General features: G+C 42.8%; 2 protein-coding genes across 31 annotated transcripts in view; one reads left to right on the forward strand and one right to left on the reverse strand.

Annotated features, from left to right (window-relative positions):
* tmem107l (transmembrane protein 107 like) overlaps positions 1–747 on the reverse strand; it is a 6,928-nt gene extending 6,181 nt beyond the window's left edge. For 12 of the 18 annotated variants that reach the window (XR_008387985.1, XR_008387987.1, XR_008387986.1 and 9 more), the window contains exon 1: positions 183–747. The gene's annotated coding sequence lies outside the window, so the exon portion shown is untranslated. The remainder of the gene's footprint in view (positions 1–182) is intronic. The other 6 variants (XM_053644102.1, XM_053644099.1, XM_053644114.1 and 3 more) reach the window with 6 other exon arrangements.
* Positions 748–6,681: 5,934 nt separating this feature from the next.
* Positions 6,682–59,287, forward strand: huwe1 (HECT, UBA and WWE domain containing E3 ubiquitin protein ligase 1). 13 transcript variants are annotated; one of them, XM_053642784.1, is made up of 82 exons: positions 6,684–6,963; positions 13,245–13,294; positions 13,471–13,540; positions 13,786–13,884; positions 13,973–14,179; positions 14,271–14,423; positions 14,597–14,659; positions 15,164–15,241; positions 15,363–15,413; positions 15,517–15,685; positions 15,806–15,906; positions 19,116–19,266; positions 19,356–19,483; positions 19,582–19,722; positions 20,843–20,948; positions 21,162–21,269; positions 21,360–21,461; positions 22,773–22,853; positions 23,188–23,294; positions 23,702–23,894; positions 24,592–24,683; positions 24,772–24,974; positions 25,092–25,149; positions 25,333–25,509; positions 26,191–26,436; positions 26,544–26,677; positions 27,513–27,637; positions 27,820–28,008; positions 28,411–28,627; positions 28,748–28,870; positions 28,959–29,196; positions 29,489–29,827; positions 30,250–30,372; positions 30,493–30,588; positions 31,772–32,041; positions 32,803–32,955; positions 33,131–33,258; positions 33,678–33,759; positions 33,873–34,049; positions 35,657–35,807; positions 35,958–36,361; positions 36,737–36,932; positions 37,342–37,509; positions 37,635–37,783; positions 38,287–38,353; positions 38,551–38,774; positions 39,118–39,329; positions 40,608–40,790; positions 40,941–41,113; positions 41,480–41,619; positions 41,794–41,869; positions 41,991–42,089; positions 42,566–42,693; positions 42,788–42,947; positions 43,089–43,317; positions 43,767–43,945; positions 44,070–44,159; positions 44,698–44,858; positions 45,317–45,362; positions 46,083–46,436; positions 46,776–46,983; positions 47,116–47,240; positions 47,429–47,652; positions 47,890–48,299; positions 48,391–49,033; positions 49,270–49,948; positions 51,032–51,123; positions 51,248–51,404; positions 51,490–51,622; positions 52,159–52,361; positions 53,000–53,253; positions 54,430–54,532; positions 54,749–54,898; positions 54,982–55,227; positions 55,583–55,700; positions 55,802–55,942; positions 56,136–56,423; positions 56,731–56,836; positions 57,183–57,300; positions 57,437–57,618; positions 57,989–58,179; positions 58,401–59,287. In XM_053642784.1, exons 3-82 carry the CDS (start codon positions 13,496–13,498, stop codon positions 58,501–58,503), a joined length of 13,716 nt encoding a protein of 4,571 aa, XP_053498759.1. In that variant the 5' UTR covers positions 6,684–6,963; positions 13,245–13,294; positions 13,471–13,495; the 3' UTR covers positions 58,504–59,287. The 13 variants fall into 13 exon arrangements, 12 of the variants coding, with proteins under 12 accessions (XP_053498770.1, XP_053498759.1, XP_053498769.1 ...); XM_053642794.1 differs by having other exon boundaries at positions 53,000–53,082; XM_053642788.1 differs by having other exon boundaries at positions 47,890–48,284.
* Positions 59,288–60,948: the final 1,661 nt, after the last annotated feature.

The raw sequence follows: 60,948 nt of genomic DNA on the forward strand, positions 1-60,948 counted from the left end.
CTTAGTTTGTCATCCTTGAGGACACTATAATGTCACAGACTAAATACATAAAGAATCAGTTATAATGCAGTAATTATACACTGCCATGAGCACAATATAGTAAGCTATGATGCAGTCCATTAAATCTGATAACTAGAAGGTATTAGTAGCAAACGGCTACTAATATAATCAGACCAACGTACCTGCACGTATATCTGGACTAAAGTGTTCCTGGAATACAATATACAATACAGGAACAAATTAATATTATTTTTAAATCGACTAAATTGCCGGTATGTAGCTACACAAAACAAAGTTCGAACAGAAACCAAGCCGGAAGTGAAGCATGGACGCGCGGATGTTTTCGCCGTTGTTATGGACAACGCAAATCCCACGCGATCTCAGTGGCTGCGTGAGGCGATTCTGCAAGATGGCGGCCGTGTGTGGAAAGCCGAAAGGGTCACATTTCTGTACAAGACAAGAGCGTTTGACTTTTATTGCAGCGTTAAAAAAAAATAAACAAATAAATACATAAATAAACCAACGGCGTTTTGACAGTTTCACGCCGTTAATTACTTACATAGAAATTCACAATAGAAATCATAACAGAAATTATAATGTTTTCCAGTACAAATATCATTACAAACCATCAGATAACCATTAAAACCATCACCATTATTGGTCCTTAATGGTATCCACGAGACAAAACATGCCACCAATAGAGGCAACCAGTAGAGACTCACAGGGACCATTATAGTTTCCATTAAAATCAATACAATTCCCATTATAACAATTAAAAACCAAGTTCTATGAGGGTTTCTATTGTTTTGTTGTTGTTGTTGTTGTTGTTTCTTTCAGCAGGGTACTCAAGTATTAAAAGTTAAACATTTACCTGACAAAATTGAGTTATTAAGGTTTTCATGTTAAAAGTAACTTTCATTACATATCTAAAAGTGTTAGAAGATGATTTTTGTTCAACGTGGTTTTGTCTGAAAATATTATTCTATCTCTGCAATAGTGCATATTTTTATATGGAATTTTTATATGGTATTTAAAGCATTATCCATTGGTATTTTAAGTATAGTGTAAGAACAGTTGAATTCATTTTAAGTATAAGGACATTGTTGAATCGATTTAATCGAATTAACTGTCATGAAAAAGAAAAATCCAAAGGCAAAAAATTACAAATAAAGTGTATAACTACAGAAACAAACACCATCCCACTGAGCCATGGCATTGTGGTTGTTTTAAATAAAGACTGGCAATGGCAAACTTGGGAAAATGCCAAACTGTCCAGTGTGAATTGAATAGAAGAGTGGTTAAAAAATGTTCTAAGTAGTTCACCTGTAGAGATGATGTCATACCTGTCCCAAATCCCAGCACTGTCAAGCTGCCACCGCTGGGCCCTTGAGCCCGGTTCAGCAGCTAGTAGCCTAGGTTTTGTTACATGGAAGCTGAGGTAATTTAGCTGTCAATATATGGCATAATCAGAAAAGGATTTATCATCTAACTTGCCTTGGGTGTTGTCACTGTTTGTAGGACTACCAGACCAATAAAACATAAATCTTTTCTAACTTGGTAAGTTTGGTGTCGCTAGCCAAGAGGATGCACAACTGAGCTATGGGTTTAGCTGCTACAGTGACATGCAAAGTACATTATCTTTCCTTATGCTCTGCTCACATGATGCTCATGTAAACTGGAACTCATACAGACATTTACACACCTTGTTTTCCTGCTCAGCATCAGAGGATGTTAGTGTTTCAGTTTCAACCGCTTTATTGGTTTGAAAATATAAAAAAATCTGCATATATCAGTTTTTCCTCACACTGCCTGTGAGCTAGTGTTTGGCAGAAATGAGAGCTGTCAGACAATAAGACACGAGTATTGGCATGTATTTTCTTCTAAACCCTTCTGATTAGTCTCACCTCCGTTCATATAAGATATAAAATCACAACTACTGTCTTCTTTTACTGATGTTCAGTTACATAGTGACAAACCGCTCCAAGTGGAGAATTATTCGGGACTAAAGAAAAAATCTTTGGGGCTGCAGCCCTCAATGCCCAGGCCAGGCTACGCTCCTGCCTTGAGCAAGGCCCTTAACCCTTAAATGCTCAGTTGTATAAATTAGAGAAATGTAAGTCGCTCTGGATAAGGGCATCTGCCAAATGCCATAAATGTAAATGTTTCATACTGTAGTATGCCGTTTTGGAGCCTGTTCAGAGTTCTGAACAGATTTACTGATCTACAAGCGATTGTGGTATTTGAACTATATGGATACTAGGTGGTTTTCATATCTATGAGAAATCTGTGGGCATGACAAGCATCTATACTGTATAAGTAGGCCTGTTCGATGTGTATCTAATCTGTTCAACTCTCAAGATTAACTGTCTATTGCACTTGCCTGCAGCTCTCCCTGCTGGTCAGATTGGCATACCTCAGCCATATACAGTATACTGCTTGGCAGGGGTGGACATAGTACTGGAAAGTTATGCTTGAGTGAAAGTATAGATCAGTGGCTCTCAAAGGTTTTCAGCGTGAGGCCCCCCTTCTGAAACGTGCATCCCTTTTATGGCTCCCCAGGGTCGTCAATGCTTTCCACACTAGGTTCTACTGTATTAACTTTCTCAGCTAAGAGACTACATCCTCTATTTTAAATAGTCTTAAGTTTTATCAGCGTGTGGCTAACAGTAACATTGCTACAGGTAACATTCATTTAAAACCAAAAATAATGTTCTAGAATTTGTATGCGGCCCTCCTGGCACCATCTGGCGCCCCCCCCCCCCCCCAGTGGGCCACGGCCCCCAGTTTGAGAACCACTGGTATAACTAATTTATTAAAATTTTACTCGAATAAAAGTGGAAGTATCCAGTCAAAAATGTACTCATTCTAGCTCTGAAATATTGTTTCAATATTTACAGTTAGCTAGAATTTGACTTGCAGCCTAGCCAGTCATCAGTTATGGAATTGATACTAGTCTAATCTAGCATTAGTAAAACAAACAAACAAACAAACAAACAAGCCAGTTAATGTTAGCAAATTAGCAAAAAAAAATTTACCTCAGTGTGCTTTTTCAAATTAGATGGAGTTCATGCCTTCTAGGGAGGTGAAGGAGATGAATAATTTTATATGAGTCTTCACTTACACCAGCATATTTAAACATTTTACTGAGGTAGAACCAGGTAGGTTCATCCTCAAATTCCACACTGCAGTCCAGTGATTTATCCATCTTCAAACAAACACGGATTACTATAGTTTGAACTACACTGCTGCGGGCAAAGTCAACAACACTGGCAAATTTTCCCTTTAGGATTTCCAAAGTCTCTCTGATCTAGTGTGTGGGTTACAATTTGTAAGAGATAATGAAGGATTAATGAAATAACATGTTAAGCATGTGTGCCTGAAATATGTTGTGAATAATTCAGCTTTTGATTTGTATGGAAGGTAACAAATTAAAAAATATATATCCATCATTAAATGTGTATATATATATATATATATATATATATATATATATATATATATATATATATATATATATATATATATATAACCTTAAATATAGCTTCAATATATACTGTAGAAATTGGTCAAATAATCAGTTAATATAATTATTTACTTGTTTATACATGTAAAAATGTTTAAAATGCATGTTTAATATTTATGTATTTAATTAAAGAGTTATTATTTACAGGACTTTACAGGACTTACAGGATCACCGAGTGGATTAATCTGATGGCTGCAAATAAAACACATCCAGTGAGAATTTGGGCTGTGTTCCAAACCTCATTCTATGCAATGAAATAGGATGGCTAAACAGGAATGACACCAAAGTGGTACTTGCATTATTTAGCAGGGCTGAATGCAGTTTGGGAACCTGGAGAAACATGTTTTATAGTGTTTCTTTTTTATATATATATATAGTATGTCACTTATTCCATTAAAATATTCATGAACCACAGCGTTTAACGGTACAAATAAAGTATTTTCGAAGTTCACTTAAGTGTGCACCTTAAGTGTGTGTTACTTTCGGTTCCCATTTCTTAGTCAGTATCAGCTAATTTATTTACTGAGATGGGATAAGACCATTTTTAAACATCTAAAGCATCATTTATTCATTCATCATCCTGTAAACGCTTTATTCTACTCAGGGTTGCAGTGGATCGAGGTGTGAGGCAAGAACACACTCCGGATAGCACAATGCACACACTCATTCACATACTAATCCACACCTATGTGGCATTTTAGAGAACCCTGAAGAAACCCATGTGGACATGGAGGAGAACATGCATAGAAACTTTACACAGTTGGTAATGTGAGCTCAGAATTGCTGCATCACTGTGCTGCCCACATTTAAGTAATGTTTTTTTAATCCCATTATGAAAATTACTTTAAAAAAAAAGTTTATTTCTCAGAGTTAGGAGGGCTAAATGGACTGGAATAAAATGGGTGTGACGTTGGACGTTCGATATTCGCCTATATGCGGAAAATAAGGGACCGTCTCTAAAGTTACATCCATTGTTAAACACGTTTCTAAATTCAATAGCATTTGAAGGGAATGAGGTACAGTCATATAACCAACTGGAAAGTGTTCATCTAGGTGTCAGCTATCATGCACACCTTTTAGATTTTTGATATTTATTAAAATAAGCTATTAAATCATATGTAAATTAGATATGAATTTCACTACCATAGACAAAATATACCATAATTTAAAGCTCAATAGCATGTGAAGGGAATGATGTACAGGCACACAACCATCTGTACAGTGTTCATCTAGGTGTCAGGTATGACACACACCTTTTAGATTTCTGATATTTAATAAAATAAACTATTAAATCATGTGTAAATATTGCCATATATTTCACTACAGAATGGGCTCATACACAAAATATACCATAATTTAAAGCTCAATAGCATTTGAAAGGAATGACACACAGTCACACAACCAACTGGAAAGTGTTCATCTAGGTGTCCCCTATAATACACACCTTTTAGATTTCTGATATTTATTAAAATATGCTATTAAATCATATGTAAATTAGATATGAATTTCACTACAGAATGGGCACAAATATACCATTATTTAAAGCTCAATAGCATTTGAAGGGAATGACGTACAGTCACACATCCATCTGTACAGTGTTCATCTAGCCGTCATCTATCATGCACAACTTTTTAGATTTTTGATATTTATTAAAATAAGCTATTAAATCATATGTAAATTAGATATGAATTTCACTATAATAATAATGCCACATTTTGCGTATGGGCCCATTCGGTAGTGAAATTCATATCTAATTTACATATGATTTAATCATTTATTTGATTAAATATCAGAAATCTAAACGTTGTGCATCATGTGAATGTGTATGTGATTGTGCCCTGCGATGGATTGGCACCCTGTCCAGGGTGTACCCCGCCTCGCACCCGATGCTCCCTGGGATAGGCTCCAGGTTTCCCCGTGACCCTGAAAAGGATAAAGCGGTAGAAGGCGGATGGATGGAGGGATCATACCTGACATCTAGATGAACACTTTCCAGTTGGTTGTGTGACTGTACATCATTCCCTTCAAATCCTATTGAGCTTTAAATTATGGTATATTTTGTGTATGAGCCCATGCATTAATAAAATACATGGCAATTTTTATAAGATAAGATAAGATAAGATCAGATAACCTTTATTGATCCCACACTGGGGAAATTCCCTCGTTACAGCAGCTCAATTACAAAAAAAAACAGATAGGAAAGAATACACATTAAATAGGAATAGAATTGAAATAAAGTATCTAAATATATAAATATATATATATATATATATATATATATATATACAATAGGAATAGAAAAATAAGAATTAAATTAGTAAAAAAAAATAAAATAATAATGGTAATATGTACACTATGGACACCTCAATGTATGTGTATAATCTGAATATGTGCAGATGTGTAACACCTTGTTTATATACATGAGTGGATAAATGGATTATTAATAGACGGCTGAACAACAAATAATAATAATGTGTGGGTTGCTGATGCAAAAAAAAAAAACCAAAACTGTTAGCAGTGCTACATTATGTTGTTGTTGCATTAAAGAGTCTGACTGCTGTAGGGATGAACGACCTGCGGTAGCGCTCTTTCTTGCACTGAGGGTGCGGCAGTCTGTTGCTGAAGGAGCTGCTCAGGGACCCCAGAACCTCATACAGGGGGTGAGAGGAATTGCTCCTGATAGACGCCATCTTAGCTAACATCCTCCTCTCCCCCACCACCTCTAAGCTGTCCAGAGGGTAGACCAGGACAGAGCTAGCCCTCTTGACCAGTTTGTTGAGGCGTTTCCTGTCCCTCTCTGTGCACCCAACTTCCCAGCAAACTACTGCATAGAAGATAGCAGATGCTACCACAGTATCATAGAAAGTTTTAAGCAGGGTCCTGCACATACCAAAAGACCTCAGTCTCCTCAGCATATATGATTTAATAGTTTATTTTATTAAAGATAAAAAATCTAAAAGGTGTGCATTATAGCTGACACCTAGATGAACACTTTACAGTTGGTTATATGATTGTACGTCATTCCCTTCAAATGCTATTGAAGTTAGAAACGTGTTGAACAATGTCGTGTGTAACTTTAGAGACGGTCCCTTAATTTCCGCATATCCGCGAATATCGAACGTCCAAACATCAAACAAACTTTATTCCAGTCTAAACGGCACCACAATCGCAGAATCACCCAGTTAGTGATGTGAGATCAATAAGATCTCAAACAACACATCTAACATAAAGAGAGTTTAATTAATAAGAGCAGTTCGGTTAAATTTGTAATATCTGCCTCAGTGAATACAGCAGACTATTGATTACGGCGCCACACAGCGCGGGGACGCCCTCACCACCGCTTCAGTCACTCAGCCAGTGTGATATCGCGAGATATCGCGAGATTTATACCCTGTGCTTTGCTGCTGTAAAATGGTGAAGTTATGCTGAGAGGCGACGAGGTAAGTTGACGAAATTTGTGTGTGCGTGTGAGTCTGAGACCCGCGTTGTCTACTTTGAACGACCCCTAAGGACAGGGAAGTGGATTCGCCGCTATAAATTTCCACACACACCGCGTTCTTAACAAGAGTGTTTTGGGGCGGCGTAAAGGTCTGGACATTGTACTGTATAAACCGCCATTTTTAATATGCGGTCTGCCTGAGGGGGAAGAGAGTGAGCGAGAGAGAGAGAGCGCGAGCGCTGTGGTGTCGTGGGGAATGCACGCTCTTAGCTCGCTCGTGCGTGTGCGCGCGGGCGCTCAGCACAGTCTGATCACTGTGATCCAGGGTGGGTTTGTTTTTATTTTACATAACCAGAGACTGCACTGCGGGTGGTCAGGAGCGAGTATTGTTGGCATGTCACAGTTTGGGATTTTCTTTCTAAGATAACGGAGGAAATGTAGTTTGAGACAGCTCGCGAGGAGGTCTAAAGCATGTGCTCGTGCTAGCCATGAGCCCCGACTGAAGAGAAAATTATTCTCCTGGCATTACTATTACAATGTACTACTACTACTCGTGTATGTAGACTGTATTTATTCTTAAATTTGAACAGATCACAAACGGCTCGTCATTCACATAATAGCATGCACGCTTGCATCCATCTCATGAGTCACCCATACAATCAATCATATCTTTTAGAGCTATGATGCATCATAACATATCATAGTTGTATATTTTGCATATTTCATACGAACATTATGACTATATATCATAGCATTTATGTATGCTATGTGGCCAAAAGTCTGTGCACACCTAACCATTACACCCGTATGTGCATGTTGAACCCATTCCAGATTTAGTCCCACTTTGCTGTTATGATAACCTCCACTCTTCTGGGAAGGCTTTCTATTAGATTTTGTAATTTGGCTGTGTGGATTTGTGTTCGTTCAGACACCAGAGCATTAGTGAGATCAGGCAGTGACGTTGAGGAGGTCTGGGGTGCAGTCACGTTCCAGTTCATCCCAAAGGTGTTTGCAGGACACTCGAGATCTTCCATTCCAGCCTTGGGAAACCATATCTTTATGGACCCGGTTTTGTGCACAGGCGCATTGTCATGCTGGAGCAGGTTTGAGCCTCTTGGTTCCAGTGAAGCGAAATTGTAAAGTTACAGCATACAAAGATATCGTATTCAATTGTGCGCTTCCAAGTTTGTGCCAACAGTTTGGGGAAGAATCACATACCGTATGGGTGTGACGGTAAGGTGTCTACAAACTTTTGGCCGTACAGTCTATGTTTGAAATTATTTTAATAAAGAGAGACAAACATTCATTTAAATGTTCACATCACAGTAGTTTTGCTTGAGAAACACTGATAACCGAGTTGTTACAAGCTGTCTTGTGTAGGCGTTTGAACAAATCGAAAATGTACTACGATTTCAGGTGATTTACTGAATAAGCAACTTTATGGTTTAAAAAAAAACTCCTGGTGCAAATGCGCGGTAAGTTTTCAGAGGAAAGTTGTCATCTGAAATTCAAACATTACTCCTAAAAAAATTGTTTCATAAATTTCCAAATAAGTTTAATAACATGACTTGATACTTGACAGACCTTTGTAAGATGGACTCTGCTGTTTGTTGTGGCTTTAGACACTCGTGCACTATTGCAGTGTGTGTGTGTGTGTGTGTGTGTGTGTGTGGGGTTGGTATGTTTTTATATCTCAGTGGGGACCAAATGATAGGACTTGACAAATTTGACTTAGTGGAGACAGTTGGCTAGTCCCCATGAACAAAAGCGTTCAAACCATAACTCCTTAAATGCATCTATAATTGAATAAAAACAAAACATTTAAAAGGTTTGCTTTTGTTTACTGAGATTAAGGTTATGGTTAATGTCTAGTATAGTATTAATTATGTCAGTCAGTACGTTTACATGGACAACAATAATCCAATATTAACCCGATTAAGACAATACTCTGACTAAGAAACTACCATGTAAACAGTGATTATTGATGACCTTAATCCGATTAAAGTCATACTCGAAGTAAACACAAATCGAATTAAGACATGTGGAGTACTCCTGTTTTACTCGCATTATCAACGTGCGTTACAGACATGTGCACACCTTAATCACACTATTAACATCGTGGGAGAGTTTTCACCGCATTTTGCGACAGGACACGTACACACACGGCAGCGCTCAACCGTCTTACGGCAAACAAGAAAGCACGTCTGCGTCCCAAACCGCGTACTTACCTACTATATAGGCCTATAGTAGGAGAAATACATGCATCTCGGCTACAATATAGAAGGTAAGTACGTGGTTTGGGATGCAGCCCACGTCTTCAAGCAGTCGTCTATTAGCACGTACAGCATGACAAATAATTAACCGCACTTGAAGCGTTCGTGATTTTTTTAAAATAAAAACACCCAAAACTGTATACGGTCCCGTAACGAAGACGAACTGTATGTTGATGCGGGAAATTCTGGAGGGAACGTCGGACGGTGTGGTGCGGTGACGTAAATCGATCTATGTTCTAGAGCATGTAAAACGGGTACATGAAAGGAGTATTCTTAAAAGCGACTCATGTAAACACCTTAATCCCAATATTGTCTTATTCAGAGTAAGGTCAATAATTAGATTACTGCTGTCCATGTAAACGTGGTCAGTGTTAGGTCCTCAGGAGGACAGTAAGACACTCTGTGTGTGTGTGTGTGTGTGTGTGTGTGTGTGTGTGTGTGTGTGTGTGTGTGTGTGTGTGTGTGTGTGTTGTTGCTCAGGCCTGTGTGCGGAATGATTCAGCGAGATATTCTGCGTTTCTCACTTGAATCCGACCAGCAGAGCGGCGAGAGCGCGCATGTCGGAAACCGTGTGTACGAGCATCTTGCTGGCGAATTTTCCTGCAAACAAACCGCGAGATTCTCAACACTCAGATTTTATTCGCCGAGTATGTACAACTACTGCATCCTACACCAATCTATCACTCGCCGCTGAGGGATACGTGTGTGTATGTATGTGTGTGTGTATATATGTGTGTGCATGTGTATGTATGTATGTGTGTGCTTGTGTGTTCGGACAAACGATTTCTAATGAGCGCAGGCTTTAGTAGGCCTCAGTGTAAGCCGGCCGCTCGAGTTACACAGCAAGCGCGTGTTGGTGAGACGTTTCCGGCTTTTGTCGTGACCGAGGCATCGGCGTTTTATCCCGAGTCGCTTTTCTCTTCCTCGACCGTCGTCGGAGTGCGTTTGGTTTATTTGGTAATGAGAGGAAAAAAACCATATACACATACACATATACATATTTATACTCGGGAGCCTGAGGAATTTCTGTGCTTGTGTTGACATCCTAGAGATCAATTTTCGGTTGCACTTTTGGCTCGTTAGCTAGCTAGCATGCTAAGCTTGCGAACTGTTTAAACTGTTAGCTAGCTAGAAGGTGCTTGTTCGTTTATTGAGCTGGACATCGTTTCCGAGTCTTGGATGTTGTAATATTGTTGCGCTTTAATATTCTCAGGGGGGGTTTTTTGTGTGCGTTTATGTTTATAATTTATTTTTGTTTGAACTGCGTTAGCTATGCGTTGAAGCTAAAGCTAGCTACTGCTAAGTGACATAGTATTCTGTAGCATTGCTTGCTAGTTTGCGCTGTTGAAATTTCATTCCGAGTACACTGTGTGTGTGTATGTATGTGTGTGTGTGTAAATATATATATGCTGTTATATTGATTTTATTTTACTTTACACGACCGCCTTTAATAATATTGTTGGATAGTCTGTAAACTTAATGTCGTTTGTTGAAATGCTGTATTGACAACTCCAGGCTAGCTAAGCTAACGGCGCACGTCAGTGCATTTTTGCTGTTGCATTGCAGTTACGTTAGCTGCAGTGGAGTGAACAGCTAGCATAATAGCCATTGTGTTGCTTTCAAGACTCACAAAAAGAGTGGCTTCCAGTCCAGTCCAGTCATTTCTGCTCGTTTTACAGTGTATATTGTTAACTAAAACCTTTCTATTAGTCATGTAAACATTGCAGTAACATTTAGACTATTGGTTATTTACGTTCCCAGTATTTATTATATGAATAATGGTTCATATGAGTGTTTTTTTCGTTCTCTTCTTTTCTTCCCCTGGACGCAGTGAAGTTCATAATGAAGGTTTGACTTTTTTTCGGGTGTTTTCTTAATAATAACAGTTCAATGAATAGTTCTGAAGTATTTGAGTGCAATACTGAATCCTCTGAACTGTCACTGTCTCCCATTTTAGTTTCAGTACCAGCTGTGACATGTCTCTGTGATTAGGCTCGAGTCCACATTTACGTTTTGTGGTTTTTTTTTTTAATCGACACATTAATCAGTAAATTGTGCAGGAGTTGTGGTTTTGCGCTACGTTTTTAATAGACTTTGTGGTTCCTGTATTTGGGTCTGTGGTGGAGATCATAAACCATTGTTAACATAGTTTATATATTTATGTTTAGGTTAAGGCTTGACGTTATTAGTTTGTTTGGCTGTTCCATGAATTGATCCGGTTTTCAGAAATGAAAAGCTCCATACCTCGATTAAATAGGCAGGGTATTATTGGACATGTTTAAATAATGAGGCTAATATTTGGATTATGTTTATTAAACTGTACTGAGTCGGTCCTTGAAATTTAGGTTACAGGTAAAGTGGTCCGTGTCTGCAAAAAGTTTGAGAACCACCGAATGTAGACTTGTCTCATCATGTTGTATTTTCATGCTGTACAACCACCATGGCTAAATCAAGCCCATTTCATGTGGCCCTGAAGTGTTGTGAAATGAAACTGAAACCAGGTTGAGCTATTATATATACATATATTTACCAGGGTATGATTATTATTTATTAAAAAAGTAACTACACTCTTAACAAATCTATGATGTGTATTTTAGAAATACAATAAAATCTTGTATCCAGTATTTGTGATATGATTAAGGACACCTGATCCCCACACCCACATGTCTTTGTTGAACATCTCTTTCAAGACTTAGGCCCCGTTTTGCTGTTGTAATAACCGCCACTCTTCTAGGAAGGCTTTCCGCTAGATTTTGGAGCGTGGCCGTGGGGATTTGCGATCATTCAGACAGACGTAAGAGCGTTAGCGAGATCAGGTACTGATGTTGAGGAGGTCTGGGGTGCAGTCGGTGTTCCAGTTCATCCCAAAAGGGTTCATTGGGGTTGAGGTCAGGAATCTGTCCAGGACACTCGAGCTCTTCTTCTACACCAGCCTTGGCACACCATGCGTCCATGGAGCTCGCTTTGTCTTTGCACAGGGGCATCGTCATGCTGGAACAGGTCGATGGTTCCAGTGAAGGGAAATTGTAAAGCTACAGCACACACAAACATTTTATTAAACAATTGTGTGCTTCCAACTTTGTGGGAACGGTTTGGGGTGGAACTACATATGGGTGTGATGGTCAGGTGTCCACAAACTTTTGACCACGGTGTATTTTTGTAATCTTACCCACTCCTAATCTCTGTGCACGTCATTTTAACTCTTGGCCGTGCAGAGTTATTATTCATTTTAGTTTGCAGAATTGTCGGGAGGTTTCATGGACATCGACAATGTCTGAAATCCAAAAAGCCTCCCACCCCCTGTTCTGCTTTTTTTTTTTTTTTCTTGCTGTATTCGCATTTGTCACAAAAAGCCTGCAGTGCTACATTCTCTAACAGGTTGCCTTAATTCTCCAATTAGGAGAAATCAGACCAGGATGGTGCAAATCTGTTCTTCTTTCTAACGAACACTCCTTGCTCACCATCAGCGTTTTGAGCAAAAATGGCAACCCCCCCCCCCCCACCCTTCTGAACAACATGCCATGTTTCATGATCATGTATCAGTTCCTATTAAAGGGAATGCATGCAAGTTTAACACAGTCGAAATGGATAAGACGCAGTAAATTACTTAGGCATGACTTTCTGATCGCTTGGAGAGCAAAGCACACTGATTTTCTAAATAGCATTCATTTACATTTAGTCAGTGGGTAGGCTCTTATCCAGAGTGACTTGCGTGAGCTTACTCTGACATCACTCTCACATCATGAACAAGCAGATTTGCTCCAGCTCCTCGGAGAGCAAATTTACAGATTCACATCTGAATGGCTGTGGTGTAACGTTGACACTGACGTGTATTTTTGAGAGTATGTTATGTTATTAGGGTGGGGAAAGTGTTTTTAGTAGTTCTGTTCTAATCCAGAAAAGTGTGTGTGTGTGTCATATATATATATATATATATATATATATATATATGTATGTATGTATGTATGTATGTGTCAAAGCATTATTTTAAGTTTGTCTTTCGTTATAGGTATTACATTTGAAAGATGCTGTTAAGTTGGAATTGCCAAAATAATTACCGTAAGTAATAAGTTTTTCCTCTTCTGTTGTGTATATGAGCATATACATACAAGTGCAAGATGTATGGTTTGTAGTGGCTATTTGTCCTGTGTGCACTTTGCTGTAGAGTAATTCATTAAAAATATTGTTTTTATGCATATGAGTATCGACACAGATGTAAATTATTTTGACCGCAGGAACAGAGTGTAGAAACTAGTAACCATGAAGGTCGACAGAAGCAAGTTGAAGAAAACCCCCACTGAAGCGGTGAGTACGCCGAGATGTTGGTATGCGTTAATCCTGAATGTTGATGTACATCTTAGGGCTGCGTTTTATGCGCCAAACTGAAACGAACGCTTATATAAAAACGTTTGCGCATTCCAGGCTTCTCTGATATTCAGTATTCAATCCTGATTGCGATTATTGTGCGATTATGTCGTGCAGCCCCGTGATGTAGGGGCGTAAGTTTTCCTCATGCGTGTGTTTAAAGCCGTGTGTGCCTCTCCCCTCAGCCTGCTGACTGCAGAGCACTCATAGAGAAGCTGAAGGGATGCAGCGACGAGCAGCTGCTCTTGGAGTTGCAGCACATCAAAACATGGAACATTGGAAAGGTAAACGCAGAACACAGAGCTCGGGGGTATGAGTGATACTCGTCTCGCAGCCGTCCCGTTCTTACACGTCTTTCTGCTTTTTCCTTAGTGCGAGCTGTACCACTGGGTAGATCTCTTGGACCGTTTCGACGGGATCCTCTGCGATGCAGGCCAGACGGTGGAGAACATGTCGTGGATGCTGGTATGTGACCGACCAGACAACGGGCAACTCAAAGCCTTGCTGCTGGCAGTGCTGAACTTCACCGCTCTGCTAATAGAGTACAGCTTTTCCCGGCACCTCTACAGCTCCATAGAGGTACTCCAGAGTTCATGCGTCCCATACGAACGCCATCTGTCCTCAGTGTTATCACTTACGCTTCGTGTGCTTGTTTGTTTTTTGTTTGCAGCACTTGACCACGCTTCTAGCATCGTGCGACATGCAGGTGGTGCTGTCCGTGCTGAACCTCTTGTATGTGTTCAGCAAGCGCTCCAACTACATCACCAGGTTAGGCTCGGACAAGAGGAGCCCTCTGCTCGCTCGCCTGCAGCACCTGGCTGAGGTAAGAGCATCACGGGCTCAGGGTAACACTGTTCAAGACCTGGTTCAGACCTGACATGGGTTACGTATATTCTGCACACTCGGGTTTTAGTTCACCGATTTTATTTCGGGGTGAAAAGGTTGTTTTCCTTCATCTATTATGTCTCTTGAGCATGTTTCCCAATCTCTCCATAGAGCTGGGGCGGGAAGGAGAATGGCTTTGGCCTGGCTGAGTGCTGTAGAGATCTGCCCATGACGGTGAGCCGTGATAGGACTGGAAGGACTGATTGTCTTGTGCAAATGTGTAATCAGACATTTTCTAGTTGAAAATCTACAAAGCCAGGAGGCTCGGGACAATTGACGATAGTATCAGGAATCGCTGGTAGATCGTGTCTGCTGTCAAGTCGGACGAATGAAATGTCTGTGGGGGGAAAACTTGGTGTCTGCAGCTTTAAAATCTTTTCTAATCTTTTTTAAGATCTTATGTTGGCGAAAGAGGTTACGTTTCATATAGGATATCTTGTCTGGTTATAACTTGTCAATCGGATAAATCCGCGAATGCTCTCGAATTACGCACGGAGAATTAATGAAGAATATAATAGTTCATTAGGGTGATTTCACTACACAGCAATTCAATAAGAACAGAGATCGGATTGGTATCTGTTGATTGGCTCAGCTTTTGGTGTTACTTTAGGCCTGTTTATAATGTTTTAAGGACTTGTTAATTTGCCCTTTCTCATGAGTTCCTCAATGTCTGTGTAGAAATACCCACCTAGTGCCACCACTCTGCACTTTGAGTTCTATGCTGAGCCCAGCTCCGAGGTCAAAGTGGAGAAAAAGGTATGGAATCATCTTTTTATCTCTTAGTCCGACTCTATTAAACACAACGAAGAATAATTTACTATTCACTTTTACAATGTCAACCGCATAAAACGTAAATATTTCTTTATTACTCTGTTAGCAGTCTAGCAGCAACACTCTACACTACATCCACATCGAACAACTCGATAAGGTGAGCTCCTGTTCCTGCCTCTCGTTGTGCTGGAAGCCTTTATACCTTTTATCGATCCCACACGACTCGACTTTGATCTCGCCTTTCTCTGGTGTGCACTTAGATCTCGGAAAGTCCGTCCGAGATAATGGAGTCGCTGACGGTCATGTACAACATCCCTAAAGACAAGCAGACCCTGCTGTTCACACACATCCGCCTGGCACATGGCTTCTCCAACCACAAGAAGCGACTGCAGGCCGTGCAGGCCAGACTGCATGCCATCTCCATACTAGGTGAGTGCTCTGTTAGGGACCCAGCGACAGTGAATAAGGGCTCCGTTTATTTTCATCAAAGAGTGGGCTCCCACGCCACACATGTGCTGAGGTGGATGTTTTGTTTGGTATTTTTTGTAGTGTACTCCAACGCCCTCCAGGAGTCAGCCAACAGTATACTCTACAACGGGCTGATCGAAGAGCTGGTGGATGTTCTCCAGATCACAGACAAACAGCTGGTGGTGAGAAACAACTCTTCTCCTCACGCCCTGTCTCATAATGTACCAATTGTCACATGATCACTGTATTATCCCCAAAAGAGTCGTCGGTAAATGTGCTTAACTTGCGCGTACGCAGTCATCTTAACCGTATGACCTGGAGATAGGGGCGTGACAGAACAAAAATGGACGAGAGTTTGGATTCCCTCATGTTCACTTGTTGATTTCCCTCATGTTGATTTCTATACAAGCTGTTCAACTTGGCAGAATTAAGCAATTGGTAAATATCTTGGTTATGTTTAGGTGGACAAATCATAAATTCTATGAAAACTAGCCCACTGGACAATTAAAAGCTCAGTCTGCTGCCAAGTCGTTTATATTTTAGTTGCCTGGAAACCTAGATTAGGGTAAAAAGTGGTCGCTAACTTCATGTAGTAACATAACGAGCTAAGTTAGGTAGGTAATTGCTTTGTTACAGACTAAAGGGAACAACTTTATGAACAACGATATGATCATGAAGGTCAGCAAGCTGTTGGCCAAAGTTTGGTTTTGTTTTTGTTTCAGTTTTGTCCTGATACAAAAGACATCATTTGCGTCTTGCTAGAGTCTTTGTTTCTTCTCAGTTTGTTTAACCGCAAGGTGAATGAGTTTTGTGCTAACAGGTGAATTGGGCTGTATGACATCTAGTGATGCACCGAAAGGAAACTTCTGGGCCGAAGCAGAAAATCCAGGATGCACTTGGCCGGAAAATGAAAATTGGGGAAAAAACACCCCCATTTTATAATGTGTTTTTTTTTTTTTTTTTTTTTTGTATCACATTTTTATTGAAATGAACACACCAAAACAAAAACAATATTAAATATATTCTTCTTCATTCGGTTCTTTAACAATCAAATTTAACAGATTTTTTTTTTAATCCAAGTAGTGTACCGTTAACGAATGTGATCTGCAAAACAGCAGTCAAGTAATGAACTTAGCAGCTCTTGGCTAGCATCTTGCAGATATAAAAAGTTTAACTATGCTTATGCTGCACAATCATTTGAATGAAAATGGGCAGAACACAATGGCAGAGGGCCTCTATTCTGTTGTTGTTGTGGTGTTGTTGAGCAGGATGTTGCGTGTTCAGGTGGTGTATAAAACCTGACCTGGAAAAGCGCTTCGGCACCGTACCCCCTCTTGAAATTTCTGCGGAACAAACACTATCGATGGCAAATTTTATGTCCATATCTTTGAATTATTTCCAAACCGCTGACATGATCGCCCTTTGCCGGGTAGCGCCGTCATAACCGTCAGCTAGATCAAGAGCGAAAACAGAGCACTGAGGGGCGGGGCGGCTGATATTTTTGGCATTTTCTCTCTTTTGGCCAAAAAATTTCTCCGGCTGAAATTTCGTTGCATCCCTAATGACATCTGTGCGCTTTCGTTTATTTTGCTCAGATTTGTCCACTCTCTCATACAGCTCACAGTAACAAAAGCAAATATTTTTTTAAAAAATCTTATTTTATTTGTTTGACCTCAGCACGTGTAGTAAATGTGGGGTGACGGGGCACTGTTCTTGGCGTGTTGTACTAGCAGTAATGCGAAAGCTTTGCACTGTGGTACTGTGGCTCAGTTTTGTCAGAGTCTATCCGCTTCAGTGCATGCTGGTGAAACAGTTGTTGGAGAGCTAGTAGTACAGCATTTCTCTGTAATGAGGGACTCCAGTCTCTCACTGACATTTGTGTCTGTCATCTTTAGATCGATGCTCCTGCTTGTTATGCCAGTGTAATAATAAAAAAAAAAATTGCTGTGTAGTTCTGTACCATGAGCATGTGGTAGTACACACATTTTCAGCTTTGATATTTTCCATTCTGTGCTCAATATTGATTTGATTTGACATGTATGATGCAGTTCTGTATATACTACACAGCTTGTTTTGGCCCAAAGAAATGTATTTCGCAAAATAGCAATCATTCGTGCGGAATCACGATTAAAGTGAAATATATTTAACGGTCTTGTGTTTTACTTCAGTAATTAAGTGCATAAACCCTGTCTCTCGCACTACTGAAAATGGCTAGAATTCCATATTAATGAGGACAACGTGTTTCGTTTCTAATTGGGGAACTGGCTGGTAGGTAAGATCGTCGCTGGGATGAATTCCTTTTGTGGTGTCTGTGTTTGAGCTAGCGTGTTCGTTATGTTGGGAAGCCATGCTCATTATAAGACGCCAGTGTTTTTATAGTTGAGTGTTTCTGTCACTCGCTTACTCCTTGCTTGTGTTTTCTCTTCTACTCATTAGCGTGTTCCTTCTCCAGATGTTGTAAGAGAAACATCACAGCCTACAAAATTTGATTTGTACAGATGGGATTATAAAAGGGACGGGTCATCTCTGGAATGTCTGTTTCTCTCACTTTGAGAGAAGTGTCTGCTGTGGCTCTTATTTTCAGAGCACGTAGTGATGACTTTTCTGAGAGTGTGTTCTAGGAGAAGAGATCGTGGTTTTCACTGTGCTTCTGTCCCCTGTGTCGGTTGAACTATTTTGTTTGAGCTCAGAGGGTTTTTTTTTTTGTGTTTTAGTTGTTTGACTTCTTAAAAGCAGGCCGCACCAACCCTTTAAACAAAAGAAGTCCTCAGAAACCACAACCTTTTAGAATTTATAAGCAGTTTCAGAAGAAAACTACAAAAGTTTGGTGTGTGACATGGGTGTGTGAATTGCATAACCACCTTTCCCATGACTGGCATTACTCCGATATAGTGCGTTCAGGTGTTTAGTTTTCACCATCGATCGATTAGTAAAGAAAATATGCTTGAGTGTGAGAGAGGGTTCTTGACGCTGCTTGGCTTTCTGGCTAGCTGTCTGGGTGTTCTCCCTGAACTTGTGGGTTTCCTCTGGGTTTTCTGGTTTCATCCAACAATATGCCAGTAGGATAACCGGTGACTCGAAACTGCCCCTTGTTGTGAAAGAGTTTGTGTATAGCATGTGGACGGTGCTGTGTGATGGAATGGCTTCCCACTAGCTTGGGATAGGCTCTGGATTTGCTACTATCCAGCCCAAGATAAAGTACTGAAGGTGAACGCTGCATGGTTTAAAAAATAATTACGGTATCATGATTGGAGAAACATCACATTCCCTAATTGGGAAAAATCTTGTATTCTGTCCCAGCCGACGATTGACTTGAAAACATGCTAAATGAAACTAACGAGTAAACCCCTACCGTGTTTTGATGAATGTACGTGTGCACTCTTTATGACAGGACATAAAGGCTGCCTCCTTGCGTACTCTGACGTCTATCGTCCACTTGGAGCGAACTCCTAAACTGTCGAATATTATCGACTGCACCGGCACAGCTTCCTACCACGGCTTCTTACCCGTGCTGGTCCGCAACTGCATACAAGCCATGATCGGTAAGGAAGAATGTCTGTCGTCAAGAGATGCGATTTCACATAAATCACTCTAGCTCTCTGACTAAATTTGTCCTGTTCTGTTTTTCCAGACCCACTGATGGATCCGTACCCGCACCAGTTTGCCACAGCGCTCTTCTCGTTCCTGTACCACTTGGCCAGTTACGATGCTGGTGGAGAGGCCTTGGTCTCATGTGGGATGATGGAGGCCTTGTTGAAGGTTAGTGTTTCTTATCTACTTTCTGTCTGAAACTTATTTAACTCCTCGTATCCTTCGTACCACGTCTACAGAATTACAAGCAGTGTCCTCTCTTCTAGGTGATCAAGTTCCTGGGGGACGAGCAGGACCAGATCACGTTTGTGACGCGGGCGGTGCGTGTCGTGGACCTCATTACCAATCTGGACATGGCTGCCTTTCAATCCCACAGCGGCCTGTCTATCTTCATCTGCAGACTCGAGGTACAGGCACTCGGCATCCCTAAAGACCTCACGATTTAATGTGACCACTTGTCCCTTTAAAACATAATATAATTTTCATCCGTCATGGAAATGTTGGACTGGATACGCTAGCATTTCCGTTAGGGCTGTCAAAATTCACTGTTCAAAAAAAAAAAGAGGCTTTTTTTTTTTTTAATTAATGCTTAATGTTAAATCTGTTGGAGTTTCCACATTTTTGTTGGAATGCACATTTTGGCGCAAATGTTTCTGTTCATTAAAAAACGATTTTAAATAATAGTTCTTATTAGGGATGTCCTGATCCAATCTCAAAGCTCTGTATCCGGGCTGAGATCGGGCCCGATCTTTTGTTTGATGTTAGTCGTCACAGACTATGCGGATAAAACGTCTGCAGCATGGAAATATTTTAAATTTGAAAACGAAAGCAGTCCGACAGCCACGATGTGTGCTATGCGAGCGTTTCGCGAGACCGTACCAACAGAGCTGCATTCAATACTCCCAATTTGATAGGGCACCTACGTCTGATGGTACCGAAGTCTGCACCAAAGCAACACACACTGGAGCTGGAGGATACTTTTAAAAGGAGAGAGAAATTTCCTCATCTGGAATGAAGAAATCTTTTGTTAAAAAAACAAAACAAAACAATTATAAGGAACAGCTTGGATTCAAGCAATTTCTTTTCTTAATGCGTTGCAGAGCTATTCAGTTGTCAAGCGTATGCATTGGATTGATTTTTAATATCTTGAATGCACTTGAAATGTGCACGTTGCACTAAATATCGGATCGGACTCTGTATCTGCAGATACTCAATATTAAAAGACTGATCAGGATCGTGGGTAAAAATACTTGATCTGGGCATCCGCAGTTCTTTTAAATAATTAAAAATGCAGTTTTTAAAGTGTTAGGTTAAGCTTATTTTTAGCTTTTAATATTCAGAATACTACTGTGTACATTTACATAAATATTTCTGGGGAAAAGTGTTCTTGACACTGTTCATCAACGTAGAAAGTTTCTGCATAAAATTATGTTAAATATCAATCAGTTCTTTTCTGAATCGTGTGTACTGCTCAGGCACTTGGCTCTTTTTAAATACTTTTGGTCTCATATGACTGTGTCTCTACAGCATGAAGTGGACCTGTCCAGGAAAGAGTGCCCTTTTGTCATCAAGCCAAAGATCCAGAGGCCTAGTACAACTGCTGAAACTGAGGACATGGACACGGATATGGACAGTCAGTTGCTCTTTGCTTTATTTCCAGTTTGTTCTTTGTGGAACTTCAAGTGTACCACCTGTCTGATTTGCTTTCACTGTTGTAGTAATGCAGTCCGCTGACGTGTGTGTGTGTGTGTGTGTGTATAAAATATAGTTTTTGGGAGTTGACGGATTAACGTCCTTTAATATGATATTTGTAAGCTAACGCCTCAATAAATGGCTGTTACTGCAGTGTCTGAGGTTGCCATGGAGAGCAGCCCAGGACCCTCGACCTCCACAGGCTCCAAAACCGACCCTGACCCTCGTGCACAGAGCAGCACAGGGAGCGCACCCAGATCAGGTGAATGAACTCTTCGCAGTCACTCCCTCGTATATCCCACGTACAGTCGCGAACAGCTGGTTAAATAACAGGCTTTGCTTGATGTTACAGGTGTGCAGTGCATCCCTCAGAGGGCAGCGCTGCTCAAATCCATGTTGAACTTCCTGAAGAAAGCCATTCAGGACCCGGCCTTTTCAGACGGCATACGCCACGGTAAGAGGATTCTCGATATGCTGAGAAATACGATGCGTTTGGAAAGGCTGTTTTTGGTTATTTAAATTAAAATAACGCACGTTTACATTTAGATTTTTTATTTTTTATTTTACAGGATTCAAGAGCCACTATTGCTCTTGATGACAGTGCAGTAAAATATTTTGTTCCTAAATTGCTAAAGATTTGTGATTTCAGTGTTTTCAGAGTGAAATAACTGATTATCAGGGAGGGTGATTTCACACTTGCTATTTTTAGGAAACTTCTAGTTATTGTTCATCATCTTCTTCTCCTTATCTCCCTCAAGTGCCCAATAACTCTGAATGGTAAAATATGGCCACAAATGGCCCACATGAGCCCGTCGGTGGCGCTACAGGCCGCCATGTCTTTGTATTTATTTTCAGTTTCACAAGAAATTTAAGAGAAAATCGTGAAAAGAAGTTACACGATTGCACTTATGGAACAGAGTTCAAGCCTCTCGACAAGCTGAAATGTGTTCAGCTGTCTGTATAGGCTCACTCAAACACTTGAGCAGAGGACAGAAAACTACAAAATTAATTTAAAATCTGCCGTTGATCCAAATTTGTTGACGTTTTGTATCTGTGGGAAACATTTCTCTACCATATCAATCTTTAAATGGTCCGCAATCTTGAGCAATCCGCCATTGCTGCTTGCAGCTATATTTTTTTTTTGTTTGTGTGTTTTTATTTTTTAAAACAGTGTTTTAAGTGCTGGCCAGAGTGATTTTTGTGCTGACATGGGGGGTAAAAAAAAAAAACCCTCCTCATGAGACACTTACACTGAAACCATTAGAATCACCTTCACCAGTCCTAGCTAGTATTGGTGAACTAACTAGCCTAGCTTAATGGATTAAATTTATTATCGTTGATAATAACAATTGGTTTAACTTTGGCAGTGATTAAGGTTTTGAAAAGCAAGAGAAATTGAGCTACTCGTGTGACTCGACTGTATTCAGCCACAGTTAGCGAGACCTCATGTTGTGTACCATTTGAACATCCCAAAAATAGTTTTTAGTTACATTACAACTAAAAATTTCATGAATGAACATGTCATAAAATCTCCTTATGTTCGCTTGCAAATTATATCATGTTCACTAAGTACTTTGTCCTCCGTGTTGGTTGGTTTTTCTCCCATGACACTGAGCTTGGTTAGTTAGGAGGTTTAAAAAAAAAAAAAAAAAGTGCTTGATGGTGCACTTTTCTCACAGGCTATTATGCCGGTTTATCACGTGTATCTGTGTGGTCTTAACGTATGATCTGTGAATGACTAACATAAGGTCTCCTGTCTCTCCAGTTATGGATGGGTCCCTGCCTACCTCGCTGAAGCACATCATCAGTAATGCTGAGTATTATGGCCCTTCACTCTTCCTCTTGGGTGAGCATACAGAGCAAGGGCACCTGTGGTTTTCTCAAACTGTGTCATTGTCTGTCTGCAGCGCTGTAGCAGGGCTCAAGAGCTTTGAGCAGATTAGCGGAGGCGGTGACGGAGAAAGTGTAGTAAAATTGCGTTAAACTGCCCTCACATCGGATTGAAGTTAAAACTGATAAAAAAAAATATTTATTTTTGGAATGAGGACCAGTAGAATGAAACACTGCTAAGAAGTATCCAACACAGAGTGATTATATATTGTCTATATATCATGTGTGTGTATATATATATATATAAAATATAATATTGTCTTACACAATGTTCTCATTCTCTTTCTTAGCGACGGAGGTGGTGACTGTGTTCGTGTTCCAGGAGCCGTCTCTCCTCTCCTCCCTACAGGACAACGGCCTCACAGATGTCATGCTACACGCATTGCTCATCAAAGATGTGAGTCTGGCATATCAACCCCCCCCCTTTCCCCCCTCCCTCTCTCATACTCTGCTTCCTCCCCCCTTCCTTAGATTCTTTTCTTTTTCTCCATTGTGTTCTGTTTAACCCACACGTTTCCTCCGCTCTGCATGTTTGAATATAACAGCGTCTCTGTTAGCGAGTCTTTAGTGAACGGACATCTTGTCTCGCCACCCACTTGTCTGGTAGCCTTTCGTTTGTTGTTTTCACGGTCTCGTACACTCTCTCTTTCTTTGCCAGGTCTTTCTAATTAACTTCCCAAAACCTCACACTCCAGCAGCTCGCACCACACCTGTCGGATGGTCTTGTTCCTGGCATCTTCCCACGATCCTCTCTCTCATGTTCCTCCCCGCTCTGCTTTTTCTCTCCGATTCTCTCTCTCACAGTTTCTGTCTCTGCAGGTCCCTGCCACCCGAGAGGTGCTGGGTTCCTTGCCCAATGTCTTCAGTGCCCTGTGCCTAAACGCCCGTGGCCTGCACTCGTTCGTCCAGTGCCAGCCCTTCGAACGTCTGTTCAAGGTTTTACTGTCACCCGACTATCTCCCGGCCATGCGACGCCGCCGCAGCTCTGACCCACTGGGTGAGTGACGCAGCAGGAGAGCAGCGAGAAATGATTTTAGCTCGGCGTTAGTAGTCACGTGACAGCAAATAAGGCCAAGCTTTTAACCAACTTTTGACACTTCTTTTTTTTTTTTCTTTTTTTTTTTTTTTACCGTGATGTAAGTCAAAGAGGAATGCAGGTTTAAAAAATGTGGTGTTTTTTGTATTTGGAAGATAAGTTAATAAACAAAACGAGCTAACTCGGGATTTACGTTGGCAGCAGAACGACACGGTGTCTGGAACTCAGCCATTTTTAGTGGCAGTTGTGAATTCCAGTGGCTGAATGAGGCAAGCAAGTCGAGCTGAATTTAACGAGTACTGAAAATGTATTTTTCCGCACTGCAAAATTAAGCCGACGACGGTCACTCGTCTCAACAAGCCATCGATAACTAACAAATAAGCTGAACCAACTTTGTTTTGTTTTATATTACACAAAAGCCTCCACTTTTGTAGGTGTGCACGTTTTTGTGTATTGTAACATATCGGCTCGTTATATGGTCTTGTCCTGATCTGCCAAAGTAACTTCCTGTGTGTTTGTACGTTTGGCAAATAAAGTGATTGTTGATTCTGACCAAGCTATAGCGATCTGTTCAGTAAAAAAAAAGAAAGAAAGTAGTGAGTGTTAACACGGTCGTCTGAGACGAATGTCAGGTACGAAGGTTGTGTGTGTGTTTCAGGGGACACTGCGTCTAACTTGGGCAGTGCTGTGGATGAACTCATGAGACATCAGCCCACATTGAAAACCGATGCCACCACAGCGATCATCAAGGTAGAGAGTGGCTAATGATTCATGTGTTTGTGTTTTGCACTTTTGTCCGTGATTGTCTGTCTGTATATAATTATAATCTGCTCATCAGTTGCTAGAGGAGATCTGTAACTTGGGCAGAGCTCCTGAGTACATCTGTCAGAAGCCCTCCATTCAGAAAGCAGACGGGACCGTTACTGTACCTCCAGCTCGCTCGAGCCACGCGGCAGAGGAAGCCTCCAGTGAAGACGAGGAGGAAGAAGAGGCTCTGCACACGTTCACCCAACAGCAAGGAGAACCAGAAAGCAGCAGGCAGTTAGTGTTTTAACCTAATGACTGGTTTGATTGCAAGTGGAGAGAAACATTGATTTCATGGTGTGTGTGCAGGGTTTGTATGAACTGCCATGAATAAAATGGATTGTGTTTTTACAGAGTGGTTGGCACAGAAGAGCGGATTCCTATTCCTCTTATGGATTACATTCTCAACGTGGTAAGTGCCGAGTCAGCTAATAGGGAAACGGCTGCTCGACATCACCGAGCCTGTTTCTAAGTTTTTTTTATTTATTACGCATCGCCTATATTAAGTCAGTGCCTATTCATCAGAAGACGTTCACGAAAGAACGTATTCGCCAGCTCCAGAGACTCATTGCGTTTTCTGTTTTCTTACGTGAAGATGAAGTTTGTGGAGTCCATTTTGAGTAACAACACGACAGATGACCACTGTCAGGAGTTTGTGAACCAGAAAGGCCTTCTACCCCTGGTGTCAATCTTGGGGCTTCCCAACCTTCCCATAGACTTCCCAACGTCTGCGGCGTGCCAGGCTGTGGCTGGCGTATGCAAATCTATTTTGGTGAGATGATCAATACGTAATGTTCTCCAGTATACGTATTTGGAACGCCTATACACACATTGATTTGAGACTTATGAAAGTACCCTTGAAATAAATGGTTAACTCCTCTCGCTTGGCCGATTTTTCGATTCTATAGATTTCGCATTTGAGTTAAATGTCGATGTGAATAATGAGAACTGCGAAGCTTAACAAGTCATGCATATTTAATAGACCCTTTTAATAGTTTTAAGAATTGCAAATATTACAGGGTTCTTGTAAAAGTAGGACATTAAAAGGCTTTCATTTGTAGACCTCCAAGTGTATGGGAATCCTAAAGATGTTCTGAGTGTGAATTTGTTTTCACAGAAATATAAATCTGTTATTTTTTTAGAAATTCCTTCCCTCATGCATTAGGGAGGCTGTGTTAGTGATGAGAATTATATTTCATGTTTTCGCCCATTTCATAATACACTTACTGACCTTTTAAAAATAAACAACATGAAGAAAAAAAAAAAAAAATCAGTCTGGAAAAAGTATTGAAATGGGCTGGGGCCCCACCGTATTAAATATTTTATTCTACGTAGATTATCTTTAATGCTTTCAAATCACGTATTCTGGGGAAAAGTTTTTAACACAAATTTAATTTTAAAATGTCTCTTTTATGACGGTCAGTCTGTTAAACTCACTCTGTTCCTGGCTCAGACCTTATCCCACGAGCCAAAGGTTTTGCAGGAGGGGCTCTGCCAGCTGGACAGCATCCTGTCGGCTCTGGAGCCACTACATCGGCCCATCGAGGAGCCGGGCGGTTCGGTTCTACTGAGAGAACTGGCCAACGCCGGCCATGTCACTGATGCCACACTGTCTGCCCGTGCTACACCTCTGCTGCATGCACTCACTGCTGCACATGCATACATCCTCATGTTCGTCCACACCTGCAGAGTTGGACAGGTGAAGTTTGCAGCATGATTTAAAAAAAAAAACACCACTGCTTGGCAGAAAGGATTCATTATCTTTTTATTGCTTCTCTTGTAACTCTGTCTCTCTCCTCCCATCAGAGCGAGATCCGGGCGATCTCCGTGAACCAGTGGGGATCTCAGCTGGGGCTGAGTGTACTCAATAAGTTGAGTCAGCTCTACTGCTCGCTGGTGTGGGAGAGCACCGTGCTGTTGTCCCTCTGCACACCCAACAGGTCAGCGCCGCACTCCACTCGGCTTACACACGGCAAGCCTTCTGCCATCAGCCCTCTTGTGGCTGGATCTCTGAATGTAGTGGTATAATCCCATTGACTGAAACCCGAAACCAGTATACCTTTAAAACAGCTGAACCCGTCTCAGGATACTCAAATGACAAAATGGCTTCTGGAACACTGATTCAGTACAAATCCATTAGTCATGTTGTATTTTTGTGCTGTACACAACCGGTCAAAAGTTTGGAGACACTTGACTGAAATGTTTCTCATGATCTTAAAAAGCTTTTGATCTGAAGGTGTATGAATTTAAACGTTTGAAATCGGTGTTGAGGACAAAAATATAATTGTGCCAATATATTTTTCATTCGAAAATTGGAAGAAAAAAAGACTCATTTGCTCATGATCTTTCTTCCTCTTGAAACCATCCAATAATTTAACGTTTTGACTGAATTTTCTGATTCCAAGCCATAACTAATTTTCTTGAACCCCCCCCCCCCCCCGGGTAACTGCTTAACGACCACTTTCTAATGACTTTTGCAGATGCACCAGTGTGTCCCATTTCCATATTTTGGTTTTGAATTTCAATCTTTGTACAGCAAAATAAATGCTTGGGGCTTGGGGTCAGACAATGGGGTAAAAATTCCCACTGGTTTTAGTATCACTTACAAAACAGCCCCACTGTGGCAGCCCACGCTTACAGTCGTTGATGTACGAGCTTGTCCGTGAATCGTGGCTTTTATTCCAGAGCAGAGATGACTGGGTTTTAAGTATTGAGTCATTTTATTTATTTATTTATTTATTCATTTATTCATTTATTCTTAAAATTTATTTCCAGTCTCCCTCCTGGCTGTGAATTCGGCCAGGCCGACATGCAGAAACTGGTGCCTAAAGAGGAAAAACCCTCCAGCGGCGCTACGACTAGCGGAGGCCGGAGAACCGGTAAAAAAACACTGCCCCATGGTGATTCTGCATAAATCCTTCCCTATAAACCTCTGCTTATCTGTCTGTCCTCCTTTTCCTCTACCTTGAATCTTAGTACTTCCTTTTTTGCATGCTTTTCATTCCTATATATATATTTTTTTTTTTTACTCGCCCCTGTGAATGTCTTATTACTTCATGCTCTCTGCTGGTGTTTCCTCTAGCTGAGGCAGAGGCTCTGTCTGTGGGAGTGGACCCCTCTGCACAGGGGCTCCTGGAGGGCATGGGTCTGGACGGAGACTCCCTCGCTCCGATGGAGACGGATGAGCCCACAACCGCTGACCCGAAAGCCAAGTCCAAACTCACTCCTGCCATGGCAACACGCATCAAGCAGATCAAACCTCTGCTCTCAGGTTAGTCCCTGCGTCAAACTTTATATTCGGCTGTGTTATGTCATTAAGGAGAAATAAATGCACTAAGACTGGCGTTATTTCTACATGAATTGGCACAAAATGGCATTTCAAGCTCAGTAGTTCTGTGTATTTAAATACTATTTAATTCAAATAAATAAATAAAGTTGTTTCTGCAGGATTTTCTTTTCCGATAAACTGACAGTTTATATCTTATATGGGTCACAAAGTGCTGCTGTCAGTGCTCATGCCGTCTGCAGCAGTATAAGATTATCGGTTAACTCTTTTTCAGGCGCTAAGTCCTTTTAATAATAAAAATCGGAAAACGTTTGTTAAATTAATTTGACAACCGTAAGTACTAAGTCATGCTAAATCACACCGTTTCCCCATACTTCTGTTCCACAGCATCATCTCGTTTAGGAAGGGCTCTGGCCGAACTGTTTGGCTTGCTGGTGAAGCTTTGCGTGGGTTCGCCTGTCCGTCAGCGCCGCTCCCACCACACGACAAACACGGGCACCGCCCCAACTCCAGCTGCTCGTGCAACTGCTTCCTCGCTTACCAAACTCCTGACCAAGGGCCTGAGCTGGCAGCCCCCTCCGTATACGCCCACCCCTCGTTTCAGGTAGCGTGACTAGCCAGACCTCTACACTCCACTCATCAAGTCTCCTTTTGTCTCCTGCTGGACGTATGGTTTTGTATCCATATGCCTGTAAATATTCTGACGTGTCTGGTTTCGATTCAGGCTGACGTTCTTCATCTGTTCCGTTGGCTTCACTTCGCCCATGCTTTTCGACGAGAGGAAGTACCCCTACCACCTGATGCTGCAGAAGTTCTTCTGCTCTGGAGGCCATGACGCTCTGTTCGAGTGAGTGGAGGAGTTATTCCTAACCCTGATATAATAATGGCACTTATAATTCTCTAATTCGTGTAATCATGTGCCTGTGTGCTCTCAGGACATTTAACTGGGCGTTGTCCATGGGAGGTAAAGTGCCAGTGTCTGAGGGGTTGGAGCATTCTGAACTGCCGGATGGGACCGGGGAGTTTTTAGATGCCTGGCTAATGCTAGTGGAGAAGATGGTGAACCCCAGCACAGTGCTGGACTCGCCTCACTCTCTGCCTGCCAAGGTGCCTGGAACGACGCCAACCACGCCACAGTTCAGCGCCCTGCGTTTCCTCATCGTCACCCAGAAAGTGAGAATACCTTTTTGAACTAAGTTTTAATTCGATTTCTGCTCACGGTCGATTAAACTGAGTAGGAATCAGCACGAATACTTGTAAGTGACTGTCTGTGATACAGGGGGTGGACAAATTATTTTTCGAAAATGTGGAGGGAAAATAAATAAATAAAGAATGAGTGTGTCTAAATTTTTTCAGGTAGTGTACATGTACCTGTTGTGGAGCCAGCAAAAATGAATGTCAGAGTAGTGTGCTGCAATGCATGCTTTACGACACGCTGCTAATTCTTTGACTCTTTGACGTCCAGGCCGCCTTTAACTGCATCCGCAGTCTGTGGAACCGCAAGCCATTAAAGGTGTACGGTGGACGCATGGCCGAGTCCATGCTGGCCATCCTTTGCCACATACTACGTGGTGAGCCGGTCATTCAAGAGCGCCTGTCCAAGGAGAAAGAAGGCACTTCTCGCCCTGAAGAGGACGGAGGGTCTGCAGCTGCAGGAGCTAGTGGCGGGCAGGGAACCGGAGCAGTGGGAGAAGGTGCTTCTGGATCCGGAGGCAATACCGGCACGGCTGGAGGCACTGCAGATGACGGGAGCACCTCCACGACCCGTAGAGAACCACAAGTCAACCAGTCTCAACTCACACAGGTAAACGGGGTCTTTTTCACAGCTGGCACTTTCTGTCTCCGGTGCAGTCGTTTGCCAGGTTTTTACCACCTATCAGGTGCTGCAGTATTATCATTGTGAAAAATATTCAATTTAAATCTTTTACTGGAAATGGCAACAAACTAAATAGAAGCTATGTTGCTGATTCTAGCAGTAGCTATGTTGCCTCTTATTTAGCGGTGTACAGAAGCTAAATTTTATTTACTAAAATATATTCTTGAAGTCAGAAACCCAACTTGAAGGTCCTCCTGGTTATTATACATTTTTTTGAACTGACCCACATTCTTAAATTTGATGTACATACCTGTAATGCGTTGGAATCCTGGTGTGGTTCCTAAAACTGCATAATGAAATACTGGCTATATAAATGTGTATATCTAACGTATATGTGTCCTTTTGTACAGCTGATAGACATGGGCTTCTCCAGAGAGCATGCTATGGAGGCTTTGCTGAACACCACCACCATGGAGCAGGCCACCGAGTACCTCCTCACCCATCCACCACCGCTACTCAGCGCTGCCATTCGGGTAAGACGCCATCACGCGTTTAAATAAAAATGAATTTGCTTCACGCGTGCACACACAGGCAAGCATAGACACATACACACAAGGCTTACAATTAGTCACTTTGGGCTTGTGTCACTGAAGGAATTCACCATGTCTGAAGAGGACCAGATGATGAGGGCCATTGCCATGTCTCTGGGTCAGGAAGTCAGCATGGAGCAACGCTCAGACTCTCCTGAGGTGGGCAGACTGACACACAGGCATACAAATAAAGCTGTGTTCCAAAAGGCATACTGTGCATATGACTTGTACTGTGTACAACATCTGGCTTTGGGGAGTGTTTGTAGTATGTGAACTAGCATGGAATATTACTCCTTAGGTCGAATTTTACCATCCAGCCACAGGTGTATAACCAGTCTCTCTCTCTCTCTCTCTGTCGCTCTCTGTCCCCCTCCCCTCTACTGGTCAAAAGTTTAGACACACATTCTTTTTTTTATCCCCCCCTTTACCTTACTTAGTATTTTAACATCTTCAAAGTCGACGCCCTTTTTTGCCTAGAATTTCCAGAAATGTATTCTTGGCATTTTCTCGACCGATTTCTTGAGGAATTTTCCTGAGATGCTTTTTAAACAGTATTAAAGGAGTTCACACCTACGCTGGACTCTTATCGGCTGCTTTTCGGAATATTTCGCTCCGGAATATTTCGCACCTTCAGATCAAAAGGTTTTTAACGATCATGAGAAACATTTCAGTCGAGTGTCTCCGAACTTTTGACTGGTAGTGTGTATGTATATGGCAGACCATGGTTATATTGATTTCATGCTAAGTTTTCATGTAACTGAAAAGGTATTGCTAATTATTTTCTACTTTGGCTGTAATTATATTAACTTTTTTTTTTTTTTTTTGGATAAAGACAGAAAATGAGCTCGATGGACTACTCCTGTATTTCCATTGCTCTAAAATAAAGAATAATGTGGCTTCTGTCTGCGTTAATTCATTCTCTGGTGCCTCCTCACATCATTTTTGGCCTTAAACACCAAAAGGTCACACGATTTGTCATTTAAAACGTAGTCATTAGGGAACTACGTTCAGAAGTGAATTTAAATGGCTGGTATCGACATGACTGTGTGGAACCAAATGATAGTTCGGTACAGGAATATAATGTAGTATACAGTACTTACTGGTGCAGAATATAAGTATGCCTTTTCAAACACAGCCTAATGCGGATCTATTCAAGTCCATTACTTAGTCGAGAACCCAGGTAGATTTTTTTTATTTATTTGGTTTTTTTTTAAGTTCTTTATGATGGGCACAATGTTATAAAAACGCACACGAGCCGGCCTTTCATGTATTCCAGCTCTTATGAGAAATGGTGGTGGTGTAATTCTGTTCGGTGTGTCTGTGTGCATGCGTGTATTCCCAGGAGGCAGCACGCAGGCGTGAGGAGGAAGAGAGGAGAGCACGAGAACGAGCTGAGGAAGAGGAGGCTCGCTGTCTGGAGCGTTTTCTGGAGGCTGAGCCCCTGGACAGCGCTGAGCTCCACGCCTTCACCGACACAATGCTGCCAGGCTGCTTCCACCTGCTGGACGAGCTGCCAGACACCGTCTATCGCCTCTGTGACCTGCTTATGACCGCCATTAAAAGGAATGGCCCAGAGTACAGAGACCTCATCTTACGCCAAGTTGTCAACCAGGTCAGTCACATACAGCTGGAGACACAGTAACATGTGAGAATATTTCATGCGTCACACTTACAGGGAGCCAGAATATCTAATGCTGTATACATTTATAATTAAAACTGGATGCCGAGTATATAATTAATAACGTCCTGATTATGCATCCTGGAAAACACCCAGACGTCATGAATAAAGTGTTTTGAGGCAGTGGGAAGTGTAAAACTTGGCTTTTAATCCCCAGCTGACATCGTGTATGTATGTGAATCCTACTGAGATCGCTTTAGAAAAGCAGACCTGACCAAGAGGCTACATGAATTTGGGATTATTTATGCAGATTTGGGTGTCAAATTTATCTTAAACTGTTATGCAGTACTTGGAATCTAAAGATGTTCTCCTTTGTTCTTTTGTTACGGTTCAGCAACAGCAAGTGAGCCAGTATACTTTTTAATATTTAACTTGATTAACGTGAAGAACGTGTTGTGTAAGGGTGTGTGTGCTTGTTTGTCAGGCCGTGAAGAGGTTTGTAAGAGTCGTATCGTGAGCTCGAACGTTAAGGCTGTGGGCAGGCGAGTCATTCTGAAATGAGCTGTGAGCGATAACTCGCGTGTCAAATGTCCTGGAAAACGTTTATTTATTTAACTATTTAATGTTTGAGAGCAGTGGGAATGCTGCAAATCTCTGGCTCTATAGCACGATGATGTTGTTGCAACTTATCACCTGAATACAGCGTTATGCGAGTTAGCGCCTGCGTTCTTCATCACCTTGTGTCTGTGTGGTAGGTGTGGGAGGCTGCCGACGTGCTGATAAAAGCTGCCGTGCCGCTCACCACCAGCGACACCAAGACGGTGTCTGAGTGGACCAAGCAGATGGCAACGCTGCCCCAGGCCTCCAACCTGGCCACACGTATTCTCCTCCTCACTTTGCTCTTCGAGGTACATGCTAATGCGCTGTTTCATTTGCATTCTCTAGCTTAAACAAGTATTTATAGGACCTGAAACCGAGATGTTTCATAAATAGGCTTGCTCATACCTCGCGTAGGAAAATGAATTTCAGCTACGTATACTGATCATGTGGACGTCACGGTACTGAAATTATTGTGTGTTGCAGGAGTTGAAGCTGTCGTGTGCACGGATTGTGGAGAGTAGCGGGGTGCTGACGGTGCTGATTAAGCTCCTGGAGGTGGTTCAGCCCTGCTTGCAGGCAGCCAAGGAGCAGAAAGACATCCAGACACCTAAGTGAGTGCCAGCCATCATGTGGATGGAAAGGTTTTAATGTGCCAGCTCGGAGCCTTAAAGGAGATGCATTTTTCATCAGCGATTGTGAAGAATAAAAATAAAATAAAAAACCCCAATATAACAACCTCATTGGCCACCTCTATAGAGTGCAGGGCAAACATTGTGGCACTTGTGTAAAGTTTGACGACAATTTCTGGAAACAATCATAATGTGATCACCTGGGTGCCAAATCATTTGAAATGCCCAGTCTTATGAGTCTAAGTCATTATCTAATGTCTGCGCAGACTGGCACTGATGACTGCGCGTCATCTGCTCAATTTGGTTCTGTCCTGACATCCTAATCCTAATCTGTTCTTTATTTGTCTAGTTTGTGAATTTCTGAGTCTTACTCTTGCCTCCTACCATTTTATTTTTTGTAGATGGATCACTCCGGTGCTCCTGCTCATCGATTTCTATGAGAAAATGGCCGTTTCCTCCAAACGAAGAGCCCAAATGAACAAGGTGTGTGTGTGTGTGCGCGCAGTGGAAACATAGTCTCTTATTAAGGAGCTTTATTTCCTGTTGCGTTGGGATGGTGGAATGCGCTAAACAGTCAAACAATTTTCCCTCATCAGTACCTTCAGCCCAACGGGAATAACTGGCGGTGGTTTGATGACCGGTCCGGCCGCTGGTGCAGCTACAGCGCCAGTAACAACAGCACCATAGACTCGGCCTGGAGAGCGGGCGAGACCAGCGTGCGTTTCACCGCTGGCCGTAGGAGATACACTGTACAGTTCAACACCATGGTTCAGGTGACTGAAGCTATACACATATTGTATTATCTTTATAATACGATAATAATACTGACTGTATTTGGGACATAAAAAAAACCCTTTTCATTTGGTTTATATTTGTATTTATTTTTTTAACGTATTAAGCACTTTGTTCTTGGACGTATGGACTACGGGTATCCTATAATGCGATCTGTTTTACTTTAGGCTTTATTTAAAAGTAAAGATGGGAGCTTTGACATTTTTAACAAATCTTTTCATTTCAGAGGATCAAAAATAAAATCTTGATTACGTTCTGAATAAATCCGGAAAATAGGATCAAATTGAAATGCAATTTGGGAACATAAAACCAGACTCCTCCATAGGGTGCTACTGCTAGAGGCATTTGCTGAATAATTGCTTCATAGATTGTGCATTTATGTATGCAGCTGCTTGTGTGTGTTGTTTAAAGGATCGATTAAGTGTGCTGCGTGCCTCGTATAAATGACCGCTCAAAGACTGTTTAGTTTCACGTTTAAAGTGATTACAGCACGTAGCATGAACGAAAATGATGTCAATTCAGTGTTATCCCAGGGCTATGCGGTTAATCCAATTGTCGATTTTGACCTCCGACGATTATGAAAACAGAATAATCGAGATTAAAAACTATTATTGTGCCGCGTCCCATTTCGCAATATTTTCGTTTTGTCTTTTTAAAAACCGCGCGCCATTTTTCTTTACAGCGGTGCGCTTTCAAACCTCACTAAAAGTCCAAACTCACTCCTCACCAGGCGGTGGCATTTTTAGTTCAGCTTGAGCCAAGATGACAGAAAGAGAGAATTTGGTCGACAAGAAAGATAAAACCATTTCAGCCGTTTGGAAACAATTTGGTTTCAAGGAGTCCGATGTGGAGCAAAAAGATAATGTTTCATCGGAAAGCCCATTTCCTCTAGCGTCTAAACACGCTCATTTCCTTTCTAGAGCTCACGCAGAAACTACAGGCTGATCTAACCCAAGAGACAGAATTTCATTGGCCTTGGGAAGTTTGAAGTTCATTTCCGGAGATGCAATTCGCCGAAAAGTGTCACGTGACGTGCTCCGCTAGCTTTGTTTAATTTATTTAATTAGCTTACAAGAGAGACATCAATACAGTAAAAAGAGATGCGGAAAACGCAGAAAGTTCGTGCAAAAGCAGAACATACTAATGCAAGCAGCTATCCATAACACGAATATGTAAGGAAAGTTCTTGTGTCCAAAAAAAAAAAAAAGACTTTGCGAGAACAGGAAAACGTGGCAGTGTGATCTAATTTATTTTTATATTAAGTGTGTGTGTGTATGTATGTGTGTGTGTGTGTGTGTGTGTATATATATATATATATATATATGTATGTATGTATGTATGTGTGTGTGTGTGTGTGTGTAAATTTATTTATTTTTTTTACTTAATTTTGTTTTATACATTTCTTTATTTTTAAAGTTCAGTAAATGCATGATGGTCCCAAAGTCAATGAGTAATCGTGTTTTATAATCGTGATCTCAGTATTGACCAAAATAATCATGATTATGATTTTTACCATAATTGAGCAGCCCTATATTATCCTAAACATTTCTCCAATTTATAACCATCCTTCTCTGTCCGACCTGTGCAGGTTAATGAGGAGACTGGGAACAGGCGGCCTGTCATGCTAACGGTGCAGAGAGTACCCCGAATGCCCAAACCCAGCAAATCTGGCAACGCAGCTGACTCCGAGCGAGAGGAGGATCAGAGAGCTAAGAGCGAGGAGACTCAGGCTGACGCAGGTTAGAACCAAACCCGGGACTCCTTCGTTTCACTTCATATGCAGCAGCTCTGCGAATAGCTGTTCTTTATTCTCATGAAATGACAATTTTCTTGTGCTAATACTAAATATATATATTTTTTTAACTAATTTTTTTTTTTTTCTGGTCCAGACCCAGCGTCCGTTGCAGTCGAGATGGCTCCCCCTAAAGAGGAAGCGGAGCAGAAGGAGTCCTCCTCGTCTGGTTCCACCGTCCCCGCCGCTTCTCAGGACTCCACATCCGGATCCATTGTAGTACAGGGCTTGACCGAGGAGATGACCACGGTCCTGATCCGTGCCTGCGTCAGCATGATCAGCGTGCCTGTGGACCCAGACACGCTGCACGCCACGCTTCGCCTGTGCCTACGCCTCACGCGTGTCCACCACTACGCCATGATGTTCGCCGAGCTCAAGAGTACACGCATGATCCTGGGCCTGACCCAAAGCTCCGGCTTTAATGGTTTCACACCGCTCGTCACTCTGCTCTTCCGCCACATCATCGAGGACCCGGCTACGCTTCGCCACACCATGGAAAAGGTGCCTCGCTCGTTTTTGTTAGGATCGTTATGCTGCAGCACCCAGAGTCAACAAATGCACTAGCACTACAGAATTCATTCATATCACACACTTCTCCATGTTCGTTGAAAATCACTAGGTAATACAAATTGTGACTTCTTGTATACAGTTCACTGTATACGCTCAGTACATGAGGTACAGCATGTCCTAAACAGTACAACGCTACACGACAATACGTTAAAGCTATAGAGCGGAGGTTGACTCAAGTGCCTGTCAGGCAAGGGTAGTTTTCACCAGAGTCTTTCTGTAGGCAGTTAAAATTAAGCTTTTTTTAAAAAAATATTTCAAACACTGAGATGTTTGTGCTGTATTTAAAAAAAATTCAAATTGTTTCAGGTGGTTCGTTCTGCCGTGACCAGCGGAGCAGGGAGCACCACGTCTGGCGTGGTGTCCGGTAGTTTAGGCTCTCGGGAGATTAATTACATTCTGCGAGTGCTAGGACCAGCGGCCTGCCGGAACCCTGAAGTTTTTACGGAAACCGCCAACAGCTGCGTCCGCATCGCTCTCCCGGCTCCCAGAGGTGCCGGAACAGGTACGAGACAGAACCACCCCTGTCGTTACGAGTTGAAGAAGCCCGTCAGTACCCGATTTTGTTCAGTGTGCTTATTTACGTCTCGCAAAAGCCTCGAGCTCTGTAGTTGTGTGGGTATTTGTTGGTGGGGTAGATTTTATGTTTATTTTTGCTAATGCAGAAGGAAGCCAGAGATGAATGGTACAACAAGCTAGTTGTGAGCAGAGTTTTTTATTGAAATTTTAATAAAGACTGTTCTAAAGCAATATGTGTTTGAAGAACATTACTTGGGAAAACAGCAGTATATTCTGTGTTTAGTGTTTGTTTGTTTGTTTGTTTGTTTGTTTGTTTGTTTCTGTGTTGTATTTACTTTTATTTATTTATTTATTTATTTACTTTTATTTATATGTATTTTATCCCATTATCTTAGCTTCAGATGACGAATTTGAGAACTTCAGAATTAAGGGCCCTAATGCTGTACAGTTGGTGAAGACCACGCCTCTGAAGCTGTCTCCGCTGCCGCAAATCCCCGAAACCATTAAGGAGGTCATTTACGACATGCTTAATGCCTTGGCAGCATACCACGCTCCTGAGGAAGGTAACATCAGTCAAATTTTTCCCCAAGTGTCATTCTGCTACGCCTGTGATTACAGACACATTACAGCGCTAATAACGTTTTGCTATTTTTGTTTTCCGATTCACCTTCGTCGCTCCCGCGTGTAGCGGAGAGAGGAGAGGAAAGGCTGGCGACTGTCCCCGGCAGTCAGGACCTCTGTCAGATCCTGCAGGATGTCGGGGATGACGTTTATCAGCAGTACAGGCTCACACGGCAAGGGAGCGACTTTGACTCTCAGTCCGCTTTCCACATCAACGTGAGTCTATATGCGAGCGCAGAAAATTCACTCGTTGTTCACTAGAACACGTGCTCTACGCCTCTTTTTAGGAAGTACCTCAGCCTTTAGGAAATTCCAAATCATGTCCGAGTGAAAAACTACAGGCAACACTGATCCGTTTCCCCTAAAATGCTGTGGTGAAATAGTAAAAAAAAAATAAATAAATCTTGATAAATGTATTTCCTTGTTTGTTTTATTGTCAGACATACATTCTGTTTATGAAAATAATAATAAATACTGAATGAATTGTGTGATACTATAACTTTTGTTAACTTATTTGATTTAAATTTTATAACTTTTGTTAACTTATTTGATTTAAATTTAAGTCCAAACAGCCATTCTTTAATCACATTTCATTAGAAACGCCCAGGGGAGGTGTGGTGATGTGAGATCTTGCCCAGCTCTAGCTGTGTTGTTGCATGTGAATGATAAAGCAAGTAAGCATTATTCTGTTTTTTTTTTTCTTTTTTTTTTTTCTTCAGACTCAGGTATTTGCCGCAGATGGTGCCGTTGCAGAGTCCTCCCAGTCTGGAACACCTCAGGGAGAGGGTAAAAACTTTTCCCATGTACATATATAGCCCTCTGTGACGTGCACCTCGGATAGATCTACTTTTAAAATTTGCTGTTCCCTCAGTGCCCCTGTCTGGGGTTTTTTTTTTGTTTGTTTGTTTGTTTTTGTTTGTTTTCTGATTCTTGATATTTATATTATATTATTATTATTTTTTTTTAACCAATCTCTTGTCTAGCCTCAACTCCTGAGGAGATGCGAGAAGAGAAGAAGGAGCAGGAAGGCGACAGGGGAGGCTCTTCGGAAGAAAGCAAGGCGGCAAAGGCCAAGGCCAGCAAACCCCTCATGCCCACCTCCACTATTCTGAGGCTGCTAGCAGAGCTGGTGCGCTCCTACGTGGGCATTGCCACACTTATCGCCACGTACAACTACACTGCCGGCCAGTCCGAGCTCATTAAAGAGGTGGGTGGATGGAGGCAGAGCTACACGAACTATATATACACGCGATTAAAAAATGCATTCCCTGAAGTTTTTGTCAAGAATTTTACATTTCTCATTATTTTTCTTTCAAACAATGTATCTACTGAACTGATTTCATTTCATTTCTGAAGGCATTTCTCATAATTACCCGATTAATATCCTAATATCCTTGAAAGCACTAGAATTATTTTTATTTTATTATCTTTTTTCTTTTTTTTTGCACAAAATCCCTCCGATAGAAACCTGCCTATGGTTGATGTAGATTTATTTATTTTTCTTCAATTAATTAGACTGATATCCTGTGGCTGTGTGTGTTTGCTCACAGGACTGCAGTGTGCTGGCCTTTGTGTTGGATCATCTGCTCCCACACACTCAGAACGCCGAGGATAAGGACACCCCTGCCCTTGCACGCCTCTTCCTGGCCAGCCTGGCAGCAGCAGGCACTGGCACAGAGGCCCAGGTGACCCTGGTCAACGAGGTGAAGGCGGCTCTGAGCCGAGCTTTGGCAATGGCGGAGGGCACAGAGAAACATGCTCGGTGAGTCCAGCTGGTTTTAATAGCATTTATTAACGGCCGATAATCCTCAAACAGTCAAAGACTTATTTTAATAAGCACCTAACTGACCAGTTAAAAAGATTTCAGTTCAGAAACTCTTACCGCATAGAAACTCTTACTGAGCATCAGATGCTTGACATGTTTAATTATTGTTTATGAAGGCTGGCTCGGCATAAATTTTTTTTTTTTTTTTTTTTTTAATCTCATAGAGTGGCTCTGGAAAAGCACAGCTGTTAGTTTTATTTTTATCCTGCATGAAGAACACTTCACCTTAAAAAGAAAACCTGATGTTTAAAAACTTTTTTTTTTTTAACTGGTGGTGTTAAGCAAAGCTGTTTTCATTTTAATATTGAGTAATCAATCACTCGTTTTTTTGTTTTTTTTTTGTTTTGTGCGTCTGGCTGTTTAAAGCTGAGGAAATAATTCTAAAATCAAACTAGGCATGATCCTTGTAGTTAAGGCTGTGTGAGTAATCAAATTTTCGATTTCAATTTCGATCATGGTCTCAGACGATTATGAAAACAAAATAATCGAGATAAAACTGTTATTGTGCAGCGTTCCGTTTTGCAATGTTCTCGTTTTGTTTTTTTTTTTAAACCCTGCGCCGTTTTTCTTTACAGCGGTGTGCTTTCGTCCCTCCCTAAAAGGCCAAACTAGCCCCTCGCCAGGCGGCGGCATTTTTAGTTCAGCTCGAGCCGAGATGACAGAAAGAGAGAATTTGGTCGACAAGAAAGCTAAAACCGTTTCAGACATTTGAAAACAGTTTGGTTTCGAGGAGTCTGACATGGAGCGAAAAGAAACGTTTCATCGGAAAGCCCATTTCCTCTAGCGTCATGACAGCTGGTCTAAACACGCTCACTTCCTTTCTAGAGTTCACACAGAAACTGCAGGTTGATCTAAACCAGGAGACAGAATTTCATTGGCTAAGGAAGCTTAAAGTTCATTTCTGGTGATGCGATTCGCCGAAATGCGTCACGTGATGTGCTCCGCTAGCTTTATTTAATTAAACAAATTTTGTTTCAGGAAAGCCATTATTAAAAATACATTAAGTTTAAAAAAAAAAAAAAAAAGTTCAATAAATGCATGATGTTTCCAAAATCAGTGAGTAACCGTGATTATGATTTTTGCTGTAATCGAGCAGCCCTGCTTATAGAGTACATGAAGATGAGCTGCTGTGCAGAATTCTTCCAGAAAGTTTGGTCAGCATTCTTACTTTCCTGTAGCGTCATTCGTTTTTTCACCTCTCTTTCCTCTGTGCAGGCTTCAAGCGGTGATGTGCATCATCAGCACCATTATGGAGTCGTGCCCCTCCACCTCCAGTTTTTACAGCACAGCCACCGCCAAGACACAACACAACGGCATGAACAACATCATCCGCCTCTTCCTGAAGAAAGGCCTGGTTAACGACCTCGCTCGTGTGCCCCACAGCCTTGACCTGTCTAGGTGCTGCCTCACACACACACGGCGTATATGAGCACTGTGTTATCTAATTTATATTTACACCCTAATGCTGATTCGGGTGTGTCTCGGTCAGTAAGTACTTTTTAAACTGGTTTTTAATTTTTTTTTTCTTCTTCCCCTTCTTCGCTGCAGTCCTAACATGGCAAACACGGTCAATGCTGCTCTTAAACCGTTAGAGACGCTCTCACGCATTGTCAACCAGCCCAGCAGCCTGTTCGGAGGGAAAGGAGGCTCCAGCAAGAGCAAAACCGAGCATGACACCGTAGGCACGACCAGGGACAGCAACAGCAATACACAGGATCAAGGTAACCACGTTATTATATTTGCAATTCTCTACTTAAGTGGTATCGATAAATAAATTATAAATGTCTTTACTTAGGAGTTAATAGCAGGCCTGCCAGCTTTCACACCCATTAGCATCAGGGTGACCACCATCACTCCAAAATACGCTTAAAGAGCAGTATTTATCTTTCCAGTAAATGATGGCTGATGGATGACATTTCTAAACCTTTGAAAATAGTAATTTGATTCTCTGTTCTATTCTTATTCCTCTTCAGGGTTGGTTTGCATGTTGTAGTAGGTTCATATCCATGTCACAGTCGAGGAGAGCGTGTGGGTGGAGGAAATGTGTAATGGTTTTGACAGGAGATTTTAACACTGTCTGTCCACAGGAGAGGCAGGAGAGGCAGAGCCAGTGGAAAATAGTCACAGAGGACAGGCTACAGATGGGGATCTGATGGACGGAGAGGCAGAAGGGGACACTGTGGTCATCGCGGGCCAGCCAGAGGTGTTGAGCACCCAAGCTATGCAAGTACGTTCATCTTCGTTGTCCGGTCTTGACTCGTTCGATTCAGATTGCAGCCGGCTTCTGCTGAAATGAGTTCTCTCTCTCTCTCTCTCTCTCTCTCTCTCTCTCTCTCTCTCTCTCTCTCTCTCTCTCTCTGTCCTCTGTGAGTTACTGTATGGTTTATGTCTGCCTTTGCAGGTGGAGAACGAGTTGGTAGATTTGATAGACGAGCTTTTAGAAAGGGACGCAGGAACTGTAAATAGTACCATCATCGGTAAGCTCTTCAGATATTAAATTCTCAGTGTAAAAGGGTACATCAGCGGAACGGGTGTAAATGGACCGTTTTCACCAAATCGTGATGGTGTTTTTTTTTGTTTTTTTTTTTATTTATAAAGTTGGTCGCTCTGGAGACGAAGAATCTCAGGAAGATGTGCTGATGGATGAAGCTCCTTCCAACATGAGTCAAGCCTCTACTTTGCAGGCCAACAGAGAAGGTAGGACAGGGGTTTTTGCAAGTGTGCAATCAACATCCTCGCTCACTTCAGTGTGTGTTTGGGGGTGTCATTTTTTTTTTGCCCAAGTGAAATCTGAACTTGGCTTATATTGTAACATTTTTGTTGCTTTTTCCAGTTTTAAGGTGTCTTATTGGAATGAAAAATTACAGACTATTTTTACTATTTCATATTTGGTTTACTCCGTGTAGGATTAAAGACAGGATCTGTCATTTTTAAGTCGCATTCTAGCAGCTATCAATAAAATACCAGTCTTTTCCGCTTACCTGGCAATGTTGCCTTGTTCATTCCGGGAGTTCTTTGACTAGCATTCTTGCTTTTTCAGGCATAAAAACACAATTATGGTGGCGGGGGCTAACTATACCAACGAAAGAATTATCTAATCAAATATTTGAACTCCACATGGCTCATATTGCTGGTATGAATAATCTTTCCTATTATTCCCTTCCGTTCTTTAGACTCTATGAACATCCTGGAGCCGGAGGATGAAGAGCACACTCAGGAAGAAGACTCGAGTGGCAGTAACGAGGATGAAGATAGTCAGGATGAGGAGGAAGAGGAGGAGGAGGAAGAAGAGGAAGATCCGGTATGAGTGTGGCCTTTTTTAAAAAAATGTTTTCCTTTTCTTCCCCAATCCTCCTCGCTTGCTCTACATCTTTAATGTATTTTCTTCTTATCAGGATGATGAAGAGGGAGATGAGGACGATGACGACGAAGGCTCAGAGATGGAACTGGACGAAGATTTTCCAGATATCAACGCAGCCCCGCATATACGATTCGAGAGATTCGATCGAGACGATGACCTCATCATAGAGTTCGACAACATGTTCTCCAATTCTGGTAAGTGGTTTTAGTATCGTTGTTATGAAGTTACTAATGCGTACTAATCACAATAATAGGTGTTCCGGATGTGCGCACAAACGCTCTCCTGTTTGCGTCATCTTCTAATGTGTGTAATGTTGGGTTCTCTGTTTTTCCCAGCTGACATCCCTCCCTCCCCAGGAAACATTCCTAGCTCACACCCTCTGATGGTGCGCCACGCTGACCACGGATCCCTCGCCCTGGGGGGAACGAGCACCAGTAGCCGCTTGACTCAGGGCATGGGCCGCAGCCAGCGTACTCTCCGACAGCTTACCGCTAACACGGGCCACACCATCCACGTGCACTATCCAGGAAACCGCCAACCCAACCCTCCACTCATTCTGCAGAGGTGAGACAGGCTTCTGTTGTGAAGTTCACTTATAAATTCCTGGATTGTTGCCTTAAAAAAAAATGCCCTTAAAATATCATTGTCTGGAGAAGTGACTTAAGTGTATATACACATTCTAAGGTAAAGGATTAAACAGGACGAGGTGTGCTATTTACAGGAACATAATCAATGACTGAGCGATATGATGTAAAGTCTCTTTTACCACCTCTTCTTTTTTCTCTCTTCTTTCTCTCCCCTCTTATACCTCAGCGATTTGCCATCAATTTCAATAATTCAAGTGTGACACGTATGTTTAAACACTTGTAGTTACAGTTTATCTTTATGTGGAACGTTAAAGCAAACAAGTTGTTCCCTCAGCAGCCTCCCCCCCCCCCCCCCCACACACACCTCTCTCGCATTTTATATCATATACACTGTGTTCTGAATGAATCTCCGATCATGCGTGGCAGGTTGCTAGGTCCCAGTGCAGCAGCAGACATCCTGCAGCTGTCAAGCTCTTTGCCCCTGCAGTCCCGTGGACGCGCCCGTTTGCTGGTTGGCAACGAGGACGTGCACATCATCGCCCGCTCCGACGATGAGCTACTGGACGATTTCTTCCACGAGCAGAGCAATGCCGGTGGCCAGGCTGGTGAGTCAGAGCAGGAGTTTGTATGTATTAACCAGTGTTAAAAATCATGCTGACCCAGCCCTGTAGTGTCTCGCTCTCTCTCTCTCTCCAGAATTGATTCATTTACCTTTTCCTCCTCCTGTAGGCACCCTTTCAAGTATTCCTACAGCCTTAACTAGATGGACGGATGAATGTAAAGTGCTGGATGCGGAGAGCATGCACGATTGCGTTGCAGGTAAGAAAACTAAACAGGCTTCATAAAAATGCTGTTTCTCTTCAGTTTGTTGCTTTAAGCAGCACAAAACATCGGGAGCAAATGATTTTAATTTGAAGCTGTGTTAAGAAAACAAAATGAACATTTCATGGCTGTTATGAGCCATGACATCTGCAGCCGGATTGATTGCGGCATTTTAATTTTTTTGGCGCACGTCAGTAATTAAGCTAGCACTATGGTGCTTTGGACAGCATGTCAAAAAAAAATAGAATAAAGCATAGCACAGGGGAGAACAAAACCTTTATTACTGCTTTTTTTTTTTTTTGCATGATCCATTAAGCATATCCAATTGGCCAGCCCCATCCCATAGTCCCTTATGGATTCTGTTGTACTAAAAACCGACATCTATGGTACTTAATGATTGACCAGTAGGGGGAAAAATTCAGAAAACTGTTGATCTGATTTGTGGAATGTATGTATTTTTTTTTTTATATATTTTTTAGTTTTTGTGCTTTAAATCTCAAATAACTGAACCTTTTATTTATTCTTTCTGCGTCAGTGGTGAAGGTCCCCATCTTGCAACATCTAGAGAGCCTGCGTGACGAGGAGCTGGAGGAGCGCAGGGAGAAAAGGAGGCGGCAGCTGGCAGAGGAGGAAGAGGCCAAGCAAAACGAGAGGAGCACCTCGGCTGGAGAAGAGGGCAGGGAGCAAACGCTGCAGGTTGGGCGAGAGAGGGGAAGGGGAGGGGCACAGACAGAATGTGACTCTGATGCGCTGATAAAGTAGATCAATATTTAATCAGACCAAGAGCATGGGTTTCAGCCAGACCTAGGGCTGTGCGAGTAATCGAATTTTCAATTTCAGTTACGATCGTGATCTCAGACGATTATGAAAACAGAATAATCGAGATAAAACGATTATTGTGCCTTGTTCCCTTTCGCAATGTTCTCGTTTTGTCTTTTTAAAAACCGCACGCCATTCTTCTTTACAGCGGTGCTCTTTCGTCCCTCCCTGAAAGGCCAAACTCGCTCCTCGCCAGGCGGCGGCATTTTTAGTTCAGCTCGAGCCGAGATGTCAGAGAGAATTTGGTTGACAAGAAAGCTAAAACCGTTTCAGCCTAGGAACCCTTGGTCATATGATATAGATGTCTGAATTTCTTTTCCCTCTGTGTCTTCCAGGGAACTACAATAGGAACTGTAAACGGAGCAGCAGAAAACTCAGCAGGTACGCTAATTACTTTTACATTCATGTCCGAAAGTCAGGTTTCCCATGTTACGTTTTAGGTTGTTGTTGGTGTGTGTGTGTGTGTGTGTGTGTGTGTGTGTGGTTTTTTTTTTTTTTTTATTTTATTATTATTTTATTTTTTTTAAGCAGTGTTATCTAGTTATTTAGAAACCTAAAGCGTAAATTGAAGCCCGTCACCTTACTGCTGCATCCAGGCTAAATCGGCCTTGTGTTGGACCAGCTTTGCCGCACAAGTCTTTCTGCGTTCTGTGGGATGAGGTAGTAGTTTGTATAGTTTTAGGATCACACCAGATCTGGGAGATAACTATACAGCCTACTGTCTTTCCCACGGCAATCGCTTGTCGACGGAACGAGCCCTCTCCACACCGCCCATCTCGGCTGAAAGGCTATGAACAAGTCATTTGTTTGGAACTGGCCAATTTTTCATATTTTCTAACTTGATGTCGTATGATATGGGTTTTGTATAAGTTGTTAGAACCGGTCTTTCTGGCTGTGCTGTGGTGAGGTAGTAAGTTGTGTTGTTGGGGATCAGGATAGCGCAGCCCTCGAAGGAGATAACTATACAACTTACTGCCTTCCTTATTGCAGCCCTCGAGCTCCACGTAACGATGCACGGCGTATCCGACTTGTCTAAAACTTGGCAAACGTAAAGCCAACTCTGAACGTTCCACATATATATATATTTCTTGTCTCGAACAGCAGAGGGAGAGCGAGCACAGGGTGGGGTGTCCTCGTGTCTGGATCCGCCCCGCTCCTCTGAGGGCTTTCTCACAGCGCCCCCTTCAGGAGACGTCACCCCCACTGCCCCTCACGAACAGGCTTTGGTTTCATTAGAGACTGCCATCAGTCAGCAAGTACATCAGCCAATTGCAGAGCTCCTGCTGGCTGACTCGCATGCTGATTCTCTTGAGGTGCTGGCAAGGGCCGTACCTCAGCTCTCTGCTCCTGATAGGCCAAACTGTGAAGCAGAAGCCTCTCAGATGGAAATGTCACCTGCCTCCACTGGGGGTGAGAGGGGAGGAGGAGCAGCAGCTTTGGACACAGTTAGAGACGGTAAATTAACTATTAAAGCTTTTATATTTTTAGTTTGTCTTCTCAAGTATTCCTTGAGGATGAAGTCTGTTTTGTATTTAATTGTTACCTACTGCTGCTCCAAACCGTTTACTCATTTTCAAGAATGCTGTACACCAAGTTTGTTGTGTATTGTTTATTACTCATACGGTGGTGAATTTTATTACTTATACTCTCAGTGTTATTTCGATCACTGGGTTTTTTTTTGGTTTTTTTTTTTGGTGATTGTGATTCCTAAAAAAACTGTCACCACATCTGTCTGTGATGAAAGGAATAATATATATGCCCTGTCACTTAACACGGTCTGTTCTTATTCCTCAGCCTCTCTGAGCCCGGATATAGCTGAGAATTCTGAACCTGTGCCGGTGGTATCGCAGCTTGAGGGATCACCTATGGATACGAGCAGCCCTGCCTCCGCAACACAGGAGGAGCCTGCCCCCAGTTCAGCACAGCCCAATCACATGTCTCGAGAACTGTCAGGAAGTGGTGAAAGTGGGCTCACGGACAGGCAGACGGATGCAGATACAGGGTAAGCAACCGATATGTTTAAACTCTGTTTACAGGTCGTATTTGAATTCTTGATCAGAGGTGGAGCTGAATTTTTATTTATTTATTTATTTGTCCTGCTGTGATGATTCTGAAATGTTACCAATCCTCCTAGCTCAACTTCTGTGTCCTCTCCTGGTGAGACCATGCCTCGGAGTGACAGCGCTGATAGCCAGTCCCAGGCCATCCAAGAGGAGCCCCTACCATCCACCAGCAACGTGGAAGATGATCCACTCGCAGGTGCATGTTTTTTTAAATTAACTTCTGGAATTTTCCAGACCTGGAAAATTTTCGGAAAATGTTCTGGATATAAGAAGTTACCGATATTAAAGCGATACAGAATCAATATGGAATATGGAATTTCAAGAAGCCCACGTTGGTAGATTTGACGTTTCATCGTTTCTTCGCTTTGGTTTCTGCATGCGTAGGAATCAGTCTGCCGGAAGGTGTGGATCCGTCTTTCTTGGCCGCTTTGCCCGAGGACATCCGTCGAGAGGTCCTGCAGAACCAGCTGGGTATCAGACCCCCGTCTCGCCCCTCTGTCTCTTCATCTATGTCCTCCTCAGCAACCGCCGTACTGGGAGGAGGCCCGGGGGTGACTGAAGTCAGCCGTGAATTTCTGGCTGCACTGCCACTTGCCATTCAGGAGGAGGTGAGATACACCGAGCGAATTTGTCTTTGATTGATACTCGATGTTCTGATAAATTAGAAAGAAAAACCTCGTTTGTTTTTTTAAAGCCTAATTTTCAAATAACTTTGACCAAAATTGATGAAAAAGTGTTGGATTTTGCATAAATGTTCATGTCCAGTGTTTTCCAAGCTGCAGTGTTCTGTTAATAATGATTGAGTGATTTGATTCCATTATTTTTACATTTTTTTGTGTGGTCAGGTTTTGGCTCAGCAGAGGGCAGAGCAGCAGCGGCGTGATCAATCCCAGCAGCCCCCTCAGGGAGACCAGCCCCTGGACCCGGTCACATTCATCCAGACGCTGCCGTCTGAGTTGCGGCGCTCTGTTCTGGAGGATATGGAGGACAGTGTGCTGGCAGTCATGCCCCCGGACATCGCGGCCGAGGCTGCGGCGCTGCGCCGGGAACAGGAAGCTCGTCAGAGGCAACTGATGCACGAACGCTTATTTGGCCACAGTTCCTCCTCTGCCCTTTCAGCCATACTGCGCTCACCCGCCTTCACTAGCCGTCTCGGTGGGAACCGCGGCGTGCAATACACTCGCCTGGCTGTGCAGCGAGGCGGAACCTTCCAGATGGGCGGCAGCTCCGGCCACAGTCGGTCAGTATGTAGGGGGTAGGTGGTCATTTTTTAATATATTTTTTTTGTCATGTCGTTGTGAATCTCAGTTGTTTACTAATCCGTCATCTGTGAACTTTGCTCGCAGCCCACCTAGCTCTAACGTGGATTCCCTGTTGCGTCTCAGAGGGCGTCTCCTCTTGGACCACGAGGCTCTGTCATGCCTCCTAGTGCTACTGTTTGTGGACGAACCCAAGCTGAACACGAGTAGGCTGCATCGTGTGCTCAGGAACCTGTGCTACCACTCGCAGACACGTGGCTGGGTGATCCGCAGCCTGCTCTCCATCCTTCAGCGCAGCAGCGAGAGTGAGCTCTGTCTGGAGACGGCCCGGCTTGACGAGGCTCGAGGCAAACGCGCACAAGGTCAGGTGTCATCCGGTGCCAGCAAGGCCTCTTCTTCCTCAACCTCAGTGTCCTCTTCCTCTCTGGAGCTGCTGAACCGAGTGGAGTCACGCAGCTCAAGCCAGCTCTCATGGCTGTCCGTGTCCATGGATGCGGCACTGGGCTGTAGGACCAACATCTTCCAGATCCAGCGGGCCTCGGGCCGGAAGCATGCAGACAGACACTCATCAGGAGGAGCCATGAGCTCGGCGGGCCTGGGAGGAGGAGTTTCAGGAACTGGAGCAGGAGTCAGCTGCTCTGGAGGAGGAGGTTCTACAGTGCACATTCACCCACAAGCTGCCCCAGTTGTTTGTCGACACGTACTGGATACCCTTATTCAACTGGCCAAGGTGAGATGTTTGTATTCTATATCTATATTTTAATTCCTGCCCTTAGTCATTGTTATGCTGCTGGTGTAACAAAACCCAGAGTAGGCTCAAAATGTTTATTAGAAAAAAGCAAGTTTAATCCAAAATCTTCTCACACTGTCCTTCACAAAAGTCTTCTGGTCAGCCACCAATTTTCCTACAAAGCTATATATTCCTATATAGATGGATATAAAATTATTTTATCCCCCTCTGTACAGGTTTTCCCCAGTCACTTCACGCAGCAGCGCTGCAAGGACCTTCAGTCATCCTCTTCCTCCTCCGAGTTGGACTCTCGCCTGTGTAGTAGTTCTGCCTCCACAGCCGTAGGAGGCTGCAGATCAGGCGGTGGTAGCCAGACAAATATCTCTTGTACAGCCAACACCCCCTCCTCTACCCACAACTCCCTCAGCTCCTGTACAGGAACCCCACAGTCCTTGGGCATCTCCACTGACTTCTGGGACCTGTTAGTCAAGCTGGACAACATGAACGTGAGTCGTAAAGGCAAGGCTTCCATGAAGACCGTGCCTCTGGGGGCACCCGGCGAGGCTGAGGGAGCTCAGTTGAGCTTGGAGGCATCTCCGCTGGGCCAACTGATGAACATGCTGTCTCACCCCGTTATCCGCCGCAGCTCTCTGCTCACCGAGAAGCTCCTGCGTCTACTCTCGCTCATCTCGATCGCTCTGCCCGACAACAAGGCCACCGAGGTGCCAGCCGGCCACCCTGTGCCTCAGGTACCCTCTGCTGTTTCTGCAGCTCCCTCGGCTCAGGCCGCTGCCGGATCGGTGGGAACAGCAGCTAACCAGGGCGCAACAGCAGGAACGGTGCCCGCATCTCAACCAGCCTCCACCGCTTCTGCAGTCACAACAACAATCGCTGCAGCTACAGGCACCCCAGCTGGTACGAGGGCTATAGAAGAGAAAGTTGTATAATTTAATTATTTTTATTATTATTATTTTACATATAACTGAAGTTATAATGGTGCATCACAATGATTCCAATTATAATGTCACAGTTACAACATAGTTTTATTACATTTTCATTTCAGATCTACAGGAAACATACTTGTATTTCTTAAAATCTATAGATCTCGAATCAAAACAAGACTGCACTTTAACTGTGAGCGGATCTCGTGATGGATGAACGTAAACAAAATCAGTATACAACCACATGCTGTTTAAAGTGCACCTATTATGGTTTTTCAAATATTGCCATTCATGTAGTGTGCTATAGAGCTGTTTGTGAATGTAAAAACGTCTGCAAAGTTTCACAAATCAAAGCACACGACAAACAGGGTTATTGACTCCCAAAAGAAGGAACCGATTCTGAAGAGCTGAAACGAGCCGTTAGTGATTCCAGACTTTACTTCCTGTGCTAACCTACGTAATTGGGTAATAAAAGACCCGTCTCTGGTCTTCATCAGCTGCTCGCGAACAGACGGAGCGGAAACTCGTTATGGTAGTGGGCGTTTCCTTTTCGACACATGCTGACAGCGGTAGACCAATCACAACAGACTGGGACATCTGACCAATCAGATCAGAGTATACTCTCTGAAAGGAGGAGTTTAGAACGAATCCTTTAGAACGGATCATTGTTTAAATTATAAGCACGTTAAAGTGTTTTTTAACCTCGGATACATGTAAATCTATTGCACGAGACAAAATTAGGCACATTTAAAAAAACCATAATAGATTGCTTTAAACATTTGAATGAAGAGCTCCTGATTTAACGCCTCACTAATTTCATAGTTGATTATTTAGCAAAAATTGAAAAACACAGTCGAAATGGGATTCATTATAGACCTACATCATGCCCATTAGTGTTGCTTTTCATTCTAAAATGACCCTGAAATTCTGTGTATACGCACCGAAATAGCCGTGCCTTCTCCCTTGCATCAATTTATTCAAATGCCTGCCAAGGTGTGTTTTTTTTTGCCAAGGTATGATCTGATGGCTGAGGTAAATACATCTGTTCTTGCTGCAGGCAAACAGAAGGCAAGCGGGAGCAGCACAGACGCAGACACCAAGTTGGCCTCCACCGGACTAACGGAGAAACAGCTGCAGCTCTCTGTAGAGGTTTGTGACAATTTACATCCACCCATGCACACACGCTTGACCTTTACATCTAACTTACTAGGTTTCTCTGACCCAGCAACAGAAATGCGATTGAGACCCCAATGTTGTGTTCGTTCTCCACCAGGTGCTGACGTCCCACTCGTGTTCAGAGGAGGGCTTGGAGGACGCAGCCAACATCCTCCTGCAGCTGTCTAGAGGGGACAGCCCGACCCGAGACACCGTGCTCAGACTGCTGCTCAGCGGAGCCCGCCACCTAGGCTACACGCTCTGCAAACAAATCGGTTAGTACAGCAGTGCTCTTTAACTCGTTAGCGCCGTAGCTTAAAAGTACCCACTTTACACGTCTTGTTTTTTTCGTGTGTTTAGGCACTTTACTGGCGGAGTTGCGGGAGTATAACCTGGAGCAGCAGAAGAGAGCACGGGCTGATGCTCAGTCTCCAGAGGCGGCTCATGAAGACCCCTCCATCACTGCTCGCCTCAAGGGCAAAATGACCAGCAGGTGAGATATTTAGAGCCTAATTTATTTATTTTCTCCCCTGTCAGAGGCCATTCGCAAAGCATATACCTTTACTGCGTTGAAAAAAAAAAATAAATAAAGACAGGTATACCTTGCAAAAGATATTGAAACAGAGCAATGAATCCACTTGTAATACGTTAAAATACACAGTGGCATTATTTTTGCCAGCAATATTTTGTAACGAGTTTACTCTGTTCCATTTCCTGAAATGTAATCAAAATAAAGTAATTTAACAAACTGATCATTTAAATTACAGTTATCCTGACCAGAATAAAGCAGTTATTGATGTTTGAATGCAGTAACTCTTCCCATGTTAACAAACCTGGCCTTTTTTGTCCCCTAAGCGTAATATCCGTCCACCTGTCTTTTAAAAGTAAAAACCGTGTTGACTTCCGCGACTTTTCCTCGCTGTCCCGAGGCACGCCTCCTACATTATGGCTCGAGAAACGCCGACGTCCTCTAGCCAGAAACATCGCTGTAGGACTACGCTGACTAAACTCCCAATGACCTGCTTGCAGGTTCGACGGATCCGAGAGCGTGGTGATCGTGGCTGCACAGAAGCGTACGTTGGGTGGCCGGGAGCTCCAGCTGCCCTGCATGAGCTCACTTACCTCTAAGACCTCCACGCAGAAATTCTTCCTGCGAGTGCTTCAGGTCATCATCCAGCTGAGGGAGGACACGCGCCGCGCCAACAAGAAGGCCAAGCAGACTGGAAGACTGAGTGAGTGAGAGTAAACATGCGGGAAAACGGAAATTTACACCGTTAAAGCTTTTAAAGGTTAAAGACATTGGACGGTTGTCCAGAGTGTTAAGTACAAATACCGCTGCCATTGCTAGACCCTTGAACCAAAGCCGTACCCTCAACTCATAAGCTGTATAAATGAGAAATGTAAGTCGCCCTGGATAAGGGCATTTGCCAAATGCTGTAAATGTAAAGCCAATTAAATATGTGACTTTTCTAATTAGGTTATTATTGGTTTAGAAACGTTTCATTCATATTATATGTTTACAGTTATTTCATTTTCTAAGTATTCATTTGGTAGACACTTTTATCCGAGGTGACTTACTTAACTGAACTGAGCAATTAATTAAAAGTTAAGGGCTATGCCATAGGGTCCAACGGTGACAGCTTGGCAGTACCTTAATTCTAACTCTGAATATTCTGATCAGTAGTCCAGATACTGATTTACTGAACCAGCACTGCTGTAGTAATATCCCACAAAACAAACATAGTCTAAGTGGTTACTAAGGCATACGTAAGTACTTATCGTCTCAGGTCTAGCTCTGATGTGTAGTAACAGATCTGCGGGTTCTGACTCTTAATATCGATTGTGTGTGCTGTCTGCTCTGTGCTTGCAGGTTCCAGTAGTCTGAGCTCTACCAGTAGCATTCAGGCTGCGGTACGCCAACTGGAAGCCGAAGCAGACGCCATTATTCAGATGGTGAGAGAGGGGCAGCGGGCACGCCGCCTCCAGCAGGCTGCCCCGCCCTCTGCGTCCTCCTCCTCCTCCTCCTCCTCCACTTCCGCTGTCGCTGCTTCTGGATCGTCTGTTGCGGCTGGCCATGTCCCCAGCACTGCTGCAAGCAGCAACCCGCCTGCCAGCTCTGCCACGGTTAGCATGGGCCGCATTTATAGCAGGCACACTGCTACTCACACTACTCGCCACATCACGTAACACCTTAGTATGCAGATGGAATAATAATTGAGCCGGAAAATTGGACTAAAAATGTTTCGTTTGTGCTCAGGAATAAAAACATATATTTTAGCAAAAAAATTTAGTAAAACCCGACAGTGCTGTGTAACATTTGATTATCGCCCAGCTCGAGTACAGCAGTCTATATACACAAGGGGTTCTCGAACGTTCTTCAGCCAGGGATCCAATTAACTCTTAACGTAAATGTCACGGCCTTCCTCAGCACAGATTTATTTTTGTTTGTTTTATGAAGATAATCCCACTATTTAAATATTAGACTTATTAATCAAATGTCTACAATAATACTTTGGCTATTCACTTGAGCCATAGAGCTTTTATTTATTTTTCTAATTTTTTTTAATTATTTATTTTTATTCGTTCCACTCATGGAGCACATTTTTATTAAAATTGCCATTATATTCGAGACATCGTTTATAAGCTGACCTTGTTTTCGGGTTATCGAGGTTTGGATTAAACATTGAATTCGTGTGAACAGTCAAACAGGATAATAACAACACTCGAAAATAACTCTAACTCTGACAGTGTTGGATTGTGATTTTCACCACTGTACGAAAATGTTTAAAATCATGGACTTCCTGGCTATGCTTCACGGACCCCACTATGAGAACCACTTCTATGCACCTACGAGTGTTCTGTATGGTTCGTACACCAGATTGATGTTTCCTACCACGTTCCTGCCTCCACCCATGGTTAATTGCACTTATTCCACCACACGACTCTGCGGTCTGTTCCACACGTTTTCTTAAACGTTCACTGCATCGTACATGCAAAAGCAACCGACGGCCTGATGTTTGTGTACATGTTATTGCTTTTGTGGTGTTCTGAATTTTGAATGTGCTTTTAGCTTCCCAGTCTTGCGTGTTGATTTTTGGCTGGCTTTTATGGCTGAGAGCTTTGGCCCCCGCCCCGGCACCTCTCCTGATCGTTTCCCTTTAATGCATGGTGCCCTCACTGAGGATGTACACCGTTGTTAACATAAAATCCATCCACGTTCCCTTATTAAACATGCTTTTTTTTTGTGTGGAATCTCATCTTGTTCTGTTTTTTTTATTTTTATTTAATTATCTGGTCTAGTCGGAGATGCATTCGGCAGCAGAGCCCCCAGCAGCACAGAGGGATGACTCTCCCATGGATGTGGACCAGCCCTCGCCTCTGGAGCAGGACCAGGCCCCGTCGGGTGAGTTTTTCCACTGCATTGGGTGAAATCTAACCAACATTTCAGGGCAGTACCCTTTCATGTTTTCTGTTGAATGAGGACATTCTGTTGTATGCTTATAAATTTAGGCAGTGGCTTTAGAATTCATTTACTAGAATTTAATTCTACTGTTACCTGATTAGTTGTTTGTGGTTTTAGAAAAAAACAAAAATTTAAATTTAAGGAACTTATGTTCAGGTGAGGAGCCCAGTAGTCAGCAGGAGCAGGAGGAGCGGCTACCCGACTTGCCACTGCTGAGCGAGCAGCTCTTGTTGGACGAGCTGTGGGACATGCTGGGCGAGTGCCTCAAAGAGCTGGAGGAGTCACACGATCAGCATGCCGTTCTGGGTAAACACAAAGCACCGTACACGCCTTACTTACGAAATAACGTAAGTAGATTTTTTAATTAGCACCGCGATTTGTTTTCAAAGTCTTGCAGCCGGCAGTGGAGGCCTTCTTTCTGGTGCATGCTACAGAGCGCGAGAGCAAACCGCCCGTGCGAGACACTCGAGAGAGCCAACTGTCCCACATCAAAGACGAGCCGCCTCCGCTCTCCCCCGCTCCGCTCACACCCGCCACCCCTTCGTCGCTCGACCCGTTCTTCTCCCGAGAGCCGTCCTCCATGCACATCTCCTCCAACTTGCCTCCAGACACCCAAAAGTTTCTCCGTTTCGCTGGTAAGTTCAGCACGTACATCACGGCGATATCAATCAGAGCTTATCCCGAATGTCCTGTCGAGAGGGGGGAAACAAGAACTTACAGGTCAGCTCTTCCTAGAAAGTGTTAATATCTTCATTTCCTTTTATATATTTGTTCAGCGAGGATTTTGTTTTTTTTCTTTTCCTCACTCGCATTGTTTTAAGTTCTGCTGTGAACCGTGTAGCAGAGGAGACTGGATTTGTCAGAATACAAAAAAAGAAGGAAAAAACCTTTTTAAATGTTCTTTGTGCTATCTGTCATGACTAATAATCACTGATCATCGATGGTTATTGTTATTATGATGAGCTCGCTTTTTTTCACTTTCTGAAACAGAGACCCACAGAACCGTGCTTAACCAGATCCTACGCCAGTCCACCACACACCTGGCTGACGGCCCCTTTGCTGTCCTGGTGGACTACATTCGTATTCTTGACTTTGATGTCAAGCGCAAGTAAGTCACCAATGCCTCTGCTCTGTAGTGGATTTCCCTCAGGCTCTGGTCTTTGGGCTAATGTGTGTGTGTGTGTGTGTGTGTGTGTGCGCGCGCCTCAGGTATTTCCGTCAGGAACTGGAGCGCCTGGATGAGGGTCTGAGGAAGGAGGACATGGCTGTTCATGTGAGGAGAGACCATGTCTTTGAGGACTCCTACAGAGAGCTGCACCGCAAGAGCCCAGAGGACATGAAGAACAGACTGTGAGTGCTTAATTAGGGAGCTGCTCTATTAAACTTCACTAATTACTGAGCAAACAACTGTATTATTCCAGTGTGTTTCATAACCCGAGAGAATGTTGTTCATCCCCCCCCCCCCCCCACACCCGAAATCCTGTATGAAGAATAACTTCTTGAACTCGCTCTTGCTCACGCCGCTCTTTTTGGACTCCTTCAGGTACATTGTGTTTGAAGGGGAAGAGGGGCAGGATGCTGGTGGTCTGTTGAGAGAGTGGTACATGATCATCTCCAGAGAAATGTTTAACCCCATGTACGCTCTGTTCCGCACGTCACCCGGAGACCGGGTCACCTACACCATCAACCCGTCTTCTCACTGCAATCCCAACCATCTCAGCTATTTCAAATTTGTGGGGCGCGTGGTGGCCAAGGCTGTGTACGATAACCGACTGCTGGAGTGCTACTTCACACGCAGCTTCTACAAACACATCCTGGGGAAGAGCGTTAGGTAGACTGGTTTCACTTCATAATAAACGTTTTACTCAAAAACATGTTTTTTTTGTTTGTTTTTTTAAAATTCTTTTACTATTCTTGGATGACTGATTCTAATTACACAGTTTGGTATTTAAGTCATACTTGTTAACATGAAATTTCACACTAAGCCATACATATTTTATTTTTGTACATGTTTTACATTTTAGGGTGTTCGACTGCTACTTGGACTACGAGTGTAGAATTTTCATTAACAAAACAGTTTCGTTGCAACCACTAGCCTCGTGTTACGGCTAAGCCGCCATGTTGATATTTTTCCGTAGGTACACCGACATGGAGAGTGAGGATTATCCTTTCTTCCAAGGCCTGGTCTACCTGCTGGAGAACGACGTGTCCACACTGGGCTATGAGTTGACATTCAGCACTGAGGTACTGCTTATAAAAACCTGATGACTGAAATGTTTGAAATCGGTGTTGTAGACAAAAATGTAATTGTCAACGTATTCATTTCTTTCATTAGAAAACTAACATTTTATTTACAAATTTTTGTTTTTTAAACCGATGGCTTGGAGGGAAGTATTCCGAAAAGCAGCCAATAAGTGTCCAGCGTAGGTGGGAACTCCTTTAATACTGTTTAAAAAGCATCTCAGGGGAATTCCTCAAGAAATAAAGAAAAGAAAAAAAGAAAAAGTCTAAACTTTTGACCGGTAGTGTATATAGACACCGATACCACTGGGTAGGTAGACGGACTCATTCATTTCCTTTTCTTTTGCAGGTTCAGGAGTTTGGAGTGTGTGAGGTGAGGGATCTAAAGCCCAACGGGGCCAACATCCTGGTGACTGAAGAGAACAAGAAGGAGTATGTGCACCTGGTCTGCCAGATGAAGATGACCGGTGAGCTTTGCATCCGCAACACTGGCGTCAGCACATTTCTGCAGGTTTTCAGCGAATCAGGAAGCGTGATCAGAACCCTGCGTATAAAATCTGTATAACCTAATTACGAATTTGTTTTCTCCTGTTGCGGCCGAAGGTGCCATTCGTAAACAGCTGGCAGCCTTTCTGGAGGGCTTCTATGAGATCATCCCCAAGAGGCTCATCTCTATCTTCACAGAACAGGAGCTGGAGCTGCTCATCTCAGGCCTACCGAACATCGACATCGACGATCTTAAGGCCAATACGGAGTACCACAAGTACCAGTCCAGCTCTATCCAAGTAGGTCTATGCATTCAGGGTTTAGACTGCAGCAGCTTGTTGGTAGTAGAGCTGTCGAATCGATTCAGTTTGCAATTATGAAATAAGATTATGAGATGGAATGCAGTAGAGAACAGGAACTGCTCCATTAAAAACTGGTAAGTTGAGACAATTGGAGTATCAATTGGAGTAAAAAAAATAATCTGGTTCTGTTATGCGTGCTAAGCTGATGAGATTTACTTCTCAGAGTCGAATTTACAAGCAAATTATAGTTCAAGAGGCAAATAATAATAATTATATATTCTCAGCAAATGTGTAAGTTGATGTCTGTCATCCACCCTAAATTTGCGAGCTGGGTAGTTCAGGAGTTGATCTCTCTTTGTGTGTGCAGATCCAGTGGTTCTGGCGGGCACTGCGCTCCTTCGACCAGGCAGACCGTGCCAAGTTTCTGCAGTTTGTCACAGGCACGTCCAAAGTGCCTCTGCAGGGCTTCGCTGCACTGGAGGGCATGAACGGCATCCAGAAGTTTCAGATTCACCGCGATGACCGCTCCACCGACCGCCTGCCGTCTGCACACACTTGGTAAGCTTTTTTAAAAAAATCATGTATAGGCCATACAGACAAAAATCGATGAGATTTTTATGAGAGCAAGTTGTTGTAGTTCTCATACTTTAAAAAAAAAAAAAAACTTCTAACGACGTCTATGCTGAACATTTATGGTGACAGCTCTGAAAACTATTGATGCATGTTAATCATTTGAGGTGAAATTGTTAACGGCTTCGTGGTCCGTCTCCTCTTCACAGCTTTAACCAGCTGGATCTCCCAGCCTACGAGAGCTACGAGAAGTTGAGACACATGCTGCTGCTGGCCATTCAGGAATGCTCAGAGGGCTTCGGACTGGCCTAAGGACTTTCCTCAATCCGATACGCGTGCACACACCCGACACTGATTTAGACTCGCATAACGTTAACTTATGACACACACACAAACATATTCACACTATCGTAGAGACGGCCAAGACCTACTTCTTTCTAATCCATGTAAAAGGACGACCGACCGACCGAGCAAGCGAGCGAGACAGATGTATCGACATTGCCTACTACACACAAAGCCTCTCATTGACACACAGAACTGTATTTTTTTTGGTATATTTGTGTGTCTCCCATCCTAATTAAAAATGCCGGCCTGAGACAGTCTTGGAGGATTTACATGGACTAATACAAAGACATTTTCCCATTTAGTTTGTTTTCTCTGTTTAAAAAAAAAAAAAAAAGAAAAAAAAAAAGGTTTGGGAGTTTATTGTTTAATCAGTTTTGTTTCTCTCTGGCTGTTAAAATAAGAAGGTTGCTTGTGTGTGTGAAAAGGTTGGTTATAAAAGTTCAGGGTGGTATGGAGAAGATTGATTTGTCCTCTGTTGCTAATGTGTGACCTCACTAGCTTTGAAAATGGGAAGTGAGGGGGAAGGGGGCGGGAGTTTAGAGTTTGATGAACTTGCAAACAAAAAATGCAGGGACTTTTCAAAGATGACATTTTTAGGCAACTTTTGTGGTATTTTTGGGATGGCTCACAAGGAGATTAGCGAAAGTGAAGGACTGATGAGGACCACGCGCCTTCTGACGTGGTTATATGACTGCTGAAACAGCAGCTAAACAGAGAATAAATTGCTACATAAATAAATGCATAAAATGGATATCATTGTGTCTACTAAAATTGTTTTAACCTGTAGGTTTGATTGTGCATCACATACTTTCACAAATTACAGGTAAAAGCACACTCGATTAAAATTTCTTTGTATAGCACATCTTAACCATAGACCTTGTCACTAAGCAGCTTTATAGAAATCCTGAGCTAGATTCAGATCCTCACTGAGCAGCAAACCAGAGAAACCTCGAGAGGAACTAGACTCAAAGGGAACCCATCTACGACTGGGAGACACCGGATACTGGTCTGTGTTCCTCTCGGGTAGGTCAAAGTTGAAACCGTTCCCAGACAGGAGGTTCGTCTTTAAAAGTTTCCTTTTTGTCGATGTGAGCTGTCTCGTTTGACGTTATGCTTATATGCGAGAAGATTTTACATTTAGGCGAGTTCAGACATTCGATTTTAAATATTTTGTAGGGAAAGTGTGTCGATCTAAATGATGTACTCAAAAAATCTCTTCAGTATTTTCTGCCATTTGAGACCGCTTTAGTTTGTTCAGTTTGCGTTACGTTGTGCTACACTGCTTTTACCCCTTTTTATTTTTGGCAGTGTATCTGAGAGATGTTCACAGCCACGCCCCTGGATACATGTGGCATATGCGTGGTATGTACTTGTTGCAGAGCTGACCAACATTTTATGCTGCCATGTGGCTTGAGTTAGCCAGGCATAGAAATGGTGTGTAATCCTTTTAATGTGGTCTCTGATTTCATCCATTCCCTGTGGGTTGCTGATGATCCAGATGAGACAGTGGCAGGGCGAGGTCAAGCACACTTTACATACACAAGCACGGCAGCTCTCGACCATTTATCATGCTCAATGCACACTCGCACACTTTCAGATTATCAAGAGAAACCTCTCCCGCCTCCTCACGGTCTGGTGTCATGCCCTTGTGTTATCTTCTCTTTGTCTCTGTCTCTCTCTGTCTGCCTCTCTCTTTCTCTGTCTGTCCCCCCCCTCCCCCCCCCCGGGTGTGCCTCACTGACACGTTGTGGTGAATGGTGTCTCCTGGCCATCCGGGCGCCACACTAACGTTCAACTGGCCATTCAGGATGGTTCCTCAGCAAGCTCGACCACAGCAGCTTTCCCACCTCCTTATTTCTCTTTAATACGTGCTCAAATAGACAGCATGGCTCCACTAAGCCTGTCTGGTGTCTCTGAGAGTCTCATTAAATTCAAGGTTGGAGAGGGAGTTTATTGAAACGTATTGCCTGATTATCCTCCCAACTAAATATCATCTTAAGAGTTTAGATTTATTGGAACGCTAAATTTATCTCAACCCCTTTGTTCCTTAACAGTGTGTTCGTCGTCTCTCTGTGGATCATATAACTTTTTTTGGCCTCCCTCTGAGTTTAATCAAAATCGCTGTTCTTTTTTTTTATGCTGGGAAAGAAAGACGATAAATGTTTTTTCCCCCTTTTAAGGGTAGTGTTTTTAAACTTGGTAATCGTATATCACTTAAGATACTTTTAGTCAAATTTTAATGAGTAGTTTTGCCATACTGTGGAACTGGTTAATATCAGGTGTCCATTTGGAAGTTGGCTCAACCCCCATTGAGAACAATCTGATTAGCCCCGCCTCCTTTTTCCTAAAAGACAATCAATAATGCATACATATAATTTCAACAGCGGTGCTCTCACTTTGCATTTTAAAGGA

Source organism: Ictalurus furcatus, chromosome 15, assembly GCF_023375685.1.
Source record: "Ictalurus furcatus strain D&B chromosome 15, Billie_1.0, whole genome shotgun sequence".
NCBI classification, from domain to species: Eukaryota; Metazoa; Chordata; class Actinopteri; order Siluriformes; family Ictaluridae; genus Ictalurus; species Ictalurus furcatus.

Excerpts from the sequence above, each read along its gene's own strand:
- huwe1 (XM_053642784.1), top strand. The coding sequence starts at position 13,496 with ATGAAGGTCGACAGAAGCAAGTTGAAGAAAACCCCCACTGAAGCG. Across the intron at positions 15,907-19,115 it reads TCACAGACAAACAGCTGGTG|GACATAAAGGCTGCCTCCTT; the intron begins GTGAGAAACAAC and ends TCTTTATGACAG. Across the intron at positions 21,270-21,359 it reads AGGGAGCGCACCCAGATCAG|GTGTGCAGTGCATCCCTCAG; the intron begins GTGAATGAACTC and ends TTGATGTTACAG.